This window comes from Drosophila rhopaloa, unplaced genomic scaffold (genome assembly GCF_018152115.1).
Source record: "Drosophila rhopaloa isolate 14029-0021.01 unplaced genomic scaffold, ASM1815211v1 contig_163, whole genome shotgun sequence".
Lineage (NCBI taxonomy): Eukaryota > Metazoa > Arthropoda > Insecta > Diptera > Drosophilidae > Drosophila > Drosophila rhopaloa.
Window position 1 is genome coordinate 6680427 of NW_025335043.1, and position 59167 is coordinate 6739593.

The 59167-nt window shown below is 38.8% G+C and overlaps 3 protein-coding genes across 3 annotated transcripts; 1 reads left to right on the forward strand and 2 right to left on the reverse strand.

Annotated features, from left to right (window-relative positions):
- Window positions 1–43226: 43226 nt before the first annotated feature.
- On the reverse strand, window positions 43227–45720 carry LOC108051797 (odorant receptor 67d-like). The gene is made up of 4 exons (XM_017134015.1): window positions 45407–45720; window positions 44080–44571; window positions 43492–43681; window positions 43227–43439 (listed from the first exon to the last, which is right to left on the reverse strand). Exons 1-4 carry the CDS (start codon window positions 45718–45720, stop codon window positions 43227–43229), a joined length of 1209 nt encoding a protein of 402 aa, XP_016989504.1.
- Window positions 45721–46230: 510 nt separating this feature from the next.
- LOC108051798 (odorant receptor 67d) lies at window positions 46231–47715 on the reverse strand. The gene is made up of 4 exons (XM_017134016.1): window positions 47390–47715; window positions 46747–47184; window positions 46502–46691; window positions 46231–46449 (listed from the first exon to the last, which is right to left on the reverse strand). Exons 1-4 carry the CDS (start codon window positions 47713–47715, stop codon window positions 46231–46233), a joined length of 1173 nt encoding a protein of 390 aa, XP_016989505.1.
- Window positions 47716–54711: 6996 nt separating this feature from the next.
- On the forward strand, window positions 54712–58240 carry LOC108051801 (transcription initiation factor TFIID subunit 5). The gene is made up of 5 exons (XM_017134020.2): window positions 54712–54935; window positions 54989–55406; window positions 55456–55516; window positions 55576–55737; window positions 55790–58240. The coding sequence occupies exons 1-5, from the start codon at window positions 54909–54911 to the stop codon at window positions 58131–58133; spliced, it is 3012 nt and encodes a 1003-aa protein (XP_016989509.1). The 5' UTR covers window positions 54712–54908; the 3' UTR covers window positions 58134–58240.
- Window positions 58241–59167: the final 927 nt, after the last annotated feature.

Consider the following 59167-nt stretch of genomic DNA (forward strand, 5'->3'; position numbering starts at 1 on the left):
AACAAGGACAATGCCGAATGCCAGAACCAGTCGCAGCCAGAAATTCTGTACACAGGGGGAAAAACTCTGTGAGAAGGGGGGAAAACTGGGTGGAAAATGGGGTGGGGGGAGGGGGTACACTTTTGGGGATAGCAACGCACTCAACTGTGCGCCCGTCGCCTCGCGCAATTTTTGGCTGCTTTTGACGCCGGGCCAATATGCAGTAAATCTGCCAGAATGTGCCTCTAGATTTGGCATCGCCCAACCATCAGTCCCAAGTACCAAGCTTCCTTTCCCTTTTCCCCCCTTCCCCCCTGCCCGCTTTTCCTTACCATTTTCCCTTTGAAATGGGTTACATATTTTATGCTTAATATTTTGCATTTTATTCAGGAAGAGTGGAACGGGCAAACTGTTAACTGTACTTGAGCTTGACTTGGCTGGGGATCGTAACGTTTGCTTTGTGCAGAAATTGAAAATGTTTTTCCTTAACAGCACAATTGTTTGTTATAGTTTCTTTTCGCGTCCATAAGAATGCGGCAAATTGTTTGTGCAAAGCTTTGGCCAACAGATGAGAATGAGAATGAGTTGAGATGTTCGAGAGGTTATGGAAATGTCTGGATTAGAGTTTTAAACTACTGTTGAGATTGTGTACATATACGAAATTATGGTTTTAGTTTTGTGGATATAGGTTTTATATTTACAAATGAGAAGAAGTCTCCAATTATGATTATAAACATAATTTTAGGGAAGATTTGTATAACAAGATTTAAATCTTTTCGTGCTTTAATCCAATTATAAATTATCTACCAAACATAAATTATCTCTTTAGATCTCTTTCACCTTCTTATTTAAAATATTTATCCCATGGCGACGTCAACTATTTCCCAAGCAAATTGCTAGCTTTCTGAAACTAGAAAATCAATAACCAGATTTATCTCTATATTCGGCTTATCAACCCTCAAACCCCCAGGTCATGTGCAACCCTAACAACTTGAGCTTCATTTGCATATTTTGCCAACTCGCCTCGCCTCAAATCCTCCCTCCTTCGGATGCATAAAAAAATAAAAATTGCAAAATTGCAGAATGTAAAAATTGTAAAATGTCGAATGCGAATGCGTTCGGTGCAAAACTAATAAAAGGCAAAAAGGAAATTTCCCGCTGTCCGTAGGTGAAAGCCGAGCGGGGAGTGTGGAAATTTATGCAAATTTACTTTTCGCCTAACACGATGCTTGTTATTGATTTGCGAAAAATAAAAACTTGTTCTCCGTTAATTTGCATAATCTGTCCCGTCTGCCTCGTTAAAGGATTTGCCCGGCGAGAAACCTTTCACTCTCGCTCCGCAACACCATCACCATCAAACCCATGGCCAAAAATTGATTTGCCAGCACTGCATTGTTGACTTTGACAGACGCATTCGGTTGTCTGTCTGTCTGGTTGTCTGTTTGTCTGACTGCTTGTGTGTGCATATATCTCTGTTTAGTCAAGCAAATATTTTGCCAATGAGTGGCCTGACAGCCAAGAAAAAACCAAGTGAAAATATTTGAAAATTGGTTTTGTCGGCGCACCTGACAAAGGCAAACATTCAACGAACTCTGAGGCTGGGAAAGTGTAAGGTTGAAATGGGAATACCCTAACTGATTTGGGTAAAGGAAATTTAATTTATTAAATATACAACAGAAGCTAAAAATGTTACAGTGCTAAACGAAATTATTAAAATGGCAAAGAAATAACTCTTCAAATAATCCAAATTAATAAGTTTATGGCATATTATTTCACATAAAGTTAGTTGTTATTTGAAAACCTAGAAAGCTTTAAAACTTTTTTTAAAGTAATTTGGTTAGTTTCTTTGACAAGTAATAATCTCTTTTATTTATCTTTTTATCTAAAGTAATTTCAATGGTTTTGAAATATTTTTTTTAAGTGCAAACTTTACTGCTGAAGGAAACTTCATGTATGTCTGACTATAATTCAATTCCCTTCAAAACCCGCGACAGTTGGACAGAGAAATAGATGGCGACGGAGTTGCAGAGAAAGGATAGAGACATTTAGGGGCGTGGCGGGAAAAGGGGGCGAAGTGCTTGTCGTCCTGTCAGTTATTTTCAACATTTTGATATGTATTTTCCTCTCGTAGTTTATTTTTTTATACAGCGTTCGCTTTTTGCTTAAAAGGATTACGCTAACACAAAGCAGAGAGCAAGGCAAGGAGCTACAAAGGAGTGGGGAGGAGGTGTAGGGGGTGAAGAGGGTGGCTTGGGGGGAGGGGTTAACGGGGGCCAAAAGGACTCGGCTGCCGCAGATACAATATTTGGTTTATTTCGCTGGCGCTGTCTCTCATTTTTTCCCGATTTTATACTTTTTGCACATGCCAATATGGATGGAAACACGAAGCACTCAACCACCCCCTTGGAAAAGCAGCCACCCCCCGAAATTCATGTGTGTGTCCCACGCTTTTCTATTTTTTTTTTTTCGCCTTGCCTTTGTTCACCCTCACAATATTCGTGTGTCTGTGGTTGTTGTTTGTATTTGTATTAGTACAGCAACCATCAAACATTTACTCATGTGTCTCGATAAAGAAAACGCTCTAAATTCGAACATGTGTGCGTGTGTGCTTTGCAAAGGCCAAAAGAAAATGGCAGTTTTCCGTCTGGCATGTGTGTGTGTGTGTGTACGGGTGGGTGGCAATTTCCCATTTAGTTTTAGCGGGTGGAAAAAGCGTTTTAGATTTGAACTATGGGTGCGTTGTCATAAATGGCCAAAGCAACTCCGTTTCGGGCCTTATCTAAAACGATTTCGTATGGCGATTGATGGCGAAACGAAATCGCGAAACGCATCTAGAAAAATCCGAGCAAAAGGATATCGATTTGTGGGGTGGAGTTGATTTTAAGGGGGCCTTAAGGACTTTTTTGGGAGCGGTTAGATATTTGTTGTGTGGAAAAAGATGAGACGGTGAGTGGTATATGCAAATATATATTTTTAGTGTATATTTAAGAGGGTTTTAAAATACAATTTTATGAAGAAAAGAATTGCTTGATATTCTTTAGAGTAAATAAATTTTCTAGATAGCAATTAACTTGAACTAAGATAAGGCAATCTGATAGTAAAATGTTTACATATAAGTAATAACTGTTGGTTATGCAGCTATAATTATTTTATTAGTTACTCATAAGGCGAGGTACCATAAATCTTAGCTAAACTATTTCATTCCATTGGCTTGATTTTAGTAACTGTCAAATTATATACAAATTATTCTCCGTTTGACCCTTTAAAATCTCTTTTAAGCTTGTCCCCTTCACAGATAGCTATTCCGTTTACCCCCAAGCACATCTCGTTAGTAATTCGGTTCTAAGCTCATAATTGGCAAAGGAGACAACCCCTACCTTCCCTGGAAACCCAACCCCAATCCCAATTTGAAACCAACAACTAACGACAAGCACTCAAGCAATTCGCATCCGTCGAAATCAATTCGGTAATTGACAGCGGAGTTGCCCGCGGAACATGATTTGCAAATAATGCACTTGAATTTGCATAAAGAATTTGCGAGCATGCAAAAAAAAAAAAAAGTGAGTAAAATTGCAAAAATTTATGCAAATCAGCCGGCGACTGTTGTGATCGATGTATTGCAATTAAATCCCAACCAGCTGCAGCAGCCCCTAAAAAACAAAAACCAGAATAAAAAACGAGGCCCTCAGGTATGGCCCGAAAAAAGCTCATTTGCATAAAAAAAGAGGAAGAACGGAAAAAACGAAGGGTTGTATCCTCGAGCTCATTAACATAGAGCGAAAAATACAAAATTCTGATGCTGTCTAACAGCTGCTCTCGTCCTGATTTCCTGATTTTCCAGCCAGGCCAGGTTCAATGCCCGTTTGTCTCACTAACCCAAATTAAAATTATGTTAATGAACGGTGGCTTCGAGGGGGAAAAGGCGGCACGAACAGGACCAAAATCACGGCCAAGGACAACGAGTCCTGCGCTTCTCATTTGAGTAATGAGCAGAGCCCGGGCAGAGCAGCGACTGCGGCAGAGGCAGCGACGGCGACCGCGACTGCGACTGCGGCAGAGAGGTCCTTGCTGTTTTTACTCCTGTTACTATACTACACTGCTCATTAATTTTGCCGTCGCATTTTTGCATTTTTTTTCTTTGCCGCTTGCAAATTTCTCCTCTTGTTTAATTCTCTCGCTCTCTTTCGTCCTGTTTCATTTTTCATTTTGTCCCTCGCTCATTTAATGACGTCACAAATTGGGAGAGTGAGAGAACCCGAAAGAGCGAGAAAGAGAGAGCGAGAGTCTCGCACTCTCTGTTGTGTGTGTCCTGGCATAATTAAGATTTTAATTTATGCAATTATTTTGCCGGCTGCCCTTGTTTTCGTTTTCATTTTCATTTGCTGGCTCTGATTTTGAGTTCGCAGGATGTGAAGTTATTTTGGCGCGTTGGCTCGTTGGGTGCGGTTGTGTTTTTATATCGGAAGCTGATCGTAAAAGGTGATCATATCTAATTCTATATAGTGCCTACACTGTCTGAAGTCTTCAGATAAATACAAGCATTTAGCAATAAGGCTATAAATTATCAAGTGTTGTGAACATTGTGCTTCATACAAAATCGTATGGAATTTACATTGCATTTGGTTTATTATTTGAATTCATAAAATCAATTCAAGGAAATCCAAAAACTGATTTTACACTAAAAATATATCATCAATGCTTTGAGATAATATATGCATGTTAAATCCGATTAGGATATCCAAAAAAAGCAGTTCAAAAATACATATTCTAATGAATAAATGTATATGTTGTTGAACTTAACTTTTCACAGAACACGGGTAAAGATAAATTGCTCATTTTTATTTTCTTCAATTCACTTGTAATAAACATAAAATACATTTATAGTATCTCTCACAATATATTACAAATTTTTGAGTTAATCATCAACAAAAAATCTTTGTAAAGATAAACACATTGCCTAATTTTAATAACACCAAGAAAGAAAAATGGTTACAAAATATTAAAATAATTTTTCAAAAACGGTTTACAAAGTCGTAACAGGTGTTAACCAAAAGTTAATTATTCATACTTAAATAAATCATCACTAACATGATAAGGTTTGTCTTGACCTCGAATTATTTGAAAAAAAATTGCAATAATTAAATTCCTGAATAAAATAAAAACAAATTTGTTAAGCACTAAATACAATCAATAAAATTGATCTTAAAAAATATTTGTAACGGCTTTATTATTATTATTTAAAACCATTTAAATAAAATTTAAAAAAATCCTCTAACATTAAAATATTCATTTATTTGATTTAAACACTTTATAGCAATATCACTTTTTTTTGGCCACTAACTTACCTTAATTAATTTGTATTTCTTTAATTTGGATAAGGAGAGCTTTTTAAGTTTCCTTAGCTTCACAAATTATTTGAATGAAATTGCTTAATATTTGTGTCAATTTAGTTATTAATCATTGTCCAAGTTCACGGCGATGTCACAATGTTAATCCACGGATGTGCCCTGAGTTTCTAAGGATTTTGAATGGTATCTATAAACACAACCGCACCGAGACGCGTCGCGTTAAGGAATGATTTTGCCAGCGACTCCAATAAGATACTTTGGCTGTGGTCCTCGAGTTTCGAGACTTCGCCATCGCCTCGCCATCGCCTTCTTATCGCACGCACACGAATTGGAGTAATCGCGAGGCGTCGGCGTCAGGAATTCGGTGGGATTCAGTTTTCAGTGTTCAGTATTCAGTACAATATTCAGGGGATTCAGGGGAGTTCTGTTCTGGAGACCGAAGAACGAAGACCGAAGAACGAAGACTTGCCGGGCGCAAGGCCCGCCAGCTACTGCCCACAGAACTTCTGGCTGGCATTTGTTTTTGTGGTCCGCTCACACACACACACACACGTACACACAGGGCAAAAACACACACCCTCACACACACTGGAAGACAGAATGCCACCCCCAAAACACAAAAAAAAAAAATTACTATTGAGGGAGAAACGTCAAGTGTGCGACGTTGGCAGCGCTGCTTTTTAAGTTACAACGCAGGCGCACTTGCTTTTCTCTCTCTGTAGTGAGACCTATTATAGCCCTCTCTTTTTTGCCCGAACAACCCCTCTCTTTCTACCCTCAGGTGTTGGGCCTTTCTCCTTCGCAAAAAGCTGAAAAAAATATGGGAAAAGCTGGAGAAAAGCGAGAGAAACCTTCCAGGGAATAAAGAATACCCCTCAGACGAAGTACTCACCACGCTTTCGAAATCTTTTCTGGCCATTTGTTGAGCGGGCTTTAAGGCAGTACTAGCCACGTTATCAGCCAAATGCCAGCCACGCATTTTGTCAAATTCAAAGGCAAACAAGGGAGCGGAGAAAGCAGGGAAAGTGGAGAAAGCCGGGCAAGAGGAGTGGAAGGAGTGGGAATAAAATGGGGACTGGGGGCCTGCTAAACTGAGCAGCGACTGAAGTAGAAATGCTTATACGCTGGGGATTTGAGCTTTACAAGCGTAACAAAATATGTAAAAAGAAATAAAGAAAAGCCCTGGCATGAGAGGCCCTCAACCCCCTGGATGAAGCAAAAAAAAAAAGTAGGAAAACCTCCATCTCATACCCACACATTTAGCTGCGTTGTATCTGTATCTGAGCGTGCAGGTTGGCGCGTATCTATGAAGTTCCTTCCGTTCGCCGCCTGATGAATGATAGATGGATTATGATTTTGTTTGGCGTAAATTGAATTTCACTGCCTCCCTAACCAAATATTTAAACTTTAAACACGCTTCGATCGCTTGAAGCTGTCAACTTTTTGCGACTCCGCAACGTTCTCGCCTGCATTCATTTGGCACCGGAAATCAAGTTAACGAAGTAAAAATGTAAAATGCAGCAGCAACATGCCAACAAGGAAATGTCCTCGGGTGATTGGTATGGGGATGATGGGGTTGCTTTTTTTTTTGTACTATCGATAAAGGGGGAACGAACGGATTCGTGGGGCTGAATCGATAATGCAGGCTTCGGGACAACCAATAACAAACAAACCAATCGAATGGGGCTGCCAAAGAGTTGATGAGGCTTTAAGAAGGGACTTATTGGCAAGGGCGGAAAATAATCCTCTGGCTAAATCCAAGGAGGAATTCTTAAAAATGCATAGCGTTTCTTTAAAAAAATTATCACTTACCTTTTTTTTAAATTAAACCAATATTTCACCACATTCTGAAAAAGTGAATTTGAAGGATTGTACACTAAACTTTCCTTAAGAATTGTTCTTCAACAATGGCAGTTGGTAGAAAAATTAAAGCATAAAATAATTGAAGCAACTATTAAGCATTTACACAAAGCCTTTAAATCTTCATTAACATTTTAAAATAATTAAACCAAAATTGTTATTATATATGAAATATTTGGGCAATTTTAAATTTTGGGAATATGTTCTTCCTGTCCTTAAATTTAGCTTTCGAATGTATTTTTGTTTCACTTGCATACATTTAACTTTAAGCTAATCCAAATTGCATTCCTGGGCAAATATTTCCCCGCTTTTCCCCGACTGCTCTTCAATTTTGTGCACATTTTTATAGATTTTATGTTAGTTGGATTTTTACTTCGTTTTTTTATGAGCCACAAGCTGTAAGTAGCAGTACTCGAGATATTGTTGTTGCTGCTGCTGTCGGGCTGGATGCAACATATTTTCATGGATCAGCTGCAACTTCAATTCAAAGGGATGCCAGAGGCGCTGGCGAGGGGGGTGGGGGGTTTTGCCAGATGGGGAGGAGGGGTTTCAGGGCTGTGATTTTCTCGAGCCATGTCTGTCAGCCTTGGCTGCCATGCTTATTGCCAAAGCTTTTGTTATGCCGCCTCACACAAACTCACATCCAACTATGGTACTATGTTATATAAAAGTTGAAATCTGCTCGAATGTGTTTTTTTCTCTCTATTTGTGTGTGTGTTTGACTGTGAGTGTGTGTGGGTATAGTTACCGACTTTTATAAGCAGCAAATTTTTATTTCCCCCCATACTTTTGCTTACCATTCGCATGCGTCATAACTCAATAACCAGCTTAAAGGGGGGTGGAGGGTTGCCAGATGGGGGTTGGCAAAACTGTAAGCTAACTGTAATCCTAATGAAACTACAACACACACTTACTCGCAAGTCCTCGGCATTTGCATGCAACAATTTGGGCAAAGAAAAGGAAAAATAAGGAGGCAAAAGTTTCCTTCTTCCCATTGAATCCTTGTCGTTTCTCGTCATCCTCAAGTCGTCTGCCCGTACTGGAATTTATTATAAGATCCCTTTCTTCATATATGAATGCGAGAAACTTGTAGTTGCCGCTTGTGTTGTTGCTGCTGCATGTTGCTGCTGTTGCTGCTGTTGCTGCTGGCAGCAACATGAATATTTCTACAACATCAAAAAGGCATTTCGAGTTATTTGGCTTTCGCAAAATATTTTTTATTATAATTCCACTAGTTAGCTACTACATGTGTGGGTATAAACAGTAATGGGTATTAATAAATATATTTACATTCGATTTCAGTTTCTCTGTATACACAAATGTATTACATTTTTAAATGTTTTATTGAAATGTTGCATATTTACTTGTAATATTTTTTGTTTTTAAACTTAGAAGTATATTATTAAATTTTTACCCATTTACCTTTTTTCTTAATTTTGAACAACGATTCTTTTGTTGATAGATACATCACTATCAACAGAACTAATATTTTTTTTGAGTTATTAATTTACCAATGTGTTTTAATAACGTTAAAAAATCTCGGTCATCAACTAATTTTCGCAGCATCGTTGTTATCACAACTCTAGAAATCTATTTAATCTTTTATAAATAACTAAAAATGAACATGCATTAACCTGAACTAAAATTTACAATTTTAAAATTTTGAATTCCATTTCACTGAAATGGATTAAATATTTCTATAATCCATTACGTTGACCCCAATTGTGGCATGCGTATATGTTTGCATACGTTTGCAACTCTTGGAATTTCATAAAGGCAAATTCCTCCTGAGCAGCCACTAATGACCATCGCAAAAAGCTAATCAGGCTGGCATGAGGACGGTTTGGTATTTTTGGGCGGTTTCCTTGGCCCCTCCTCTCCACTTTTCGCTGGCAAATCATTAATCTGCCACACTCGCTCAGACATCAGACGTCAGTGGCAGGCAGCCACCAGAGGCTTCCCACACCTTCCCCATCATCTAGCCCCAAAAAGGAACATTAATTTCCTCTGCTGTGCTGCTTAGGAGACATTATATAGTACCTGGGCGATCGACTTCTGTGATAGCTTTAGCTGATTGCACACAAAACGGATTTGCCCAGCTGCACATAGCAAAAAAAAACAAGAACCACGCCCCGAATTGTAACAAATAATAATAAAAACTCATAAGCGCAAACGAGACGAATCTTTCGATTCCTTTGAGGCAATGTCTGTATTTCGCATTACGCATACGCCGCGTGTGGCTGCGATGGCCTGTTTGATGTTTCTAACTCGGTTGTCAGTGTGCTTGTGTGTTTGTGTCTGTATGGGTGTGCGGTTTTGATGTGTGTGTTAAGTGTGTGTGTGCGTGCTTGTATTGCTTTATGATGACATGCCAAACATTTATGCAAAATGCTAATTTAAATCCAAGACTTGAGCTAAATCCAAGACTTGTTCAAGTTGCTGGCACAGTGGAAGTAATTATAAAATCGAGTCTTATAATTAGATGAGAGCTGGGATTATACAAAAGGTGTTATGATAAATAAGACTTATTTACAAACTATTTTAAAATAATTAAAATTGATCTAAAAACAGCTGAGAATTAAAGTGGTTACATTTTTATATCATTTACAAGTTAAATCCATAAGCTTTGTCAGTCGATAACTACAATAATTAAAAGAGGTGCCTGATAGTTCAGTCAATTTAATTTATTTATATTGACAAGATCTGGGCTACCTTAACATGTCTGATATTGTTGGCATTGGGAATTTATTATTGAAATATATTAAAAACAATTTATTATTCTTAAGCATGTCTGACATTGTTGACTTTGGGAATTTAAACTTTTTATTATTCTTAAGCTATTTTGATCAGTGTCGTGCACGATTTTTTCAGTTGAGAGGCAATAGAGGAGGAATATAATGTAGTTATATTTAAACATTTATTTTATTTTCCAACATTAGAAAAGATGTTTTTTTTTAATGGATATTAAAAATTAAACTTTGCTATTGAAAGTTGGTGTTTAATTAGATTTTCTGTCATTTGCTAATAACGGCCTATGATATTAACCCACTGTACGTAAACGCCTCTTCATCAGCATAACTCGTCAGGCATGACATTCCAGCCCCTGCACTTGGGACCGAGTTCTGGTCGTGCTAATGCCTGACTGTCCGACTTACCAAATGAATAGCTGAATAGCCCGGGGAGTGATGGAGTTGCTTGGCCACACCTTCGGTGCATTTTGGCCATCTTCGTTCCACTTCGCCCCATTGGCGTGGAAATACGAAAATGGCTGCGACAGGAAATTACGGCAGATCTCAAGCCGATATATCGCATTGGATATCTAACTGGTGCAAATCTTGAGGGGAAATTAGCTGCGAAAATGCTTAAAATTGGAAATTGAAATGTGAGCAGAGCGGTTAGTTGTCGTTCTCGTTGTTGTTGTTGCTCATTGTAATTTGCTAAAGTATTTGTAGAATATGAATTACCAGCATTTGCATAAATGAAATGTGTATGTAAATGTCGAGCTCGTAATACCAATCAATCACCCCAAAAAAAGGGAACTCACACACACTCACACACACACACATGTGCAGGGCAGCTCCTCCCACACGCATACAGGCACACAAAACCAATAAACTAAATTCGCAAGAAGCGAAAAAAAAAGGAAGAAGGACGAAAAAGTCGAGCAGAAATCGTCAACAACATACATGATGTAGTGGGGAGGGTCCTTTGTGTGTGTGTGTGAGTGTGTGTTAGTGAGTGTGAGTGTGCCAACCCTTATCCTTGGCAGGATATTACATGCTTCAACAATATTGTAGCATTCCCAATAACAACAACTCCGCTCAGAGCATTCCTGCCGAAAATGAAATTCTGTTTTGCATTTTATGTCGACATCTCCTGAACCCAAAATGTATAAGAAAAAAAAAAGAAATACACAACAAAAATACGTATGGAAAGACGAACCCGCCAAAGAATAAAGCAGAAGGAGAAACAGGAGCAGGAGCAACAAGGACACACACAGAAAAAAAATGAAATCTAAACAAAATGCGTTCGAGCGTGTGTGTTCAATTACAATGTGTGTGATTGCTTGGCTCGCTAGGCAGCAGCGTGGGGGCGGAGGGGGTGTGGCAGCACCCCCCACCCCTCACACACACACACACACCCTCACCCACACACACTGCCGTTTTAGCATAAAAATTTACAATGCGAAATAAGCAAGCGAAACGAACGAACACAAAACGCTTTTTATTTCAACGATTTTTTTCTGGATGCTGGTTTTCAGGACCTCTGCAGGACCTTTAGGACCACGAGCATGCCATCCTTATGCAAATAACATCAGCCAGCGTCCTCGACACTGGCACATAAAAATAAAATAATAACAATACAATATTTTTTGATGACAGCCGCCGCCCCAGAAGAACTCACACAACAATGGGGGTGTGCCCCCGCCCCCCATCTATATATCTGCCCCGAAAAACGATTTGGGTTCAAGGTTTGCCCATCAAAGAAAGGTTTAATCAATAGCGAAAAGCTCAGCCCGTGCTCTTTTATACATTTTTCCTGCCCTTTTTTTTGGTGTAAATTTTTAAGATATTCCTTCGACATCATGAATCATGATGGGGTGTCATCAAATTTTGTTTCATTTTTAATGCTGACAAAAGTTATATACTGAGATGATATGGTGGCTTATCGGATCAATAAGATGGCATGGGCATCCAATTTGGGAATGTAATATTATTAATTTTATTTGTTTATATTTCTCACCCTACTGAAAATAATTTAAACAATGAACTACATCTGCTAAATTCAAAATATTTTTATACCCGTTACTCGTAGAGTAAAAGGGTATATTGTATTCGTGCAAAAGTATGTAACAGCTAGAAGGAAGCGTTTCCGACCCTATAAAGTATATATATTCTTGATCAGGGTCACTAGCCGAGTCGATATAGCCATGTCCGTCTGTCCGTCTGTCTGTCCGTCTGTCTGTCTGTCCGTATGAACGCTGAGATCTCGGAAACTATAAAAGCTAGAAGATTGGCATTTTGCATGCAGATTCTAGGAGTTCCTACGCAGCGCAAGTTTGTTTCAAAAAGGTGCCACGCCCCCTTGAACGCCCACAATACGATTTAAAAATTTAAATATTTCGGAAAAGTAAAAATGCAGTTTTATTGTGTTTATCAATACCTATCGAAATGTAGAAGAAATTTTTCAAATCGGACCATTCGTTAAAAAGTTATGCGTGATCAAAGTTTCTATCTCCATCTCCCTCGCACTCCCTTTACCTGAGTAACGGGTATCTGATAGTCGGGGCACCCTACTATAGCGTTCTCTCTTGTTTTTCTTTATAATCATTACTCTTGAAATTATACTTTTACTGAAACCTTATGTCAAACTTGCTAATGAAATTACATTTTCTAAATTAGTTTCTACCACTTAAATAATTTATTTGTTATTCAAAAAGTAAATCGCAAATAGTTACAAAGAAAGGTTAAAGGTGTTTATATATAAAAAAGCATTGAAATATGTCGTTTTAAATGTACATTTTCTTCAATCATCGTTTAATTATTAAAAATTCTAAAAATTCTTTCGAAATAAATTTGCAAACCCTCCCGCTCCTCGAATGCAACAATATAAATAATTATTTTTGCATACACAATGTAAAGCAAACAACACGATAAACACAGGCTGGCGCAAAGGATGCATGGGAATGCGAGGAGAATAAGAAGCGAAATCACATTTGAATAACAATCATCATCATGCGAGTTATTTCAATTGACTAGAGGGGCGGGGCAGATCGGGGGCGGCGAAGATATTGAAAATATGAAAAGACACGAGAGCTGGAAAAAAAAAACACACGCGAAATCACAAAGAATTCATAATAAGCGTCATTGTCGATGCCAGCGAGCGGGAAATGAATAAAAATCAAAGTACAGTGAGGAGTCTGCATGTTGACAAAGGTGAAAGGGGTACGAGTAGGGTCGGCCGAGGGACGAGTGAGGGGGGAGTGTTACTAAGGGCACGTATAGGAATGTGGAATTGAATGTGTCGCACAGGATGCGTGTTTTTTTCTGAATATGCACTGCACGAGGACAAATCTTTTTTAGGTAAAAAAATTTTTTATTATTAAAAAAAGGGACAAATAAAAATACAAAAACCAATATTTAAGTAAAACAATCCAAGGCATTAAACAGCCATCTATATGATTAAATTTTCTATTGAACCAACTTGGTAGAAAAACGATTTAAAGTTTATTTGTCTAATCAAATTAGTTATTTTCCAAAAAGATATTTTTTTAGATTTCCTGTAGCTCCCAATGCCCTGAAATTATTCAAAGAATATTAATTTTTTATTGCTCATATTTTATGAGTCAGTAAATATATGAAATTCAATTTTCCTTCTGCTTGGCTGCCATTCAAAACAAAACTGGCCCCCCATTTATTTAGGCAACTTTAATTTTTGCTGACCATTAGGCTCGAAAATGGCCAGCTATAAATATGAATCACCTAATTTTTTGCCGTGCCCAAGACATTTCCAAAGCCTGCCAGCATCTGCATGTGTGAGTTGAGACGAGAGCCTGCCGAAGGACGCTTTTCCTGGTGCTGCATGAATTTTGAATGACAATTTTCAGGAGGCAGGAGAAGCAACCAATTCCAGAATTCAGCCATTGTTCGCTTATTGAAATTTCAGCCAAAGGGAAGCGGAACGAGCCACTTGAACTGCAGGATGTGAGGGAAAATAAGGACATAGTGTGATGCTGCAGCTCTGTTGTGATGTGCCAGTTGACAAATTGTGGCAGCCAGCAAGTGGCATTTCATTTTCATAGCCACCAGTTGCTACCAGCTGCTCATCCTCATAATTGATTTCATTAAATGGCAAAGGCAGGCCAAGGCGAGCAACAAGTTGCCACAGGAAAGGCAAAATGGAAAAAAGAAAAACCCACCCACTCCCAAAGTGCCCGACTGAAAGTAAAAACAAATTAAGCTCTCGACGGCGACGCCGAAATAATTGGGGGAATTCCCACAAAACGCCCCAGACAAGCGAAAGAAGAAGAAGGAGCCAAACTGAGCCAGACACTTTGACATAATTTCCCCGCCAGCAGACTTCAACCGCCCACCTCCCATTACCACCCACCACCCGCCACCCGCACAAGGACACGACCATAACCAACCCCAACAAAGTTTTAATTAATTGCGCTCGAAACACACACACACACACACAAATGTTTGGCGGGGCACAAAAAAAGGGAAAGCGGGGGAAAATGAAAATGAGTCAAGCTGGCAAAAGTTGGGCGTTCATTTTCACGTACACGAATTTCTCTTGGGTTTCCTGAATTGTCCAAAGACACAGCAGCATTTAAATGCCGGAGGAAAATGTTTGTGGAGTGGTAGAATGAGGTCGCAGGAGCTACACAATGTGGCTTAATTTCATTATGTTGCTGAAGATGTTGATGTTGCTGCTGTCAATGTTGTTGCTTGTTTGCTTGCTGTTGCTCCTGCAACGGGCAATATTGTTACTTCTGGGTCTCTAAATGTTGCTGCTGTGCAAGTTGAAGTTGCTGCGGTTCAACTGCATGTTGCTGCTGTGACTTCAGTTGCAATTTCTCTAGTTTATTAATGTGCAGACATTGCGGTTCGTGTTGCTGATGTGTGAGGTCTTGGTTAGATTGTTGCACTAACTAAAGTCAGGTTGCTACTATGTGTACTTTACTTTGGAGCGATATTGAGTCTTTGTTCAAAGAGCTCTTTATATCTAAATTAGCAAAAATGATTTTGACCTAGAGAAATCTAAATATATTTTAAGGTTTATTCTTAACTTAATATATAATTTGGAATTTATTTAAAGATGCAAGAAACTTTCTTTAAGTTTCCTCCCTCATTAACCAACTCAATCCAAGGTGAGTGTCAAGTGCGTTACTTGCAAAACTTTTACCTTTTTTGCACTTTCACTTTTTCGAAAAAGTTTTCAGAGCGCCGGCAATAACAAGGGAAAACAAAATCGCTTGAGAGAGATATTTCCGCCGGGCAACTTCCTGTATGGCGTTCAATAAGGAGAAGCTGCGTAAAATTATTGAATGCAAAGCATAAAATCCTCAATCAAATTCATGATGCGTGAAGACGAAAGACAAAAGCGTTTCGAATTCGCTTCAGGTAGCCAAGGAAACGATGTGGTATAATGTGGCATGCGGGCCTAGATTTTGTATGCAGATGAGAGATTCGACGGGATGAGAACCCATCCCCACATCAGCAATTTGAGCATGAAATGTGTATTGAAAGTTTTGCCATGAAAGTCTAATTAAGTGCGGCCCAGAAAACCAGAAACCGATACCGACCGCAAAACACTCGAACCGAAGAGTTCAATGTTTTTGCGTGGCGAGCGATGGAAAGTCAGGTATTCCGGTGTTTTTATATTTTTTTACTACCCCTATTGTCAATAAAATCCGGAGTAAGCAAACAGGATAGGATGCTCTCGAAACGGAACCCTTTTGCCCAACGGCCCATTGTCTGAAGGCGATTTATTGCCGATTTGCCCCTCGGATCGCGGAAAGTGCTTTCTGGCCAGAGAGATAGAGCATTTATCTGATCTAACCCCTTTGTGATCTGCCATTGTCCCCTGGCTTTCGGGCATTATTATAAATTTGCCTTTTAATTTACGTTACGCCGATTCCAGACAATGCCGGGCTATGAATATTCATAATGCCGAATCACAACCGAACTGACAATCGCATGTTAATGGGCTGGCATATGTTGAGGATTCCCCTTTCGATTTTGCGTATCAATGGGGTTAGTGCTCTGCTATCTCTGGCAATTGCATAAAAATTGTTGATTTATGCCCGCCAACTTGGATTTTTCGCAATGCCAATATTTCTTTATGTCGCCGTCGCATTTAACAACACATTTACATGCTGTTTGGCTTGTCCTCTATTTTATTTTTTTTATACTTTAAATTTAACGGGTAAAGTTGGGTGAAAGGGTTCCAGCATTGAATTGCCCATGAAATTTCAAGTGCTGTCCTCGATGTCACCAAGAGTTGGGTGACTCTTTAGTTTGCAAAGGGGTTAAGTGGTTTGTGGACAACAGCACGGAAGTCTTGTGGTATTTAAAATAAACAATTATTAGGTAGCCTATTAAATAAATAGATAAACAAACAATAGTTGAATAACAAAAAAGGTCTTTCGTTTTATGGCTCAAATCTAAAACAAATAAAAGAGATAAAATACCTAACTAAAATTAAATATTTGAAGTCATTATTTGTTATTAATTAAACTTATTTTGAAACTTGTTTTTTTTGCACCACTTTATTTTTTAATTATTGAGTTTAAAAAAATGTTTTTTAGTTTGTCTTACCTTATTGCTAAAACAGTTTTAATTTTTTAAATCAATATTTAATATCCCAAAAGTGTAAGCTATTTATTTTGGCCTTAGCTGTTTTTTCCTTTATCCCTTCATTTGACTACCGCCTGAAACTTGAGCAATATTCATGGCCTAACCCATCATCAATACAAAAAACCAAGCGAAAAAAAGCAGCGAGCCTTAAGCCGCCACAAAATTCAGACGCCAGCTCATCAATCAAATGACAGAGAGCATTTATCGAATTTGTCAGTTTATAAGCCGAATGAAATAACCAAAAATGCCCGGCGAAAATCCCCAGCAGAACGCCTTCCAGAAAAATAAAAAAGCAGACGGAGGACAGATTGATGTGGGCATTACGTGACCAGTTCTCAGTCCTCGAAAGGGGTTTGATCTGCTGCCTTCGAATGCCTCTCGCTGGGTAATTTATGCGCCTGCGCAAACGCCTCGTCGAAGAAGTGAAAAAAAACTGAGGGCCCAGGAGGCTGTTCTACCTGGGCGGAGGATATAGTTATGGGTATGGGTATAGGTGAAGCTATGGCCATAGGGCAACCCTCTCCATGGCGACTCCCTTCCGCTGATCCGCGCTGAATAAATTAGAATTTATGCGCGATTTGCATGACTGAGGCAGCGAACCCTTCACAGCTGTTCTGCGATTCCGCGGATCTTCAGTTTGTGCGTGAAGCTCGAGCGTGTTGGTTGCCAGATCGAGATGGCGATGGTTCAGATGGATAGAGATATAGGACAGCTAGTTCCTGCACTGCGAAAAATACTCTCCTAGTTGGAGATCATCAGCGTAAAAGTGTTTATAAAGTGAAACAAAAACTATGCGGACTTAATAAGATATATCCCATAAAAAATTGATAATAAATAAAATATTTACTTTTCATTATTCACAATTTGGTTTGATTTATTTTTGCCAATTTGAGATCGTCTATAAAATGATACAATTTTTTAAGGAGAAAGGCTTTATTTTTATGTGAAAAAGAAAAATATCAATTCATAGTTAAAAATTTATAATTAAAAAAAATTCAAAATAATAAATGTTTAAATGTTTTCTTAATAAACACATTTTTATTTAATATTCAATAATAAATATTGAATATTATTTTGAACTTTATATTTACCCAAAACTTGTAAAACAGTCATTCATGTATTTTTTTATAATTTAAATATAATCAGAGAAAAGTTTTTAGAAAAACAATAGTTTCATGTGAATATCAACAGTTTTGAATCAATTTAAATATGATATCCTGGAAGAAAATAAAAAATGAGAGTATCTAAAAAATTAAATTAATGCAACATTATCGTATTAATTCCTCGATTGCAATTCCAGTTCTTTGAAGACCCTGCATTTTCTCCGAGTGCGTAATCCCCTATGGAATTGACACTGCCCTGCACGCATGCGTGACTCCTTTACGGTCAAGTGGCAGTGCCTTAAGAGGGTTAAAGTTGGGAAAGCTGGGAGTTTTCCTCCTTAGGCAGTTCCAGTGGCAGTTGCAGTGGTGCTCCTCCACTGGTGGCCACTTCACATGAGTCGCCTCCTCAAGCCCAAGTTAATAATATGAAAGAAATCACTTGGCAGCCTTGGTGCATTGTTAAAAGTTTTTAAGCCGCGCCTCAAACAAAAAAAAAAATGAAGACGAAAAGCGCCGCCTCATATGTGGCAAACAAAGTTATTTGTGGTAGCGCTTTTGTGGTGCCCCTTTTCCCATTTTCCCCTTCAATTTTTTCCCGACAAAGGTAGTTCTCATCGGGCGCCAGCAAACTTTGCTGTTTGCAAAACTTTTTTTTTCTCGTCGCTTTTCCTGCATTTTTTACTCAATTTTCTTTGTTGGGCGAGAGGGGGTGGAAAATACGCAGTAGCTGCGGCAGCCGCTGCGTAAAACTTTTCACTTTGACTCGACTTTATTGTATTTCTAATACTTTGCCTTTCAGCCAAGTTAGTGGCTTCGGTCGCGGCGGCAGCATGTGAACAATGTAAGCGGCCAACGGTTGCCAAACTGTAAGCGTCCATAAAAATGTTTGGTCTCTGGCCACTCGAGAAGATCGAGGGGGAGGGGGGAGGGGGGAGGGGGGAAGGGGGAGTTCCGAGCTTTTCCGGGGGATACCCGGCAGTTCACTGGGGTTCAAGTGGAGCCAGGACAGCGGCTCACACACTCTTTCGCACACAGATTGCAGACAATTGAAAATTTTACATTTTATGACGCTGCGCAATTTGTGGCTGCTGCCAAGACTTTGGCAAATTCTTGATTCTTGAATAAGGTGGAAGTTTTGGGTTGGGTTGAGGTGTCTTACCTATCTAAAACATGGCAGGCAACTTTGACTAAGGTAGAAATGATAGTTACTTAGTTATTGAACTGAGGCATTCTTCTACTTACTTACAGGGTTGAAGTTGTGTACAAGTTGGCTCAAATATTGAATATTTTTATAGAGGTTACAAGTGCGGGCAGAACACACCGATTAGCTATGCTTGAGTATTAAAGAAATTAACTGCACAAAGTACATTTAAGATAACTTATTTACACACACAAATAATTAAGCATTTTTTATAAACAAGTGCTTAAAGTTTAGTCATGAAGATATAAATAAACAGATAATATAATAATATATAATAATGCTGAAGTCGATTAAATTGATTTGTATTCCGTTCATCAGTATTCCAAAATAACTATAACTTTCTGTTTGACTTATAACGAAAGTGCCGAATTTGTTTTATTTTCTTGCAATTCCTCTGAGGGCCAACTAACATTTTCATCGAATTTATTACGAGTCATCCCAGCACAAGTTGACATCCTTCAAGGCTCTAAAGTTACCTTATTTATATGTGCACATATCAGGCAATTGGATTTAGCTACAAATTGGGCAGACAAAGCCAGACACATAGGTACCTCTGAGTATTCGGATGGCACAAAGCTCGTTTGAGGGCCTTTGTCGCAAAGCCCATTAAATGCCGGGCCACCAATTTGGCCAGGACCTGAAAACGGCAGCAACAGCAACAGCAGCAGCAGGAGTATAAACTGAAACGGAAACCCAAGTTGAAACAGAAATAGAAAGATATATCGGAGGAGACGGAGACCCTGGATCGACTCTGCCAAATGAAATGTGATGAATTGTATGTAATTTTGAAGGGCGACACATTTGCATGAGAGGGAAAATCGCCACCACCTTCTCGCTTTTCCTTTGCAGCAGCTTTCCCTCAAAATGGCAAACTGTCAGTTTGGAGTTCTTCTCGGCAGAAACTGTGCGGCACTCACATCTCATTAATTTGTGATTGATACGCTGACTCTGAGCTCTCATCTCGGTTGACAGTGTGTTTGTGCGTAAAGCGTCACAAATGAAATTGAAGTGTGTTTGTGATCCCATTACAAATAAGTAAAGGGAGCTTCTGGGGGAGGGACTTTCGGGGGACAGCACATTTGATGGATTTGCATGCGCTGTGACACAAGTCACTAAAATATCTTATTACACCGACACACACTCAGGCACCAGCACCCACACAACCACCCACCCATGTGTGTGGCAGCCATTTTTATTTGGAACTCATATAGGCCGCATAAACAAACAGGACCCGCCACGGACTCAACCGAGGATTTAACTCAATACACGGTCTTCATAAAAACAAAGCACATATTTTTATTTCCCTTCAAAAATAATAGGCAACTCTAACATTTCTATTTATTCGTCCTTAAAAAGTATATATTCTGACATAACTATTTTTTAATTTAATAATCTTATGGAAATAATATAATTGTTTTCTTACAAGATTATTTAATTACAAATTTGTGAATAAAGTCTTTGAAAATCTAACAGTAGAATTTACATAAACATTAAATTGTTTTACTTAAGCTTAGTTTTATCAAAAGTATTATCATTTTAATAATATTAGAGATAAATTATCATTCCGTTTTTTTTCTTCTTTCATTAGTATTGAATCGTAGGCTTCTTTAAAATGTTTAAACCATAGAAATTGGGTAAATTGATATAAATAAAATTGCATCTTAAATTCCAATTTATATTATGAAAAGAGTGATTTTATATTAATTAAAAAGCTTTATCAGAATATTTTGCCTCTAGCTATTTCATTTCAATCATGATTTCAATTATAGGTAGAAATTTGTAGGACATATTTCTAGGTCAAAGTTTTTGGATTGTTACGCAGTTCATAATATTTTTTTTTGGTGTATTTCCCATTCTTTTTTTTATATCCTGACGAAATTGTCTCCCATTTATTTTTCAACTTCGATTTTTTCCTGTCGCGCTTTGCGTATTTCCATTTCTTTATTTTTATACCCTTGCAGAGGGTATTATAATTTTGGTCAGAAGTTTGTAACGCAGTGAAGGAGACGTTTCCGACCCCATAAAGTATATATATTCTTGATCAGGATCAATAGGGGAGTCGATATAGCCATGTCCGTCTGTCCGTCTGTCCGTCTGTCCGTCTGTCCGTCTGTCCGTCTGTTTCAATACCGTTTGCGAGCTCAGTTTAAAAGCTAGCGATCTGAAACTTTCACAATCGTCCTAAAACATGTGTACGCAGATCAAGTTTGAAAATCGCCCCGATCGGACGTCTATATCCTATAGCTCCCATAGGAACAATTGGATATATCTTGCAAGAATTTATGATATTTCGCGCAGTGTAAAAGCTATTGACATTAATCTTTACAAATCGTATTTTTTTATGCATACCTTGATCAGGGTAAAAGCGCGTGGCGATCGGACGTCTATATCCTATAGCTCCCATAGGAACAATAGGGTAAAATCGGTTAAAATTTAATGATTTTTAGGATATTTCGCGCAGTGTAAAATCTATTGACATAAATCTTTCCAAATCTTATTTTTTTATGCGTACCTTGATCAGGGTAAAAGCGCGTGACGATCGGACGTCTATATCCTATAGCTCCCATAGGAACAATAGGGTAAAATCGGTCCAAATTCGATGTTTTTCAGAATATTTCGCGATGTGTAAAAGCTATTGCTGTACATTTTTTCAAATCGTATTTTTTTATGCATTCCTTCATCAAGGTAAAAGCGCGTGCTGATCGGACGTCTATATCCTATAGCTCCAATAGGAACAATACGGTGAAATCGGTCAAAATTTCATGTTTTTTAGAATATTTCGCGCAGTGTATAAGCTATTGACATACGTCTATATCCTATAGCTCCCATAAGAACAATAGGGTGAAATCGGTCCAAATTTGATGATTATCAGAATATTTCGCGCAGTGTGTAAGCTACTAACATAAAATTTTCCAATTCTTATTTATTTACGCATATCTTGATTAGGGTAAAAGCGCTTGCCGCTCGGAAGTCTATATCTTAAAGGAGATAGGAAAAATTGTTAAAGGCTGCGAAAGTATCCCTTTTGTATATGACATTTTTGCAGTATAAAAGCAATTGACTTGAAACGATGCAAATCTAGTTTACTTATGTATACCTTATTCCTTTCGCTACTTTTTCACTTTTAGCAATTTCGTCAAAGTCTGCAAGGGTATTAAAACTTCGGCTTGCCGAAGTTAGCTTCCGTCCTCGTTTTTTTGCAAATTGACACCCTCACGCACGCACACACACGCAATGAGAGAGCTTGTTAGAGTGGTTGTTGTAGTTTTTCCTTTTCCCTTTCCCCCTTTTTGTTGTTGTTGCTGTTATGTCTATCTGGCTGTCAAGTTGCGGCTGCTGCTGGTTTTTCAGCATTTTCCGCTGGCTGTTGCCACCGACTCCTTCAGCAGCTTCATCAATGCCGGAAGCGTGAAAATTTACAGCCCAAAAGAAAGGGAAAAGTTCACAAATGGAAAATTACGGGTGCACACGTGCTCACACACACACGGACACACACGAACACACTCACATGTTCAATAGCCACCCCCCTGACCCACAACAACAACAACATCAACACACATTTTCCCAACCCCACGAACTCAGTCTCGTTTGTCATTTCAGGTTGTTTTATTCAATTTCGAGGCAAGCGAAATTCGCCAAAAAAAATTAAAATGAAAGCAAAGGGAGAGATGGTTGCGAAAAAAAACTCTTTGAAAATTCAACGCGCTGAATGTCATGCGATATGTCACACATGTAGCCCGACTGCCACGCCCCCTCCTTCCCCTTTATTTTATTTTTTTTTTGGCGAACCGCTGCCTTATCGGCTGCCATATTAATGTACTGGAAATTTGCCATTTTTCCTTCTGCCCAACAAAATAAATGTGAAACACCCCGAAATGGGTTGGGCAAGAAAGGAGCTTTTCAGTTAGTTGTCAATGTTCTTTAATCTTGTTTAGAGCGAAGAGCAAAGATAAAAACCATTAAGCATAAATATCAGTTGAAATATATATTATTCTGCAGACAAACACACTTAAGGAAAAATAAATACTGCAAAACAAAAAGAAACCAAGTTATAAAAGCAATGATTCTTTACCAAATATTTTGTTTGTATATTTTGATATCTGATAAGATAAACATTTGCCTGAATTTATATTGCAACACTTATTATTGGATTTATGAAGAATTATAGGTAAAAAGCAAGACACAGTTTGGTAAATGAATTCTTTAAAATATCATATTTAATCAAAGTTTTAGATTAGATTTTCAAATTAAAAGTTTCTTAAATGTTTTTGTTGGATTAAAATAGATTGTAAAATTTTTGCCTCTTAAAATAGATAGTATAATTTTATTATTTTTACTGACTCATAAAATATTCCTCTGACATATTTAAACCGCTATTATTCTGCATCTGAACATCTTTTTATGTGCTGACACTTTGGCAACCTTTGGCCATTCAATGCCAACGATGCGTGTCCACAGTCGATTCTAATCAGAGAACGCCAGTCGGGCAGCAAAAGGCAACAAAATGGAGAGCTGAATTTCCATTCTTTTTGTCGGTTGCACTCGACTGAATTTCATTTGCCAACTGGCAGCCATGGAAAAAGGGTCAGTTTTTGGGTCCGACCGCTGCTGATCCTTTTGTCAATTGCCTTGGGTTCTTGATTTTTGCCGCCGTTCTTTCTCTGACTTTTTTAGCTTTCAAGTCAACCAATGACTTTTGGTTCTGTAAGATTGCGAAATGTATAGATTGACTGACTGCTGATATTGTCGTTATTGGGTAAATCCATTGATTGTCTTCGTCAATGGTAATGGGGTTTTCTTTAGCCATGAGTGATTGTCGCAGTGAGTTTGAGATATTTGAGTAATTAAATGAGCAGTGAGGAAGTAAGGGGACCCAATCGAATTAGATTGGTGAAGTGGAAAATAATACAAAGGATGTGTAAAATTAATTATAGAAAGAAGGTTGATATTAGGGTCTTCATAATTTATTGATGATTTATAATTTTCTTTTATTAATAGTATATTATAATTTATAGAATTGAGTTAAGGACTTCAATTCAGCAATTATTATTACTACATTTGTTATAAGACTTAATTCCAAAATATGTCATTTAAAATTGGACAATTTTCCTCCATTAGTTTGTTTACCAATAAACCATTTTCCCAACAACATTTTCCAAACTTTCCCAAATAGTTGTGTCTTGAAAGTTTCCCCCATTAACTTGAATGTGTCCTTGGTGGATCATAAATCTTGAAAAATAAATAGCATTTCTCTTTGTTTTTCCCGCCCATTTAACATCCCTTTTCCGCCCACGTAGCCCATTAATTTCTTGTGCCATTTTAATTTCGCTTTCGTTTTGGTAGACGCTGCAAGGCCAAATGCAACAACATCTAAGGCTGCGTCTGGGGAAGCCCCGTGGAAATGAGTGGAGTGGGTGGAAAATGGCAAAGAAAAACTGTTGCATTAAAAGGCAAGGCAGCCGCTACGTCATCGCTGTTGCTGCTGTGAAAATGAGCCAAGTTGCTAGTTAGTCAGCGTTCGCTTTTTCTCGCTGCTGGGCTCCGCTTGTTTCATTTCATTTATTTCATCCCGCTGCCTGCAGAATTTCCACAGCTTTTCCTTCTCTTCTGGGGGCTATAATTTCATTCGCCCATTAAAAATTTACTTTGCAACCCACTCGGCGAAGTTGCTGCTGCTGCTTTTGGTGTTGCTGCTGTTGGTGTTGCAGGTTGCTGGTTGCTGGTTTTCCGCTGTCGTCCTGCGTCGGCGTCGGCGTTTGTTAGTTTGTTTTTGGGACCAAAGCCGCAAGAGAGAGCGGCCCACTTTTCTACACCCGCCAAATGAATGGCAGTGAACAAAGGCACGGAAAAAAATGAAGGCCAAACAAAGGTGGCATTCTAAAACTTAATAATTAATAAATTGTAGCTGTTTTTTGTTGTATCTAAAAAGCAATTCTACGTCGATGGTAGAAAAATATGCATACCTTTTCAAGAAGAATTTTAGGTCCTGTTTTTCTCGAAATATTACATTTACATCCCCAACCAACAAGTACATAATTTTCTGGCCTTTTTAAATTAGTTAGTATATTTAAATAATGCAAAAGAGTGGGTGAAAAATTAGAAAATTAGAATTTTAAAATTACTTGTATTTATGTTAGCGGAAGAAGTTACAATATTGGTTTTAGATATTAATACTGCCTTAATTTGAATATTAAAAGTTATTCTAAATAAATTTTTTTTCTAATTAAAAAACTATAAATATTTCCGTTCACAAATTCTTCTAAAAACAAAACAAGATTGTAAAATGTTCAACTATTTATTCCAAAGAAGGTAATTTTTAAATAGAATCTAATTTCGAGTTAATTGATACTTGATTTGAATCCCAAATTTTATCACCGTGTGATAATGAGAGTTTTCCCAGCTGAAGCGGACTGAGACGCCTGCAGCGCTGCCTCGGTCGACGTTGGTGTGAGGGAGCTGCGCTCATTTTCATTTTCATTTTCGTTGATGAGATATTGGTTTCGGTGTCTCTGTTTTTCCTCTCCCTGGGAAGCGTGATGATGATGAAGCTGGCGGGAGTGAATTATTTTAAATGTGGGTTTCAAGGTCAAGGTGACGGCGGTTATTGTTTTGCTTTTCGCGCTGCCGACGTCGCAGTCGCTGACTCTGCTGCGTTCATTAAGCGCCGGCAGCGACGCCGACTTTTCTTCTTGGCTTTTCTTTCTTGATTAGCATAATGAAGAGGTGAATGAACCGGCGTTTCAAAGCAACTGGTGTCTGTTGTTGTCTGCTTTTAATTATCATTTGTCTCTGTTTCTCTGTGAATTTTGCACTGATTTTTGTTTTTGTCCCGAGGAAAAGTATTGCCTACTTGGAGGCGCCATTTGCCGGGAAATTCTCCCAGGGCGCATTCGATAAAATTGCGAAAATTGTTGAGGGACGAAAGGGAGTGGGGGTGGAAGTGGAAGCGTCGAACGTCGACGACGCACATCAAAATATGCAAATTGGAATTTCAAAAATACAGCAATATTGCTGAAGCCTTCAGCTTCCACTCCACATCTCCGGCGAATCGGCCCGAGCTGCCACCCCCTTTCTACGAGCATCCACACCCAGCCACCCCATCACCCAGGGCACATACTTTTGTATGTGTACACAGATATCTATCCGACAGTAATCACTCGAAAGAAGAACGTTGGGAGCTTGAGGCACACTAAAATTAAACTGCACAAAATGAACTGAACAATTTTCATAATAACTTTAATTTTAATTTTGTTTTTTGTTGCAGTATTGGAAAGTAGAAGTTCAAAAACGTTTGATATTGATTGATATTGATAATACGGGATGAAATATAATACATAATCTGGATAGCAAACTAGGGAAAATCTCATAGCGCACAACTATTCTGTATTTGCTTTTTATAACACGCGTTTTATAAAAGTGATTTTATTGTAATTAATTTCGAATTTCTGAAACGAGTTTATTTTTTGTTCTTTTTTGGTCAAATATTAGCTTTAATAATGTCTTAATTTAAGATTCTTCATTGTACATAAACAGATTGTATAAATGGTTTTTGGGCTTATTAAATCTAACTATTTTTAAGACTAACTATTAACCAAATTATTGTAACAACGATTTGGGCTTAATAAACTAAATTATTCCTCAATAAAATACAAATTAAAAACTTCCCAACTATTTTGTGTTTATATTTTTATTCCTTGAAAAATTTTTGCTTTTGGATTTTCCAGACTTCACTGTACAAAGTTATCTATATAGTTAACCCGATTTTTGGGCGCATGCAAATTTCGTCGCCCTGCGGCGGCGACGTCGCTGCCAGCGTCTCTGCCCGAGGAGCAGATAGAATGGGACAGAGCGAGATGGCAGAGGATGGAGAGAGAGAGAAGTAGTGGGTGGGTGGGAGTTAAGAGTACGGCTGCCATTATTCGCCTTTGGCCTTTGCTACGCTGCTTCTGTTTTCCGCAGCAGGGGAAAACTCTCCGCCCGACAGCGACGCCGGCAGCGACGTCGCCTTTTCGACCAGTGCGCATGCGCGCTGCTTTCCGCTATTTTGCATCCCTTTCGCACTCACGCGCAACCAATTGCAACCCCCGAAAAGCAGCGCTGTCGCTGCGTTCCATTTCCCAGACGTTTACTGCGGGAAAAGCGGAAAAAGCGTGGTGAGGGGAACGCTTTGGCATTCGGCACGAGGAAATTAACGCCGGGTAATGAATGAAAATGAAAATGAGAAACAAAGACGGGCGAAAAATTACCCAAAATGAAGTTTTCCAGCAGAGAAAAGTGCAGCAACTGCGACGCAGGCAGCAGCAGTAGGAGAAACGGTCGGAAAACCCATAGGAAAATCGGCAGCATATTTAATGACGTAATGCGGCGTCGGCGTCGCAGCCTCTGCTTCTGCCAGCAATTAAGCAACAGTTAAATTAAACGGGTTTCTAGTTCAAGGACACGACCCAGCGACGACGTGCCGGCACAACAACAACAGCAAGGACGACCGGGGAAAATGGGTGAGTGGGTGGTCGGGCTGGTTGGTGGGTGGGTGCCGCCGTCGCTCTGTTTTTAATTGAGCAGAGAAGTGGGGTAAGGGGTGGGAATTTTCGGTCTTTTTTGGAGGAATGCCCAATTGACTACCGCAATATGAAATTAATGTGTAAGGAAGTAAGTGCATATACAATTGATTAGACAAAACTTTTTGTTAATAAGGCATTATAAAAATAAATAAGAAATTAGTAAACTTAAATTTTTTCATACTGTCAATACATTTAAAAATTTCGTAAATAAAAAGAAAAGCCCTAACCAATTTAATTGCATCGTTTTTAGGTTTAGTTAATACAACATTCAGCATTGGATTTTAGGTGGCATAATAATTATACTCCAAACTATCCAAATGATTCAAAATTATGCTTATTTCTGGATGAATTTAATGCTTAATTCGGTTTAATAACCGATAACAGCTAAAATTTGTAAAAACTTAATGGATTTTCCCACAATATTTTGATTAATTAATGGAACAACAATAATGTCCTTGTCATTTGTATCAGTAAGCAAAATAAATAATGCATTCCCAATTTTTTGGATTTAAACATAAACATATTTTTGGGAAGTTTTATTCTTTGATTTTAATTTTTTTTTTAGATATTTATCAAAATAATTAACGAACATTTAATAAATAAATATAAGTACTTTTTGTTAGATAATGGTTTCTTAAATCTTCTAATCAATTAGCTCCGGCCAGTGTTGTTTCCCCTTCTCTCTCTAATTTTCGCCCTCTCTCACTTGCAAATTTAGTAGCCGGCAACACGTGCTTTTTGGCCATTGCGAAACACCGGCAACGTCACGACGCTCATTTTCATTTGTGCGATTTTCATTTTCATTCATTGCGCCCACACCAGCGCACAGCTGGCTGGCTTTCCCCTCTCCCTTTTCCACCTCATTTTCCATTTCCCACTTTCCGCCCCCCACATCCCCCGCTCATTGCTCTCTCTCCACACTTTCCACGGCTAATGACGATGGCAGCAACAGCTGATGACGCCGCCGCTGTTCATTTTCTTTTTAATTTTCCGCGACTTGTTTTGCGCGCTCTCCTTGGCTTTATTTTTATCGCCAGATTCGCGGCCGGCGGAAAAACAGCTGTTCATTAGAAGGAAATGCGAGGGAAATTAGAGCTGAAAGAGTTGGATTGCCAAGATTTTCCCGCTTAATTGTGGGCGGGGGAGGAAAAGCTTAAGGGCATCATCGATTGCTTTCCAAGCGGTTAATTTAAGAGTGGGCGATTGCAAAACTCCACTTAGAAAAAGTATGCACTTATAGTGCTAAATTAGAAAAAAGGTTTAAGCTCTTTTTTATAATTTTGGAGTTTTTTTTTGTTGCAATTGCATAAAAGCTTTTATTAAATATATGCAGATATTTTTATTAAGGTTCCAATGTGTCAAACTTTTTTCCTTTGTTTATTTTTAATTATAAAATCTATAAATTAATAAATATGTCGTAACAATAATAATCCATAATATTTAAGTTAATTTTTCCTAAACAAATAATGTATTAATTTAAATCCCCTTTTTCTAAATGTGGATATAAGTAAAGGGAAGGAATAAACACGAAGCCTGTGAGCTGAGCCCGTCCAACAATCGCAACATAAAATGTATAAGTATGCATAAAAGAATTTTTCTTTTCTTACACTTTTCCTCCAGCTTTTCCCCCTTTACAGCTTTGTTGTTGGCTGTTGGCTCGTCGTGGAGAACGTCTTACATATATTTTTATGAGATAAAATAGAAAATTTTGTTATCAGGCAGCAGCGGCAGAAAAGGATATAAAGCAGCGGCACTCACACACAGCTAAACACACATTCTAACACACACACACACACGTGGACACAAAGGCCCCACTTGAAATGGCAGCCACCCCCCTGCAACCCCCCAGCCCCTCAAACCATCACCATCAACCGCACTGAGTTGCCAGTGCCAACGGAAAATGTCTTCGGGTTGAGTGCTTTTCCGGGGAAAATGTAATTTTCTCATGGCAGCCAACCTTCGCCGTTCGTTCTTGGTTCTGGCTTTTCCTCAGCCCGCTTTTCCCGCTTTTCCCACTTTTCCCGCCTTTCCAGAGTGAAGCGTCGAACGTGGCACGATTGAAGTGTCGGTTGGGTACCTAGGCGAGAAAGGAAACTTAAAGGATGCTCACAGCCAGCGCTTTTCCCCCGAAGAGCAGTCCCCCATCTTGACAGTTTCCTGTTGCCCTTTTTCGCCAGCGCCTTGCAAATTGCTCACGCTTGCCAAGTGTGTGCGTGCATCGGTGTGTGTATACACTGTGATCAAACTCGGAGCCCCACTAATATCACTAGTATCTAACCAATGGACTGAAATCATCATCTTGGAAAATACATCAAAGCAAACTACGTTACATTTCATACACAAAACCCTAAATATAATTTATATATCGAACATTACTTTGAAATATAAAAGGAAAAGCCCCTTAATAAATTTTAACAACTTGTTTTTTTGTACATTCATTTTTGTATCGTGAATCGTAAGTAATAAAAAATAATATAATATAATATGAATATGAATATGACAACAAAATTATATTAAATATATATGTATTTGAAAAATATGAATAAACAAAAAATAGTTACTAAACAATTTTGTTTTTATTTGTGGGCTATTTTGCATTCCAGATTATTATAGTTTGTAGTAATTAAAAAAAATCATAAAAATGGTCTTTGGGTATCAATTGTCTCAACTACTTGAACTATTTAATTGACATGCATGCTTTTAAAATTAAAGCTTATATTTATTGTGCTAGTCGCAGAGGTATATTTTAGTTATTCACAAAAAATAATTTTATTTTATTTTTCTTATAAAATTTTATTCAGTTTTTAATGCTGTGATGATATACACTTAAAAATATTTTTAATATTATCTTAACGTAGCAAATCGTAGCTTTCTTCGCTCAGTGTTTATGGCATTGTCCTGACTGCTGCTGATGTTGCTGTTACTGTCTTTGTCATTATCCTTTTGGGGTATTGCGACGTGTCAAAGCAACAACGCCGTGTCCTGCCCCTCCCTCCCTCCCTCCAAGTTAAATTTCCCCTCCTGGCATCCCCCTACTTTTGCTGTGTGTGCAGTAGCATCCATCAATTTGATGGATAAATATATGCAAATTGTGTATTAGCTGTCGCTGTTGTTGTTGTTGCTGCCGCTGCTGTTGTTATCCTTTAGCAAACAGACACACACAGAGCGAGCGAAAGAGATGGGAGATGGGAAGGAGCTGGCGCAGGACACCCACAGCAACATCAATAGTCGCCCACAAGGATGGCATGGAAATGAATTTGGCACACGTGTAGTTGAGCACTTCTTCTCTAGCTTTCAAGCATTTTCTCCCGATATCTCTGTGTGCATTTGGTTTGTCCTGAAAAGTCCTCTCGATTCCCCTTCCCCTTCATCACAGAACACTTTCGGTTCAATAAATCATCCTAACTGCCTGTCGAAATGGAATTTCTCAAGAGCAACTTGAGGAGATGAATATGTATACACAGACGTAGCAGAATTGTCAACCTTCCCAGCGAACTCCGCTAATTGAATTACCTACGAAATTCACACGATCTGCAGCCCTTTCACTTTTCACAATTTTCATTTGTTATTCTTTTTTATTTTGTTTGGAAGGTAAGGTAAGGTCGCATGCAAATTCCTTGAGAGGGTTGCAAAAGGAAACTTGATTTATATGCAAAATCATCAACGGACAATGGATCTGGAGGATCGACAAAATACAACATAAAAAACGATCAAATGTCGGCCCGATTGTTGCCTCATTTGCATGCGAATGCCGCTGCATGAGGGAAAAGCTGAGGGAAAAACCTGAGGCAGATGCGAGTGCGACATGTCAAACTGTGAAAATTAATATTTTCGCTTGTTCTGGTTGCTCGCGCAGTTTCGCAATTTCGCAATTTGATGACGCTGCGCAAAAATTATGCAAATTTATTCTCGCACCGCACACACAAAAGAAGTTGTAACAGTTTTCCCTTGCTCGCAAGGTGTGAAAGGGTTTTCCTTTTGTTTAATTAGCACACAAAGGCGAAGGCTCAGGACCTTGAAGGGCAAAGGGGCGATCGGATGGGGTGCGAATTTGTGCCCTGTGATTTCTAGCTGCTTGCTATGGCACTCTGTTTTTAAAAAATAAATACTATTTAGCTAAAACTTTAAATAAGGCTTAAATTAACTTTATAAATATGGATATAAAGACACAATTTAGTTTTGATTGCTTTTTAAAAATGTAAATATTTATAAAATCTATTTTATTTTTGTTCAAAATAAGATTATACGGATAAAGAAATTTGCGAAACATCGCTCTCGAAAGCACATTGCTATGCCACTTATCCGACACTTAACATGATTATCGAACTATCAAAAAAAAGGATTACAAATGAATAGGATAACACAGGAGTTAGAAAATCAAGGCTTTTTAAACCGATATTAAATACAAATCAAGCTATTGAAAACTTTTAAATTTACATAAATCCAAAATGAATAAAATACAAACAACTATTTCTCTGCCAATTTATTTATCCAAAAGATTCAATTTCAGCGCAGCAAATTCTAATGCCAATAAATCATCCCTTGAAAATTTGCCAACAAACTACTGGCGCCATCTAATGCACAAACAAGGAAGCCGAAGATGAATCAAGCAGTTCACAGGATGCTGCAGTGCACAAGCAGTGCCCGAAAAGGACCAAAACAATTCAATTAAAATTGACTTTAAAAATGCCAGCATAAATATTACTTTAAGTGGACCTCAAGCAATTATCATTTTGCATTTTTAGCGAGATAATGCGAAAATTAATTTCAATAAATTGCAACAAGCGACCGTTTCTGTCCTGATAAATTGTGCGAATATTTACCGGGCATATTTCAATGCTGTACTTGCGGCAATTATTAAAAAGCAATTAATAAACGAGCGATGGCAACAAGTTGCAAGTTGCAACTTTGCAATTATGCGCTGGGCAGGCAGTATAAAAATAAAAATGAATTATGTTGTAAATGCCGGACATTGCCAGCTGACCAAAGCCGGTTGTAATTTCAATGGTTAATGAGAGAATACCGCAAGTCAGGCCAAAACAGCTGCTCCTCGAGCTGCGCATTAATTTCAAAATAAACGCTCTTAATGCCCAACAAGAACCCATACCCAATATAGGCTTCGATTTGATGATTGCTCGTTAATTTGCGTTAACGATCCAGGGTGAGGTCTTTCGGCCCGGATCGGATCGGTGGGCAAAGCAAACAAGTTAGCCATCCATCGACTCTGGCCCCGGCAAATTATCTCCTCTTTTGCGGATCGCATCGGATGGAATCATATGGGATCGGAGGGCCAACGGGATAATCGCCAGTGTAAACACGCATCGGTTTGCGTGCCAAAGACACGTACGCAGCAGAAGTCCCTTTCGCTGATCGCCGATCAACTGACCAACTGGCTGACTTTTGGCATACACAGGAAAAAATATATTTCCTAGCTTATTTCTAACTTTAATTAACAATAAAACATACCCTAATGCTTAAAAAATTGAGTAACAAAGTGTAGAACAAAATAGATTTGTTCTAATAAAATGTAAAATAATTTTTTTTGTAAATTGAATGAAAATTAGTCAAGGTATTCTTGAGTTTTAAACTACTCACAATGAATTGTCAACAGCAAATGTATGTTATATTTGTTTTCAAGTGTCTAAAAACCGGCGTTAGGACTCGCACCGTTGGGCAAACAAAGTGGAGGGATTCTCGAGGAGGGGACAGAACACTCGCCGAATGAGGAATGCTGTTGCAGTTATATAGCCCCTTACCCACTCCGCATTCATTCCCCTCAAATTATGTGTAATTAGGCTTGAAGTCGTTGTCTTCGACTGGTGAGAAACAAGATCGGGAGTTGAGCTTTTATGTACTTGGCGCTTCCTGTGGCAAGTGTAAAAGTGAAAGTCCCCATCAGAAGGGGCACATAACTGGTTCTCAGGCATCAAAAGCGAACTGAACCTGGTCGAGGTTTTTCTGCGAAATGAGTTGTTATTTTATAATTAGAGGGGCTAAGTGATTTTACGGAAGATAGCCACTGTTTTTCATTCAGAAAGAAACACTTTTGTGTAGTGAGAAAAAACGTTGGTAAAATACTTCCCTAGAAGTAATAAAATTATTGCCTATTAAATTATTAACTGACATTTAAAAAGTTGCTGTTAATTCTCAAATTTGTACTTACATTAAAGGGCAAAACTTCTGAGCAAGAGTTTAATAATCCCATACTTATTCAGATCTCTTAGAGTCTTATCGTTGTATAATGTTAATTAAATTTCTTATTAAATTAATTTTAACAAAATTGTCCTTGTTCAAAAATGTTTTTTATAAAAACGTTCTCCCTGTTTCGTAAGAAATTCAATTTCATGACTTTGGCACATAAAAACGCATCGCTCCAAAACGGAATTAGCATTGTAATAAACCTGCGGCTATGCGAAAAAACTGCAACTTCCATGTAGTGTTCGCGTTCTAATTACAATGTTTGGAGTTATGGCTACACACACGCAACGTATGCAAATTCCCGCATCGTTATGTCTTCATAAAGATGGCAATCGGCTTAAAAGCTGCTGCGGCCGAGTGGTGCGAGCCATGTAAACTGGGCCAACAACACCCGACCATTAACTAGTAATAATAACAGGTCATGGAGGGGTGTAATGCATGTTATTAACAATATTTTTAAATGTGCACTGTGCGATGGCGACACTTTGCATGATTTTCCGCTCGACTGGATGGTTAAGTGGGACTTGGGAGTTGGCAAAAAAAAGGAAGGAATGGAAAGAAAAGGGTTAAGGGCCCTCGATGCAGCCGTCGCTCGGCCAAACGATCTGTTAATAAACACCTTCCCAATGCTGCTGCAACTTCCACTCGGTCTCTGCCCACATACTTCGGATGTATGTGCATTATTTTAATGACAGCCCCAACATGGTTTTTTTTTTGCCAGTGACGCACGCCTCAGACATTAAAACCGACAACGAGGAGAACAACGACAACGACAACGACAACCATGATGACAGCTCTGGACTTCGCCGAAAATGCGAAGGACAACATCGCTGAAGCACTTGGTTTTTCTTCTTTTTTCTGGGTAATTGCAGGGGGACATTCACCGCCAAAAGGAGGAGTCCGTTAAGGGGATATGGGGTTTGGATAGTCGGGGTTTCGGGGATTGGGGGATTCGAGGGGCTGGAGGCGTTGCACAACCTCAATGAGCGGAGTGTTGTGTGTGTCACTCGATCGAAAGTTGTTGCGCCGATGCTCCCGAAAATTAAGTAGGCTGCACGCACGCGGTCTCATTATTGGGTCAGCAAACTGGCTCGATGATGGATCGATCGCGTATGCCATTAAGGCTACAGACAAGTGCAAAATATTAGACCAGAATACTCATTTCGATTAAAAAAGCAAATCGAATTACTCTGAAGTAGTCTCTATTTTTTAGAGAACAAGAATTAATTGCTTTTAATAAATATTAAATTAAAAAACCTACAAAATTATAGGTAAGTAATAATTGTCAAAAATTATTGTCAAAATATTGCGCAACTTTATTTTTTCTCTTTTCATTATATAAATATTTTGTATTTCAAATATACTCGTATAAAAGGGTGCACCATAATTTTATAATCAATTATGACATTTCTTTCTTAAATATCTTGTATCACATTTTAATTTGTCTAATTATAAATAAAAGTTTACAAACCTTTAAACCATCATATTTATTTTTAAAGTTTCTTCAGTTATCTTTATGGAAAAAAGTGCTTTATTGTATGAATTCTTGGGTTGATTTATTGGGGGTTACAAAATTTAATTTTCTTCACTTTGGAAAACTTCTAGTATTTTACCCATAACTGTATAAATATCCCCCGGTGGAATTGAAAGAACAAGACATGCAAATGGCAATTGCAAAGTTGCAGTTGTTGATTTTGGCTTAATGAGTTTGTAGTTGATCGTAATCATATAGCACGCCCCAGCTGTCCTACATAGAGGACTACATACGGGCGAAACTTCAAATTATTGGATATAGTTAGCCTAAAGGTTTTACAAGCACTGGATGCCACTCAACGCTAGAGGGCGCTGCCAAAGAGTTGATATTGATTTAGGGGTTGCTCAAAAGCGATTGGAAGATCAATAACTAATTGGAAACGAAAAGAGAAAAGAGAGGAGAATGGAGAATGGATGGGATCAAAATCAAATAACAGGCTCACCTTGTAAAAGTCGTCTGACCCATGACCTCATACAATTTCACGGCTCAGTACACGAGAAGGATAAACAGGAGGACAAACACGCATTAGCCCACGCTCGGCTCCAATTTCGAAAAGCCATTAAAAGGCCCCGGGCAGAACCAGTCAGTCAGGACGGAGCAAACAAACAAACTAAGCGAACTCAAACTCGAGCCCTCGGGCAGAAAGGACCACTCTATGTCTATGTTGGGCCACTCTAACCCTTTCCCCCAGCCTCAAAAACACTACCCGTATTTATCTCCCTCCCTTCGCATCACCATCCTCAGCATCCCCGGGCTTCCTGTCAAATCGTCATGATTTAATGAAAAAATCAAGTGAAAAAAACTTATTTGCATAGGGATATAATTTAGCATTAAACGGGCATGGAAAAAAAAGGATTTTCAAGCGAGATTTCGCTTTTTTCTTTTCATTTCCGTATTTTTTTCCTCGCTTATTATTCCTGTGATAGGAAATGGCTCATTGCTATCTGTTTGTCTGAGATTAATATGCCGTGCATCTGTCGGTTTGTTTTATGCCGGGGTTTGTCCCATAGATCTTTGCCCTGTCAGTCGGCTTTCAGTTTTCGGTTTATCGTTTTTGGGATTTTTTTGTTTTGAACGATGGTTGGAAATTAGTATGGATACGATTTCACTTTTTTTCTCTTCTTTCCCCGCTTTTTTGTTCTCGTTTTTTGGCCTGCCTGTTTGCTGTAATCGATAGGATTGAGTTTCGCTGGTTAAACGAAGCGAGAAAATGGTTAGATCAAGATTTTTAAAAAGCTTAAACTTAGATTAGGTCTGCATTTGCATGCTCTTTAAGTAACGTTTATTTTTCCCAAAATCGTTGAATTTGTTTAGAAAAGTTTAAATTAGTCTTGTTTGTTTTGGTCTTCTTTGCTTTAAGTAAAGTAGAAATACACTACATTAAAATATCACATAGAGTGTTCACCTTATTTATATATTTATATAAGCCATAAAATGTGGTTATTATATGAAAAATATGTATTTTTCATTTGCGTTGATATCAGTTTTATTATAGCAAATCTAAAAAATATATCAACCTATTTTCTATAGCTGCTAAATACTTATAAATAAATACCTTCGCCACTTTCAGTTGCTTGGGCATTAATTTGTGGAATGCTTTTCTAATCAATCCAAGCTATCTCCATGGCCACAAATCCTTCGGCCGAAGTCCTTTCTTATCCGTAAGCTTGTCCATCTGAAAACCCCCTTAAACGTCCCAATACCCATTTTCTCAAGCTAAGCTACCAACTGAAATATTTATTAGAACTTAAATTGCCTTCTAATTACAGACGACGCCTTTGAATTAGCATTTCCATCGCGTTTCGCTCACCTGCCGTGCGTTCGCCCCCCGAAATATTGTACATCCCGTCCCCCACTAATGCCACCTTAATTCTGGGGTAAAAATAACATGAAATGGCCTGGCATTTACATAAGAAATTGGCTTGTAGAATTAATCCGCAATAAGCTCGCTGCTAGACATCGGCGGCGGCGGAGAGTGGAAATTGCCGTATTAGAAAGCAATTAGCATTCGAATCTCTTTCACTCGCGCCCACTCAAGACAATAGCCTCCGCCGGGGGCGTGGCACATTGGACGGGCATTAACTGGTGGCATTATCTTTTGGTTCAGCTCCTCAAGACTTACCTCGAATTCCACGGAATCTGTTTGGCCTGGGCTGTCTGGAAATTAAATTTCCGTTAAGGTTGACGCTGACGTTTGGCGGCGATTGGAAATTAAATTTACGGACACTTTGGCTTGGCAATGGAAGAAATTAAGTACACGGTAAGAATGGAAATAATTGGGGCTTAAAAGATTTGGGAAACCGAAATGGAAAATAAGTTTTAAGAAAGTTTTACGAACCTTAAATCTAGCTTTGTTATACAGAAGTTCGGAGATTAAAAGCTTGTAAAAGATAAGTGTTACATAGTTTTGAAAAAATAATGGCTAGCAAAATTGTGCCAACTTAAATTTAAGAAGAATATTTTTAAATCAAATTTTAATAGTTCAAAATTCTTTGAATACATTTTTTAATCAGATATTATTAATCTGATTTTATATATTTACAGAAAAGTATGCATTCTTTCTGACAAAGCTGATTTCTGTTGCCTATGAGTTAATGTAAAAAAAGGTCAAAAACATATTTGCAGCATTTTATGATTAGTATTACAAATTCAGATTTAGTATTGGTAAGAAAAAAGGATTTTAACTACATTAACTAACATTAACTACATTAACATAATTTTCCGTTTTGAGATCTGTATTTTTAGTATGGTTAGTAATACTTATATCTTGAAGTTCCTGCTTATTTTTTTCACTGTTACCAAATCAGCGATGTTGGCCTGCGTCGATGGTAAACAAACGCGCTTGGAAGCCATTAAAAATTATCATTTGCGCATATTGATTAGGACGCCGAAGCTCCTGAGACATTGGATTAGGCGGGCATCGAATGGGGGTGGGGGTGGATGGGATGTCCCGGGTGTCCTGGCAGTTGCTGTTTCTGTTTTGCTGCCAGGGAAAACAAATATCGATTCCATCCCTTAAGCCCTGCCACCCACACCGCCCACCACCCCCCAATGGCTGCCAAACAAAGGAAGTGAACCGAGGAGGAAAATAAAAAAAAAACGTCGGAATGGAAAAAAACCACCCACCCACGGGTGGATTTCACCCCTCGCGGGCGAATTTCCACCCCCACCCACAGCCTGACAACGCCAGACGACGCTGACGAAGTTGACTCCGGTCTCAGGACTCTGGGAAGCCAGGACTTCAGGACTCCAGGACATTCAGGACTGCAGGACTCCTGGACTCAGCCAAGCAGCGAGAGCAACCATTAAAATTTCGAAAATCCATCATTGGAAAAATGGTCGAAAAAAAGCTGAGTAACAACAACAACGCACCACTTCCGTGGCCATGTTTTTTCACTCTCTTGTATTTGGATTTTTGTTTTTTTTTTGCCTTAATTGAGGGTGGCGAAAATGTCGATTTAATTTTTCAATATTCATAAATTTATGTGTGCGTTATTCCCTGTGTGTGTGTTCTGTTCAGTTCTCTCTTCCTTTTTTGCCGACGGCGTGTGAGTCCGGCTAAAAGTGATTTGATTTTCTAATTTGCAACGAATTTCGGTCTTCCAACAGTTCCCACCCACCCACATGTCTCGCCTTGGCCACCCACATCCCCGCCCCACCCCCTTTTTGGCAGGCAGGCAGGCAGGGCAGCCATGTAAACACAAATCCAATCAAATAAACGAAATTAAGTGCCACGTTGATTGGAGGCAAATCTGTTTTTCAGCCTCAATGATGACAATCAAGCGAAGTCCGCGCAGCCAAAGGGAAAAACTCAAAATCAAAATCCAAAACCTTGCGCAAAAAAAAAATAGAAGAAGAAAACTGATGAAGATTTTTCAGCAAACGCAGCGAAAAGCGAATATTATTTTTCAGCTGGAAATATGCCACACAAATTTGCATTAGGCACCTGTAATTTCCACATAGCCCACAGGACTCGCGGCAATTTCCCCTGGCTAAATCTTATCCCCAGTGGCAACCGGCGGGGGGATATTTTATATTTTGATTGTTATTTGTGGGGACAGTAAAAAAGCCAACAATGTGCGGTGCGTTTGGCTTGGCCAACTGTTGTGGCTTGGCCTTTCTCCCCCTCAAACCCCCTCCATCTACACCATAAATCCAACGCCCACAGGAGGCGGGACACTGGCTTTTATTACAAGTTTTCCGGGCAAGGTGGCCCACAGAGAGATAGAGGGAAAAGTGGGGGCTGGGCGAGTGGGGGAGATTGAAATGTGAAATATTTTTAAAAACCAATTTCGCTGAGCCTCGGCCCCAGCAACGCACGATGGGGATTGGAGCTGGGGTCCTCGAGTTGCCATAAAAGAAATTGTTTTTATGAATTTCATTGAAACGAGCCGAAAACAAAGACCACCGCCGCCAGTTGAAGTCCAAGTTAAAGAGAGATTCCTTGGAAGCACAATGAAATACAAGAAATAAGTTCACAAATAATTGTTACACAACGAAAAATATCGCTTTGTGAAACTGCACACCCAATATAAATAAATTAAATTCCAAGAAATCTTTCGTGGAACTCTAAAGAATATTTTATTTCATATCGGTTAATAAAAATAAAACTGCTTGCAGCGTTTATCAATATTTTAAGAACTTTTTGTCAACGAGGAAACTTTATCCGCATATTATAATTATCTACATGACAAAAAAACATGTTTAAGATCCTAGAACTTGTTAAAGGTCCAAAAAATTACCGTTTATGAAATCCAAGACCCTGAGGCTTAAAAACAATTGTATTTTGCTTATTAAAATTCAGAATTTCTTAAAAGTCTTTTCTGCAACCCCAATTAATCAAAAGTCATTAGAAGAAAGCGATAAAATAATCAAGAGCGATTCAAGGGCCTTGTTTACTGGTGTAATCCGCGCTGTCATAACTTCACCTCATAATTAGGAGAGCCAGCGGAAATTGGCAGACTTTTAACCCTCGACCTCGAAAAGAAAGAAAGGAGATTGGCACACAAAGCGAAAGGTGAAAGTGAAATGGCAAACACGGCAAACAACAAAGGGAATTAGCAAACATGACAATGATAATGCCAGTGACAAAAGGAAAGTGCGACCCCTGAAAATCGATTCGATTTTGCGACTTAATTGCTTTGACATTTGACTCTGCCAATTTGGCAAATCTCTTGCAAATCGATCAGGGGTAGATCGCCGGAGGGGTGGGGATTACAGGATATATAGGGGTTTATTGATTTTGGCAAATTGTTTGGGCGTCAACTGATTGACTTGTGGGGACTGTAAAACCTGTTGATGATAGTGGAAGAACTCTAGTTTGGTCCAAAGCACAAAAAGTTCCGAAAAGCAGCTGCCAGGAAGAGGATTCCTGTCTGGCAGAAGTGTAATTTTCGGCCTGGGAGTTTCTCACGGGCCTTTTCACTTGCATTATGCATGAGATTGGCTGGAGATTTCTGGAGAGGCTGAAAAAAGTGCCCACCCCTCGATCCTGCATCCTTTGAACGTGCCTGTCGCCTCTTTTGTGTCCTCTTCGCCGGGCTGCGTGACAGGAAGCAAATGTCCTGTTGTGTCACTCATATGCAAATTGCCAGGCATCCGTGTTTTTCTTTTTATTATTTTCTTTTTTCTCTTCGCCTTTTACTTCTTCCATCTGCGTCTTATTAATTAGAATAATAATTAATAAGGCAACTCCTCGACGGAGGCGCACGTGCAAAGTCGCTCAACCCTTCGGGGCGATGGCATAAATTAGTTGCCTCATTGCCAGGACCTTTCAAGGATACCTGCCCCGCAAGCCAAACCAATTAAATTACGAGCAAGCGGCCAAATGATGCGTACTTAAACACGTCGACGTGATGTGGAAATGTAACCAAATATGATTTTCCTGCCGACGAAGGGTTAATGGAAAACACGATTCGAATTTGCATATAATTTCTATTTAATTTAGGAGACTTTCACCCCAGCTGCCGGCCTGCCCAGCATCCCTCTCACATTTTCTTCCTCTGGCGGCCAATTAATAGCTAACATTTTTACTTTGACTACACAATTTTTTCGTTTTCCACCAAAAAAAAATAATAAAAAACGCTGCCGACGTGAAGTGAAAAAAAGAAAACCTTTCAATGTGCACACTTCCTGGACAGACAACCGCAACAACACCAAAAAAAGGACGCATCCTGTTTCAGCTGCTGTGTATGCAAATTTTTTGGTTCTAACCTTTTTTTCGTGTGTTTTTTTTTCCGGGTTGTTGCTGGCTGTGATGGAAAGTGAAGCGTTTTGTTGTCCCGACAATATGTAACTGACACTTGAAGGGGTGTTAGAGCAGCATCTCGATGTTTTTGCCCCGATAAAAACAACATTCAGTCGACGGGAAGCAATCTCTAATGTAAAAACTCCATTAGCAGTTCCTGTTTCTCATTCTTTGACCGCCTTTCCGCCGAAAAGTTGTCGCCTGTTTGATGATTCTGTGCAATGTAAGCCTGATTTATGATGTTCCAGCGAAAAAACCCACGAAATTCACTTTCAGGCCGCAATAATATACACTACAAGCTCTTCAAAATATAGCCAAACATTTTCCCAAAAAAATAAAGTAAAGTAAATACAAAAAATTTTGGAAAAAGAAAGGAAAGAAATCATCAGCACGTGGCTGAGCCAAATTGATATGCGCCATTAGGGTGGCTGAGAAAGTGATTAGGGTGGGGCTTAGGAAAAAATAGAGGATGGAAGGGGGAGCCCTAGACTAGAGCTCACTTTTTGTGGATTTTCTTGAGCAGCGGACACGTGTGTGTGAGTTGGCCAGAGTTCTACAAAGTCGAAGAAAATTATGAAAAAATGTGAGTCAGTTTTTGATATTTTATAATGGAAATTGCAATGACTGTTTAATAAGCTTATTTGAAGTCTTTCTGTTATTAGAATTGAAATAATTTAGAAATATTTGAATAGTTCATCATTTATTAGCAGGTTTTTTAATCACTTTACAATTGATATTGAACCGTTATCGTATTAAATGAATATTATTAATTTAAATCTGAAAAAGATCAAAATTTAAATTTCGTTTGTTGTTTAAAGTAAAGGATTTTTTTGCACTAGGATCCAAAAAACACATTGGAATCATATCAAGTAGGATTTAGTTTATCGACTCTTTACCTGTAAATTTAAAAAATATTTTGTTAATATAAACAAATAAACGTTGGACAATTTAAAGAGTATTTATAAAATTAAGTTTCGTTTATGACTTTATAAGTTGGGTATTAGAAAAGAGAATATTTCTTGAGCTGCGAAAACCCAATTTTAAAACTGATTTTAAGTTTTTAGTATATTTTCAGAGGCAAAGTAATTGTAGACTAATATGTTTTATAACTAATAACTTAGTTAATAACCTTAAGATACTCTCTGTTTGATTCCTGATTTTTATAAAACCCTGAAAAATAATTTTTCATCAGCAAGAAAACAGTCGAACGAATATGGCAACTCATGCGGACTTTCTTGAGGGGTTTTCACTTGGGGATGAGGAGGGATTTCGAGTGGGACAGGGTGGTACAGCACCTTAGCCATAAGCAATGATGAATAACGGTGCTTACGCTTCGGACATTTGATTAATGATGCGTTTACCGACCTCGCCGCCCCCTCAAGCCGCCTCATCATCCATCTTGGCCTTCGTCTTGCGCCCGCGCACTCAATTTTCAACGCCATTTTTTGTGGATTTTGGTGGATATTTTCCTTTTCTTTTTACCAAAGTACACTATTTTGGGTGCGTTTTAGCGGTGCGCGGGCTTTTTGTTCTTTATGCCCGGACATAACTTTATTTTATTAGCACTACGTGGCAATCTGCTGGATTTGCGCGGCATTAAAAGACAATTTTTACAACTTACCAGCGATGCTTTTTCATACTTTTCCCTCATTTTCATCGCCAGGGTTTTCCCTTCGCCTTTATTTTTTTTTTTTTACTATTTTTCATGGTCTATGGCCTGACAGACATAATTTTTTGTGGTCCCATAAATTGCGGGTCTGTTTATTAAATTCTTTTGCGGTAAGTTCATTAGACAAAGAGCAAAAATTAATCAGCTTTTCACCCCGCCCAAATTCACTCCTCACGTCCGCTCATCAGCAGCATAAGAACAGAGTAGGTGGCCTTAGAAAGTTGCACCGCGGTGTTCATATTGAGGGGCATCATTTTCCCCACCGAAAGTCCGGGTGTGGATTGCGAATTGCGGAGCATGAAGAGCAGGACTCGCTGTTCGGCAAGTGGCAGATCGTACCAGCGACAGGTGTAGATGATGTCACTGCAGTCCTGATTCTGGGTGGAAAATAAATCAATTAAATGGGGATGCGATTTCCCAGGTACCCACCGAACTATCCACCACAGTTCCCAAGGCGCTGAACATTAAAAAAGAGGCGACCGTGAATGTTAGGTAAACCTTTCCCGAGGGCCAAACCCCAATAAGAATGCAGTAAAGGATGCACAGGTTGCTCATACAGCAGCTAATCATCTCCACAAAGATCACTAGGAAGAAAACACGCTCCGAGCACTCCAGAAGTCTGGGAAAAAATGTTTTTAAATCCAATATTATTTGCTTAAATGTACACTTAATTTTTTATTTCAATGCAATTATTAAAAATAATTTTATCACACAAAAATAATGGTATTCTATCCGTTTTAAATATGTTAATAATACAATGCTATAGAATGGACAATTTAATAATACATAAACATATTTAATAAAACAAAAAATACATACAAGATTAATGCTTTTAAATAATTAATGTCAATAAAAATAATTATTAATTTATAGTCACTGGGGCATAAATAAACCTAATGGAAATAAATCCCTGATAGCCTTTCTTTTCTCTGTTTGACATTGACAAAATTATAGTATCTTAAACTAAGATATTGATAGCCATTTTGTACTTCTTATATGGCTAAAAAACTTATTTACCTTAGATACTTCTTGTGCCAGTTAACGATGGCAACCATATCTTCATGGACATCTTCGCGTAAGATCCTCTGTCCATTTAAAGCCTCCAATTTGGCGTCTAGGTCCTCCAGCTTGCATTTAAGGATATTCTTTACCAGTGGCGCATTCGCAATGAAGACGAAAATGTACATGTCGGCAGCGAAGTTTCCGAAAAACCCACACACAATGCAAGTGGTGTGCAAGGCGGTGAGGATCCAGTAGCCCATAATCGTTTTAGGGTTGAGACCCGGAACCAGAAATTGCATAACCATCAGCTTTTCGGAATATAGAGCATAATATGCTGCCGGGAAAATAATACAGGCCAAATGGGCGCTGAGATGGACTGAGCCAAATCCTTTTACGCTGGTTATCAAGAATTTCAAGGCATCCTGGAGAGCTTTTTTATAATTTGGGCCTTGGTTTTCGTAGCTCTCATAGGTAAAATGTAGAAAATCCCACACTTCCAGCAAGTATCTATAGATTGTACATTTAATAACATTAAAATTATTAATATTTATAAAAAATGTATTGTTAAAGTTTCGAGCTAAGACCAAAATCATTAAAACCATTTGTTTCTATAAAAAAACAAGAGAGAACGCTATAGTCGGGTGCCCCGACTATCAGATACCCGTTACTCAGGTAAAGGGAGTGCGAGGGAGATGGAGATAGAAACTTTGATCACGCATAACTTCTTAACGAATGGTCCGATTTGAAAAAATTCTTCTACATTTCGATAGGTATTGATAAACACAATAAAACTGCATTTTTACTTTTCCGAAATATTTAAATTTTTAAAATCGTATATAAGCGATTGTGGGCGTTAAAGGGGGCGTGGCACCTTTTTGAAACAAACTTGCGCTGCGTAGGAACTCCTAAAATCTACATGCAAAATGCCAATCTTCTAGCTTTTATAGTTTCCGAGATCTCAGCGTTCATACGGACAGACAGACGGACAGACGGACAGACGGACAGACGGACAGACAGACGGACAGACGGACATGGCTAGATCGACTCGGCTAGTGATCCTGATCAAGAATATATATACTTTATAGGGTCGGAAACACTTCCTTCTAGCTGTTACATACTTTTGCACGAATACAATATACCCTTTTACTCTACGAGTAACGGGTATAATAAAAATAAAGAAAAAACTTTTTGAACTATTTAAAAATTACTGTTTTACATTTATTAAACTTGGACTATGTGATTTGTCCTACGAACGATAGACCTATCGTTTGTTTTTAATATGATAATATATTTATAATATTTCATTTTATTTTGTTTTAATTTTTGTTTGTATTTATTTTACTTGCGGTACATTAGAACGCAGAAGAGCTTGGCGCTCCCTTGGATCGCTGCTCCTCCCTGGCAGGCGGATTGCACAAGGACCAGCCAATCGCCGTCGATGACCACGCCCACATACACCGTGTATCCTGTGCAGAGCAGGAACATGCTGCACACGCAGATCACATTGTAGGTCCACCAGGACATCTTGAAGTCCGGATCGGTGATCTCCGCTCCCACAAACCTTGCACAAAAGCTAATCGCATTGGTTATGGACTGAAATTTCTTGAAAACGCTTTCCTCTGCATTGGTATCGTTTTTAACGACTTGGGTTATCATTCTCTGACTTTTTGAATTCACATAAATCGGTTTGATTTCTAATAACTAAGTGTCTGGTTTTTGACTCGTCCGCGGACCTTTTATAGGTGACAAATAATTGTCAACTTAATTGGCCTGGAAATGACGTTCGCTTCATTAAATCCTTTGCTTTCACACTTATTTGTAATATTTAAATTGTTCCAGGAAAGTTGTCAATCAAGTGTCAAACAAATAAAATATTAATTCAATATGGTTCTGTCCTTTGCTTTATCGATTCTTTTGCTTCCAAGCTTAATTTTCATATTTAAAATGTCATAAGATAATTGACAACCAAGTGTCAACAAAATAGCATTTTAATACCCCTAAATTAAATAAAAGTGAATATGTTTCTGAGTATTTATTTTTCATTATTGTTTTATATAAATGTGTACTTGCATGTTTACTATTTGAATAGTTCTGTTCTAATAAATTAACATGCTTTTGTGGTACAATACTCTGTCATGTATATTTCTCATTAAAGCAAATTCCTTGTTAATCCTTTCCCAAGTAGTTCATTAGCATCATACTGAAACTATAAATTCCTTTGGTCAACTTGAGAGCTGTGTTCATTGACAATGGTGCCATATCGGCTGCGGTGAGGCAAACCTCCTTTTGAGCCTTGGCAATCATTAGGATAATTAGCTTCTCCTCCTTCACGGGCAACTCATACCACAGACAATCCGTGTAGATTACCGTCAGAAAGTCCTCGTTCTGAAATGCATTTATAAATTTCATATTCTCTAAAAATAACCGATTATCCTACGGAATTCTCCACCAAAGTGCCAAGACCGCAGAAGGTGTAGAGAACTATAGCGGCGAATAAAAGGTAGAGAGGAGCTGCGGGCCATGATTTTATAAATATGCAAGATATGGTGCACAACAGACTGACACAAGTGGTTGAAAGCTGCACAAACAACACGATGCTATAGATCCTTTTGGTAGTTTGCAAAATACTGAAAAACAGAAAAACTTAAAAGAAAACTTAGAAAAATGTATTTTTAATCTTACCTTGAATAAAGCTGATGCCAGGTAAGTAGATCACAGAGCATTGCTCTTACCTTTGGGTACTGATTTCCTTGGACAATCACCTCGTTTAAATCCTTGAGCTTCAAACTGAATATGTCCTTTATCAAAGGGACATGGGTGACGAATAGGAAAAGGTACATATCCCCACCGTAATTACCGAAGCCACCGAAAGTAATTAAAGCCACATGAACTGCGGTGAGCACCAGGTGACCTCCATCGGTGTTATGATTAAGAATAGGCATCAAGAATTGCATAACCAAAACCTTTTTATGCAAAACCAGCAAGTAGAAAATCGGAAAGCTTATGATCAGACCCAAAAGAATAATGTAGACGAACATAAAGCCGATGATTAGTTGCCAGGTTGTTCGAATTCTTCGTTCCAAGCATTTGGCATATTCACCACCTTTCGCACCATATTCCCTAGGAAGCCGAAAATGGTAAAAGTATAAATAAAATATAAATACAAAAAATTGTTTTAAAACAAACTACAATTATAAAATTGGAAATGTCAAATATAAAAATACTTGGCTTACAGATACTCCCTTTAAAACAAAAAAAGAATACATTTTTCCAAGTTTTACCATACCAAAAAAAAATTCAAAACTGAAATATATTCCTTTCCTACCGGTAGATATCGTCGAAAGTATTCTGAAGTTCTCTCATTTGAGCGGCGCTGTTGGCGGTGACCAGGAGCTTGGTAAGTCCTTGGATCGCCGATCCCACCATCGCCAATGCCTGAAGGATCACAGTGAGGTCTCCATTGATGACCACGCCCACGTAAATGGTGTAACCGGTGCAGGCGAAGAAAAAGCCAATCGCTCCAATCACAGTGTAGGTGAGCCACCACATCCGGAAATTGGGATCAGCCACGTCATTTCCGCAGAATCCCACGCAAAAACGGATTACACGAATCACTTTTCGGTAGCGCTCCACAGGCTCTATTTTTGCCATGTCCGCTGCCAGTTGAAAGCGATCTTGTAGGAAATGTGTTTTCCAACAGCAGGAAAACCTCGCTTTTATACTCTTGCTTTTCAGACAGTAAATGTCAAAATATTGACGATTTAATTAAGGCATTTAGCTAAACAATCAATTCTGGGTAATTAAAAGATGGGAGGGGTACAGAGCGGTGTTTACATAGTGCTTTTAAGGATATACCTAAGGTAATATAAATATTTTATAATTTTAATGACCCAGAAACATTATCACCACCATTTAAAAAAATCTTTAAGCTCTTTTTTGTTATTAAAAATATATATTTATTATTTATTTAATTGAACAAGTCCCTTGTTCCTATTAAACTTAAACTTATTTGCTAGTTTGCAAAATGTGATAAAGTTAGTGTGATAAAGTAATCGCTAAAAAATAAAATTAGTTTAATCAAATTTTTCTTCGGGTATCTCCTTAGCGACTTATCCCAAAATGTATCCAACTTTATCCAGTCCACCATGAATCCAGCACCATCTCCCAGCCAACCAACTTTATGCATGAGCACATCTAACACCCCGACTAGAAAAACACAATATAAGGAGAAAATCTCCAAGCAATTGATTTAATATAAAATTTTTTAATAAAATTTGCTGCCGGAAAAAAAGTGAGCTTCGAATGGAAAACGAGGATAACGAGAGCACTGGAGCCAGCACAAAATTATATCTATTTGCTGAGCGCACGAGTCCTGACGTGGAAATTTCGGAACAGGAAGTGAAAGTGGGGGCAAATGCTAAGCGCCGGGCCTAAGCTTTGGGCCAACAACTAATAAAGGCTATCAACAACAGTTCAAACAGCAGCAGCATCGCAAACAACAACAATAACAACAACAACAAGGACGACAGGACAATGGGCACAAATCAGCAAAACAGGATGCGGAGGCCAACGTCGCCAGCGCATACGCACTCAAGTGAATATTTTCTCATTTTCTTGCATTTAAGTTGAGTTCGCTTTGAAGTTTTGACATTTCATAAAGCAGCAGCGAAACAAATTTCGTTCTTCCTCATTTCGTTTTTATTTTATTTATATATATTTTTTTTCGTTTATTCTATATTTTTTTTCGATCGAAAATCCGGGCAAACAAAAGTAAAAGCGAACGCTCGGCGCACGCAGGAAAAACGAAAAAAATATTCCTTGTTTAGTCACCCCTGCGAGCGTGGAAGGTGTGGCCTGCCAAAAAAAAACGACCCTCACAGGCCTACCCCCTGCAAAAACAAAAAAAAGCGAAAGTACCACACCCCCACGCACTACCTCACCATCTCGGCGTATACTTAATATGGAGAAAGGCCAAGACAACGGCGACTTAAAGTCGCCAAGGAAACATTAAAGACGCTGTCAGGCAGCTCAGTTGGCCCACAAAATTACTTGCTCGTTAGTTGGGAGGTACCAGGTATTCGAACTCCCCTCTCCTATACTTTCTTTCTCCCTCTCTCTCACTCTATGTGTCTCCCTCTCTCACTTACTCGTTCAACCCTCGAAGGAAAAAAATAAAAGGTGGGCTGCCTCACGCTAATTTCCAGCCGAACACAAAAACTTCTTCCAGTGGAAAGTGCGTAGCATTTCGCGGCCACCGCACACCAGTGGGCGCCACTGCATACACTGTGATTTCTGAAATAAAGGGGGTAGATTTTTAAAGATAATTATGTGGGCATACCTTAGGGTATATTTAAATTTAACGAAACATTAAACTATTTTGGTTAGAAATAAGTAAAACAAATGTTGAATAAAAGACATTACAATAAAATAATAAATAAAAATGCCCACCATTAAACTGATTCTTAATTTAATAGACCATGTTAATACGGGTACAATATTGATTGGCTGTCTTTAAAAACAAAACATCAATTGTTTCCCTATATTTTGTTCAATATTTATAATTAAATTGTTAAAATTTTATATTTTTGTTTCCTTTAATTACATTTTTTATTATTCACTTTATCGAAATGTACACACTAATTTTTCTTCAATGTCTGCCATTTCTTTATACCATTTAATCGCCCCACAACTTGGCGCCTTGTTTGTCTCTAATTATATTTTAATTTGCGCAATCTGCCTGTTATTATTTCTGTGCACGGCAATTGCCTCCAAGTGTTTGCACTTCCCGGCGAACATTTTAATTGCAATTATGCCGGGACAGTCCTCCAAGGAGCGTTCGTCCTTGCCGCAGGGCGTTCTGTTTGGCACGTAGCACCCGGCCGCCCCCTTCAATGGACACTAATTATTCCGACCGGAGTCGAGCCGAGAAATTCGTGTCAAATCAGAAAGATTTCGGACCGCCCTTTTTGGGTAATTACATCTGGGGAATGGAAGGAAATTGAGCGAGTGCACAAATTTGGAATGTTAAACAGCCGCCGGACTTGGGGTCAGCTTAAAGAGTGTCCCCCAGGATCGCAAGGGGATTCCCCCCCTCCGTGATCCTTTCGGGCAGCCAAACAATCGGGACTGAGCAACCGAATATTCTACATTTCCAATTTACTGGCAACAACGAAAACAAGTCACGTACGGGCCAGCTCATTTCCTGTGCCATTTTGGGCCCGACAAAAGGTGTCAAACGGATGCAGACAACGTGCCGCGTATGTCGAATGTCCTGAGTCCTGCGAAGGACTCGCCTCACCTCAGAAGATCCTTCTGCTGCTGCTGCTCGTGGCTTGTAATCAAAGGAAACCCGCGCCCCAAATTCACCGAACTTTAAACGTTTCTTAATTGTTAAACTGCCGCTGGGCAGCTCCCCAATCGCAATGTTTTCTGGGGGGTTTGGACATCCTGAAGCACTGAAGCCGATGGTCCACAATTAAGCCGAAGAAAAAACCAAGGAAAGACAAAAACAACAAGAGAAAAAGGAAAAAACGAAAAGCTGCACTAGGAAAAATGTATTTCTTAATTTCGGCATATAATACAAGTACGTTTTCTTTAATCAAAAAAAAAGGTTTAATTTAGGAATTTTGAATATGCTTTTGAAAAGTGTGCTTACAGCGTTTGAATAAAATACTTTTTAAGCTGAATAACCATATTTCAGGTTTTGACACTATATTATTTTAAGGATTTACAGGTTCTGAAATAAATACTTTATAAAGCTGAATATCATAATTATTTTTTAAAAAATTCTGTTGACTTACCAAAAGCTTTGTCGAAATAGTCATTCGATTCTTTTAAAATTCTTCAAATGTTTTCACTTTAGCAATCTTTTTGGTTGGAACAATATCTACCATTGTAAATTTTTAAATATGTTTTGTATATTTTATATATACTGAATTTTAACTATTTACTTATAAAACAAAACCTTTGGTTTTGATAGTTGATAATTCAGAGCTTCAAGTAATTATTAAATAATTTTTGTTTTTTAAAAAGACACCTGTTTTTCAATTATTCTTGTTTAAATTTGGTTTCTTTTTCCTAACTCTCCCTTAGAATTTTCCAAGGAACTCAATTTTGAGTGTGAAAAATGCTGCCAGCGACTGAGCGTCATGTTAATTAATTTGCCAGGACATCCGCAGTTGGGCACTGGTCGGTGGGCGGTGGGAACGGGGGCGTGGCAGCTTTAGAGGCCGGCTGCAGACCGCGTGTTTATTTTATGCCGTCGCGCTTAAGTGGTAAGCCCCATTAACAACTGCCTGTCGTTTGGCGGGGAAATAATGGCGTTAGATCATCATCGTCGCCTTGGCCAGAAACACAGAACACAAAACAGAACCAGAGTCTGAGCCAGAGCCAGAAAAACAGTTGGGAGACGGGAACAGGACACTGGAGTCCTGCACAGACGGCTGTGCGTCATTTGAGCGCTGAAAGCTTTCAGCGTAAATTGTTGGAAATTAAGAAATGCTCGCCCCAGCCACCCACATTTGTGTTTTCCTTGCGCTTCCTGCTCATATTTCATGGGTTCTGTTCTCTGTTGTTTTATGGCAGCCATTTGCCGCTGCTCCTGCCTGCTCCTTTTTTGCCCCGGCCAGTGCTTCCATTGTTAATGTCCTGGCAACCGCAAATGGCGCCACCACCCATGTCCTGGCAGCGGTGTTTTTCTTTAATTTAGTCGAAAAAGACGGCTGCCCAGTGGCTTCCTTGTGGGCCGCTTACAATAATTAGATGTAACGGATATTGTAATTGGTGTTAAATTGCGTCAGAGGCCGTGTTAATGTTTGTCATGCCTGTGGTTTCCTGGCAGCCGGAGACATTTTCCTTTTTCTTTTATTTTCTTGTTTTTTTTCATTCGACCAACAGCTTATTTTGTGGGTGGGCTTTATTTGTTTTCCATGGCTGACTGCTTGTTTTATGGTTTATTTAACGACTGCCTTCCTTCGAGGCACTTTACCCGGCAATGTCTGCGAGGGAACTAAGTTTCTTAACAGCTTCTACCTGGTCTGTGTCCTAAGTTCTGAGTCCTGGGAATCCTTTTTGCCTCAATTAGCATGACAATCGACACGGACAAGTTCAGGGGCGAACAATGCGAGACAGGAAAGGTACAAGAACCAGTTTCCTGGTGGCAACATGACAGGATATGATTGAATTGAATATATATGCGCATACCTTAAAGATTTAAATATGAGAAACAGCTTGGGCTGCTTAGAAATAACAGGACCTCAAAAGAGCAATCTCAGCATCATCGCTTCGCGTGTGAAACTATTTTCTAACTACAGTAAGTCATATAAATCTTTATTTCCTAAGAACCAAAAGGTTTAACCTTTATTGTGCACTTTATTTGAATATAAATTATTGATTATCATAAAAATTATACGGGTAATTCGAACTAATCAGAACTTCAAAGTATCTCCCTTTTTCGTTGTTTATTACCAAAATTAAAAATAAAACGTTTGAGCAAGTGGTTCTTAAATATTCTATAAATGTACCATATTTCACTTTACGCTTATTTATTAATAGGTTTAATAAGAGTTTTAAAAATACAAAAATCTACTTTAATAGTAGGAAATTTACCCCATCAACCGTCTACGGTTTGTTGTAAAATTCAATTTACAGCCGCACCCCAAGGAGCTAAGTTTTCTGCTCCAGTGGAAGGCGAGAAAATTCCGGGCATAAATCACACAAGATAATTTGCATAAGTTGGCAGGCCAAAGCGAAATCAGCAGCTAAAAATGTTTATGGTCTTCTCGCTTGCCACGCCCCCTTTTTTATTTTTGCAGACCCCGCCCTTTTAGGAAAATTCCCTAATCAAATTAGCAACAGTTAACCGGAAGTGCGAAAATCCGCAAGCAGTTGTGCTGCATTGTTTGTTGTGTGTTTATTTTTGGCTTTGTTGCAGTTTGGGATTTGTGTGGTGCATTTATTTTGATTTGATTGTTGCCCTCACAGCGGGTTTTTCGCACTCGCACATTTGCATTTTTGGATAATTTTTGCATTTTGCATTTTGCATTTCGCATTCTGGCATTCGGGTATTCTGGGATTTGCATTTGAATGTTCGCGTGCGTTGCATGAATCATTCATGTTCAAGTTTCTGCTGCGGCTGGTGATGATTCAAGTATCGATTTGCATTGATTTGCATTTCAATTGCAGTTTTTCGACACTTTACAATGGATTATGCTGCAGTGTGATTTATTTATGGCCAGCATTACATATCAAGTGATTTGGCAATTGTTGTTTCGCCCATAATGAGGCTTTGTTTGCCATTGTTCGCATCTAACTGTGGCCCTTGATTATTGACACACATATCCATCCATGGATGTCTAGATTTTTAGTCATTTTGATCGGCCTTTAAGCAGTTAAAGCGTTTTCCCCGAGCGCCATAAATCATGACGGAAATTACAAAACAATATGCAGCTACATTTTCTGCTCCTGCTGCGGGTTGTCCTGTCGCCTGGTTTTTGTATATTCATTTTTTACTCCCGTCTTCTTTTATTTTTGTGCCCTGCAAAGTGAGTTGCCGGGCCCGACATATTGCCCGAACTACAGAAGAATTCCAAACGCATCCGCGGGCTTGGTTCGCCAGCATACTCGCACAATTCCACTAACAAGTGAGCTGTGGAAAAAAGTAAACCAAGATACAGGTTCATCTGTGGGAATCGAATGCAAAATGCCCTTGAAGATCATAAAAAATAATAAAATGTTAAAAATAGCTAGTACCTTTAACTTAATATTTAAAAAGGGAGCACAAGATATTTGATTATTTTTTCTTACTTTATTGAAGGGTAAGAGATTACTTCTTATAATCGAGAAATTTCCTTGTGATTTGAATATTAAATAAAAAGTAATACTCATATTTGTGTAGGAAAGAATAAAGATTAATATTTACTTATAAATAAAATTTAAACAAAATTATGTTAATAATTCGCTATTCAGATTGCTTACATTTGAACGCTTAATAAATTTATTTCTGAAAATTATATATTATTGCCGACTCTATAATATACAATTTTTTGTCTTAAAATCTTGAATATTTAAATACAGAACGGTACTAAATTAGTTTATTTTCTTTATATTCTAATATTTGTGCTAAACTTTATACACAAAATCATAACCTCCTTTTAGAGGGTATTACCGAATAAAAGAGATTCCCATAAACGGACAGTAGCATGGGAAGCCTCGCCGCAGCAGCAAATCCGTTGAATATTGGGTATGCAAAATTAATTTTTTTCTACCTACGGACCAGTCCTTCAGCCCCTCCACCACCCCTCTCCTTTCGAGGCCACCCTGGATTCTAGCGCCCTCATGTGATGTGATGCTGTGCCAGCATTTTGTTTCAGATCAGCGGTCGTCGTCGCGTCATGTCGGTGAAAAAATTGTGAAAAAATGGAAAAATCAGGAAAGAAAAAGTATTCGAAAACATAAAATCAACCGCAAATGTTGAGCTGGCAATGCCATGCAGTCCTTTTTGTATTGCAAAATTTAAGTGTGTGCACACTCTGTCAAAAAAAAGTTATTAAAATATATAAAAACGGGATTTTTCGGTATTAATAGTAACGTTAAACGCTTCTGTTTTTATTCAACAAACACATTGTATTACCTTTGACTACTATTTGGGTTTGAATGGCTTTTAATTAAAAATACTATGTTGTTATAAAAATAAACAATCTTATGGGCTGTATTTATATCTATTAAAAATGCAGTCACACGATTCGAAGCTGTCAAATTGAAAACTTAAAAAGGGCCAGAAAAATTTTCACTTAGTGCTGAAAAGCAGATAAAATTTGTTCAAATATTAAGTCGGAACTAAAACCATGAATAAGAATCAGAAGAAAAATAAAGTGAGTAGAGGGATGTTACTTTTGACTTTTTCTAAAGAAAAATGCATTATTAGAACCCGAATTCGGGTCAAAAACAAGATATAGTCGACGGAAATGATGGCTTTGATTTAGAAAGGGAACTAAAAGCTATATTCGGTGACACACACACTGAAGTCACAGAGGAAGATGCATTCGACATCCAGGGAGCTCTTAAAGCGCTCAATGAAAATGTGGACACCATTTCCATTTCGGATTCCGATGATTCCAGAGATGAGATTCGTAAGGAATTCATGAAAATTTCGGATGAACCGAAAGCCAATCAATCTAAGCAGACGAAGATGAACAGATGGTATTTGAAAGAATTTGAGGAGCACATGGGTCTCGAGATTGGAGAATCCGATGGTGAAGATGGTCCAGATGATAGTAAAAGCGAAAAATCCACTACATCGGAATCAGATAATGTCAGCGATTGGGATGATTCCAACTCAGATGGTAAGTTTTTAATAAATAAATAAGAAAAACTTAACATGATTACTTTTAGGCTCACCCACGGGATGGCTGACAAACCTAACTGATCTTAGTAAATTTACATTGGATAAAAGGTTTAAGACAAATTTATAATATTTAAAGAATCAATTAAATTTAAGGTTTTTTAATCTAGTTCTTTTGGCTCTGAGGATTGTAAGCAAAAAGACGAAGAAGAATGTGCTGCACTGCCTGTTTTTAGTGGTCCTATGCCATCGATGCCCATATATGATGAAGAAACCAGTCAATTTGAAATGGTACAGACTCCAGCATTACCTGAAATAATTCAGGAAAAAATGTAAGTTTGTGATTATAATTAAATTTCCCTTTCTTATGTATATAAACCTCAGTGAAATGGAAAAGACAAATGAAATGGGCAGCAAAATCGAAAAAGCCATTTTTGAACCTGTGAGCGAGGAAGACAATCTGTCTGATAGTGATATTAGCTCGACTTTTAGCTTCAGTAGCGAACAAAACTTAACTGAAGTCGATGAAGACAACGAGGATATTATCAAAGACTTAGATATCGAATCAGGCAAGGAAAAATTTACTTACTGGGAGGAAATGTCCGTGCGTCCCGTTGACAAAGGTGAAATTCCCCAAGAAGAACTCATGGCCATTTTAAAGGAAGAGGAAAACCAGAAGAATCCCGAAAAAGGTAAAGATTCACAGGAGCATCGAAGTGATTCCGAGGGGGAAGAACCCACCGTAGATCAGGCAGTGCCACATGATGGTTCAGATTTTTTCGAAGATAGTACCCTATTTCCGGAGGACAGAGAAAACTTTAGTGTGTTGGTCATTAAAGAGGATTCGGTGTTTGTGGAATACGAACTGGCTGTCAAGCAGCTGGCCAAACTAGTTCATTTGGCTCCCAGTCATTGCAAATACGAGATATTCCTATTGATATACCCCTTGATGGCCTTGACCTATCTTCAAATGATGGCCAGTGATAAAACGCAGAGGGCAAGATTGTTTCTGGTTCGAAATCAGGATCACCTGGATGATTCGTATGTATCGAGAATGATGAAACTTAGGGACATTTGCAAACCAGAAGAGGTTCCAAACAAGGCCCGTAAATTGCTGGCTGGTCATGAGAAACTAGAGATTCAAATGTCGGAGGAAGCCTATCGTCAGTTTCTATATTACACAGAGGAATGGCCCAGAGGTCAGCAGGAAAAGTTGCTGGCCCATTTTCACATTCAAAGTTATGGTGCAGAGGAAAAGCCACAGCAGCGTTTGGCATTGGGACAACCTCTTTTGGAACCCATTTACTGGGCTGCCCCGGAACCTTTGCATAAGAAGGAATTCACCGCTCGTCCTTTTCTGCAAAAACGTCGCCGCAGAAAGAACGAACCACAGGCTCTCAAGAATCTTCACATTCCGCCGGCCGATAGACTGTATAATCCAAATCCGAAGAGGATGGATTTGTTGCACAGAAAGAATGATGAACAGCATCGAATGCGATTGGATCGGGAGAACCTGCCCTCAACTTATCTATATACAGCTACTCCCTGCGATGAGGTGGTGATTTGTGCCTCCTTTTCGGAGAGCATCAGCATGTTGGCTTTGGGAACTGCATCCTCCAAAGTACACATCTTTTCCCTGAAACCCTCGAAGTTGGTTCAACTGAAATCAGCCAATTGGCTAAAGGTTCTCGACACCGGAATGGCAGGGATTGACAAGGGAATGCTGGATCCCACCAAGAAGTACTCCAGACGCACTCTTCACGGACACCAGGGACCAGTTTACGGGTGCTCCTTCAATCCAGAGGATCGCTTTTTGCTCAGTTGTTCGGAGGACTTTAGCGTTCGCATGTGGTGCCTTTTATCCTGGAGTTGTGTGGTTATATTCCCAGGACATTTGGCTCCCGTTTGCTTTGTGGTGTTTGCACCAACTGGTTATTATTTTGCCACCGCCTCGGATGATTGTACGGCCAGAGTTTGGGTGCAGGATAACAGGAAGTCCGCTCGAATCCTGCAAGGACATTTGGCTGAGCTGGGGGTGTGCATATTCCACCCAAACCGTCATTACTTGGCCACGGGCTCGGCGGATAGTACAGTAAGGATGTGGGATCTAGTCAAGGGAGTCCAGGTGCGTCTTTTCAGTGGCCACAAAAGCAGGATAACCGCCTTGACCTACTCCATCTGTGGTCGTTACTTGGTTTCTGGCGGAGACGACCATCTCATCATGATTTGGGACACTCCCAATGAGATTTTAATCCGATTTTTTGACCATCACAAGGCAGCTATCAACACCATGGAGATCGCCTTGGATAATAATCTATTGGTGGTGGGCGGACAGGATTGTCAAATGACCATTTGGGACTTGGAAAAGGTGCTAAAGGACTATTTGAACAAGGCTAAAACTTCGAAAAAGAAAAATCAGGCGGAGGCAAATGAAGCAAGTGCAAAAGATTTGCTCATTAGCGCATATCGCAGCAAAGAGGCACCTTTTTATATGATCCGCTTCAGTCGTCGGAATCTTCTTCTGGCCTTCTGTGTTTCTCCCAGGAAACAAACAAATAATGTCCTGCATGTCAAAACTAATCATACCAATCAGGAGCAAGATGAACAACTTGGCGGTTGGCTGGATTTTCTGGACGGGATGAAGTGGAAGGCTTGCTGTGATCTCAAGGAGAATTTACACTTGGATACCTCACAGGTGGAGAAGGAAACTAAAAAGAAACAAAAATAATCTTAAAGGTGTTATCTAATTCCGGTTTAGTCACTATAAAATGAGGTAAATGAATAACTTTATCAGGTTTTAGACCTTCAAATAAACTATGTTTTATCATTTATATCATTTTATGCACTATTATAAAATAAAACTGTTATCATTTTTTTTTTTGACAATACAAACTGTTGTTTTTCTTTTCAATAATACTTATTCCACGAATTTATTTTTCTGTGCAGGGTAGTTACACGTTATTTATGAAACAATATTGGGGATAAACATTTCGCTTGACAAAAATACAAAATTTTCGTAAACAGAGACAAACCCCCAGAGCGAAGGAGAATTGTGCAGTAACAATTTGACAGTTTGAAAAAAAATAAAACTGGTCATGCCACGTGTTCAACTGCCCACGACTCACTCCTCCATAAAGAAATATCCTCTTCCCCTGCAGGAGTTTACTCCTTGGTCCTCACATTTACAAAAGGCGTGCAAAATTTATAGAGGCACGCATTAAAAAATCCGCCAGGCACGCTCGACTAACTGCGTCCAACGCCCACGGCGCTGGCAGGAGAGTTTCGAATTGGTCCCGGCCGACCGCAGTCCGGAGTCCTTTCCTCGTCCTTCGTCCTGTCGCGGATCCACAAAAAAAAACCCTCCCCCTCCCTAAAAAAATAAGCGACAGGACAATATATTTACGCAACTTCTTATGCTGCTGCTACCGGTGGTTGTTGTTCTTGCTCGGCTTCGAAAACAGAACTCAAGTGCTGTCGTTGTCCTTGCTGCTCCTGTACCACCCCCTCCCCCTCGAATACAACCCCCCACCCCGACGCCGCTGCAGCATCTTGCGTCTCGTTTGTAGCAGTTATCTTGTGGGTCCTGCTGCGCGAAATGAAATTGTTTACTCCACTGTCATATGCACGTGAGCCAAGAGATGTAGCTGGCACATCCTTGGATACGCAGAAAAAAATTATAAAGAACGTACAAAAAATATAGAAAAACCTTAAAATAATCAACAATTTTTAATTTTTTTTTTCATGGAAATAACAAAATCACAA

Excerpts from the sequence above, each read along its gene's own strand:
- LOC108051798 (XM_017134016.1), bottom strand. The coding sequence starts at position 47,715 with ATGGCAAAAATAGAGCCTGTGGAGCGCTACCGAAAAGTGATTCGTGTA. Across the intron at positions 47,185-47,389 it reads ACTTTCGACGATATCTACCG|GGAATATGGTGCGAAAGGTG; the intron begins GTAGGAAAGGAA and ends TCGGCTTCCTAG. Across the intron at positions 46,692-46,746 it reads TGGCATCAGCTTTATTCAAG|TATTTTGCAAACTACCAAAA; the intron begins GTAAGATTAAAA and ends TCTGTTTTTCAG.
- LOC108051801 (XM_017134020.2), top strand. The coding sequence starts at position 54,909 with ATGAATAAGAATCAGAAGAAAAATAAA. Across the intron at positions 54,936-54,988 it reads AGAATCAGAAGAAAAATAAA|AACCCGAATTCGGGTCAAAA; the intron begins GTGAGTAGAGGG and ends ATGCATTATTAG. Across the intron at positions 55,517-55,575 it reads AAATTTACATTGGATAAAAG|TTCTTTTGGCTCTGAGGATT; the intron begins GTTTAAGACAAA and ends TTTTTAATCTAG.
- LOC108051797 (XM_017134015.1), bottom strand. The coding sequence starts at position 45,720 with ATGATAACCCAAGTCGTTAAAAACGATACCAATGCAGAGGAAAGCGTT. Across the intron at positions 44,572-45,406 it reads TGCGTTCTAATGTACCGCAA|ATACTTGCTGGAAGTGTGGG; the intron begins GTAAAATAAATA and ends TACAATCTATAG. Across the intron at positions 43,440-43,491 it reads GAACTGTGGTGGATAGTTCG|AATCAGGACTGCAGTGACAT; the intron begins GTGGGTACCTGG and ends TTTTCCACCCAG.